The sequence below is a fragment of the Diceros bicornis genome, chromosome 9 (genome assembly GCF_020826845.1).
Source record: "Diceros bicornis minor isolate mBicDic1 chromosome 9, mDicBic1.mat.cur, whole genome shotgun sequence".
NCBI classification, from domain to species: Eukaryota; Metazoa; Chordata; class Mammalia; order Perissodactyla; family Rhinocerotidae; genus Diceros; species Diceros bicornis.
The window spans coordinates 47,508,064-47,580,152 of record NC_080748.1 but is presented as its reverse complement, the minus strand read 5'-3'; positions in this window follow the sequence as shown (position 1 = coordinate 47,580,152).

Genomic DNA, 72,089 nt, shown 5'->3' with positions numbered 1-72,089 from the left:
CTTGATTGTCTATTATACTAAAACTGGAGTGAAACGATGAGAGACTGATCCAAGGGGAATTTGTGATGAATTGTGAGCCAGAGGGAAATAGAGGATTAAAGATATCTAGCAGGGTTTTAATTTGGGTGTCACATGACTGGGAAGGATGTGACACAATCTTATTTCACTCATCAAAGGAATACAAGATGAGCAACAGGTTTGAGGATAAGATGTTGAGTCTACTTTTAGGGATGTTGGATGTTAGAGATTTCTAGGACATCCAAGTGGATATTATATAGAAACCCAAGTCTGTGAAACAGTTTAATTTATAGCCTGAGAGCTCAGAAAAGATATCTAGACTGATGATACAAACATATGTCATCAGCAAGTAAATGGTAATTGACGATGATGTCATCTGTGAACAAAGATCCTTTTATTTCTTCCTTCCCAATTTGTATGCCTTCAATTCCTTTTCTTGCCTTGTTGCATTAGCAGGGACTTCCAGTACAATGTTGAAAAGGAGTGGTGGGAGGGGACATCCTTGCCTTGTACCTGATCTTAGTGGGAAAGCTTTGAGTTTCTTACCATTAGGTATGATATTAGCTGTAGGTTTTTTGTATACAGTCTTTGTCAAGTTAAGAAAGTTCCTCTCCTATGATACCTACTTAGTCTAGAGACTGATCATTTATAGGTTGAACAAAGAATCAAACTTAAAAGAAAACTTAGCAGGATAAATGTAGAGTACCAAATTTAAATCAAAGAATCAATTGTACAAATTAAGAATGGGCAAGATCTTGCTTGAAAAGTATTAAAACCGGGAAAATTGAATTAACTATTATTTCCTAAGGAATAACAGTATAACGTGATGACAGAAAGAAAGAGAGAGAAAGCGAGATACAGAGAAAGAGAAAAAAAAATCTGAATTAAAAACAAACAAAAAATCCCTAATGAAGCTTCTAGGTTTCATTCTTTGACATGTGTACATATTTCACAAACCCCACAGAGGTGAGAATATAGTGTAGTGTAGGAACAGAGAGTTATTTGGAAACTCCAGTGTACCAGGGAGTTGAGTAGTATAGAATTGTTGCCCTAAATTAAAAATATTGCTGAAAAATTGGGGTATCAAACAGAAAATTTAAAATAGTGAATTGCATGTATGTCATATAACATGAAGGACAGTTAACTAAACTGAGATATTTTAGGAAGGATGTAACAATTTTCTTTAAGTATAAGGGTTTATCATGCAAAAATGAAATTATGTTTATTTTTATTATTCTGGGTGACCATGTAGGAATTATGGGGAGACATATTTTAAATTAATATACAATATAAATTTACAAGACTTATAGTTGTCAGTAAATAAAATGCTTGCCTGCTAAAATACTGAGTTCTTTGCCGCTATGACTATTCTAGAAGTGTTTAAAAGACCAACTACTAGTGGTTTTATAGTCTCCAAGATTATACAGGGCTTAAAATTCTTTAAATTCAATGATAAGGTAATGTTCCCTAATACTGGTACCCTACTGGAAAAATGAACCATACGAATGCTTTTTCTTTTGTACTCAGTTTCCATTAATTTCCACATCAAGCATCATTTTTGGAAGGAAAAGGAAAATGATAAGATGAAAGAGGAGAGAGAGGAGAGAGAGGAGGAGAATAATTCAGCTTTACCTGTCATACCTATATCTATTTCTATTTCTATATCCTTATAGCACACATTCACACAGCAAAATATCACCTACAAAAGTATAATCTATTTTTATTTGACTTTCCTTTTTCCATGGTTAAAACTCAATATTTTGTAGTACATTCTAGTGGGAATTTTTTCCTCGACTAGTGTGTTAGTTTCTGCAAATCTCTTCACAGTTTTACTTTTTGAGAAATAGAGAACAGAGGGAAAGATAGACAACGAACAATAGAGGCTTAGATTTCATTCTTAGGCAGATGACAAATTGAAAACACTGAACCATCCTCTTTTACCATATTTAAAAGAGGTTGTATGTTTAATGTGTAAATAATTATCAAGCATTTTAGATTTTTAAAACGATCAAAATACTTAAAGATAGGCAAGACATGAGCTGAGCAAGAAGGCTGATATGTGAATAGAAGCTTCTTGTTATTCATGAATATATTTGAGACACTCAGCTGTCCCTAAAAGCCAGATTGACTAATTTTGAGAAATTTGGCTAAATTTGTTCAAGTCAGCTCAGTTCTCCAAACATTTATTTAACACCTACTACACTCCAGGAATTGAATGCTAACATGAATAGTGCTATATTTGGGGTCTTTGGTATGCAGGCAGGGAAAAAAAGACTAATTCAAGCTATCTCAAGAGTTGCAAGATTATTTGGAAGCAATTTTGGGAATAAGTAGAGCAAGAATCCCACCGAAACCTTGGAACAGCTGGGCCTCACAGTGATAGGACTGTATTTCCATAACCATGAGAGACTCAGTGACTCAACTGTACTCTAGGGACTAGAGTAGCAAGTATTTTTGGATCCTCATCCTAATGTTATGCTTTAAAAAGATTCATTCACGCCTCCATTTTTCTTACTCTCTGTATTTGTATGCTTCTTCTACCATCTAATTGCTGTATCTTTTACCTTCCATCATGAAACTTTTCACTACCTTAAAGTTTTTGTCGAGCCTCCTTTAACTCAACTTCTGTTTCCTCCTATTGCAGCTCTGAATCTATTTACTGGATTCTCACAATACATCTTTTCACTCTAGGTCTGTTTTCAACTTGTGTGATCTTTCTATGCTGCCTATTTTGAATTTTAAAGAAAAAAAATTCAACTCCCACTCCTATCATGCACACATACACATTCCTTCTCCTCTTTCTTTCTCTATCTTTCCTTCTCTCTGTCTTTCTCTCTCTTTCTTCCTTTTCCCAGGAAAAGTTTTCAAACATTTTTTTTGTGTGTGTGTGAGGAAGATGAGCCCTGAGCTAACATCCGATGCCCATCCTCCTCTTTTTGCTGAGGAAGACTGGCCCTGGGCTAACATCCGTGCGCATCTTCCTCCACTTTATATGGGACACCGCCACAGTATGGCTTGACATGCGTTGGTGCGTGCCCGGGATCCGAACCCAGGCCTCCACAGAGGAGCACACACACTTAACTGCTACACCACCAGGCTGGCCCCATGAAACATATTTAAATTAAAAAAAAAGAAAGAAAAGATTAGAAGCTGTCCTATTTTGCTCACTCAGCTGGATTATTTCTGTGTTTCATTGTGTTGGGCTATTTTAAAACTCTGGAAGTTGTGAAATAAATGTGATAAATAAGATTGTGATAAAAAATAAAAAGTGATAATAATGGAAATTATCCTTATACATAGAAAATTAATTGTTCCTGTGGATAGTTCTGGTCTACGTCTATTTGTAAATTTATTTCAGAATCTCTTATTCTCTATATATGTTTCTATCCTTTTGATTCTCCTTTGAACCAAAGTTGTATCTTACCAGTTTCCTCATTAATTAAGGAGGCTAATAAATTGTTTGACACAAGTTTATTTTATATGAGAGTTATGAGTATATTCTCTTTTGATGTATATTCTTTAACACTTTTTTTTTAACCGGACTCTATCAAAGGTCACTGCCCAGCCTCTGGAGAGGTCCCTATCACAGTCCAAACAGCTGTGGCTGGGGGGTAACTGGGGAAAAAAGGATGTTGGTGACCAGGTCATGCAGGGCCTTGTAGAAAATTTTAAAACTTTGACATTCGTTCTGAGAGAAAAGGGAAGTGGAGAAGTGCCAAATTGATTGACACTTTAAAAGGCTCACTCTCGATGTGGTTTTGATGGGAAACAGAAGATCAAGGATAGAAGCAGAGAAATCAATTAAAGGGCTCTTACAGTTATCTGGATGAGAAGTGATGATAGCTTGGACAATTAACCAAGTAGGTAATGATAAAATAGTGTAATTTAAACAGATTCTGGATATCTTTTGAAAGTTGAGCCAACAGGATTTGCTATTGAATTAGGTGGAAGGCATGTGAGAATGAGAGAAATCAAGTTATGTCAAGATATTGGACTTAAGAGATCGGAATGGTGGAGCATTTAGGGAATGTGTGGGGGACGGATATTTTTGCACATGTTAAGTTTAACAAACTCATTAAATTTTCAAGTATAGATGTTGTGGAGGAGACCAGGCATTCAGGAGAGAAGTCTGGGTTAGAGATATAATATTGGGAGTCATTAGCATCTATATGGTATTTTAATCCCAAGCATTTGTTTGTGGAGCTATACAAAGACCACACAAATGAGAGCAAAGAGAGCCTATAAATTCAGAGCTTATTATATCCAGGGAGTCAGCCACTGTCACTTGTGTTTGGCAGACTTCAAGTCAGGCAGGGGAGTGGGAAAGCTTTACAGTAGGGGGAAAAAAGGAAGAATTCAGATATGCACTGGTTGGAGATTATTGGCATGGGGAAGCTGGAAGTGGGCTAACTAAAAGTGGGGCCTCTTATGTGATTGGTTCAAGAAGGTTATTTGGCTTTCTCTTTGGTCTCAAGTTGGAAGGAAGGGGGGCAGTGGCAGAATACCAAGCATTTGTTGACAAAGTACTGACCCTTCTGGAACAATTGCTGCCAAGATTGTGGTTTGGCTTTCTAGATATCTTATGTGGGTCAGAGTTCTATTGTCATGTATGGCCTGGCCATTGTCTGTTTGGATATTTAGTCTCTCATACTAGATAAGATGACCATGGGAATAAATGTAGTTGGAAAAGATAAAGGTGGAAATACAAAGATTTGTATCCATGTCCATGTGTATAGAATTTTGTTGCTACACTGGATGAGGCAGGGGAATGATTTTCATGACTCCTAGTGGCAATTTCAAGGCCTATGCTTTGGTGTGTTTTCCATGATGCTTCTGATTCAAGTTTAACTTGTCTCTGCAAGGACATAGCTAACTCAAATATTGCTGTTGGCTTGTTTAAATAACACCTGTAGTGAAAAATAATCAAATGAATTGTGTGTAAATCCTAAGTGTTAGATTGTTATGTGAAGATAACTTAGCTATGAGCCAAGGTCATTTGGAAAGAATAAGGAGTTTTTCTAAGGGGAAAAAAAAATTTCTGGGCGCTGTCAACATCATAATTGATTAGGCTGCTGCTATTGTAATTTTGCCCACTTTTGTCTTTCACCTCTTTTCTTCTTTCATTGCATCCTGTTGTCAGATTTTTCTTCCCTAAACCTGTGGCCTTCTTTTAGGGAATAGCTTCCAATTAAGCAAAGCCACATACTTTAAATTTTAAAGGACTCTCTGTGGGGTGAGGCTAGCTAGAAGCCCCCCGGCACAATGCTACATTTAAAAACTGTCCAACTGTTGTGTGGCCTTTTACTGTGTCTCCTTAGCTCTATGCTCTCTAGTGCTGCAGCTTTTCATTAGAATTCTGGGCATGTTGCATCATGTTGGCACCCTTAGCCTTCCCTTTATTGCTCTGCCCTTCCTTTTACCCCTTTCTCTTTGGCTTCTGCTTGGATCTTTTGTTATCCAGCTTCTTTTACCCTCCTTGCCTTGCTTCCTTGTCCTTTGTCTTCTTCTGTTATGATTTATGATGGTGCCCTGCTCCTTCCTTCTTCAGGCCATTGGTTTCCAAGTGAACTCCCTACCTTAAACCAGTCAATACTTTGCACAACTACTTCCCTTTATTTGCAGCTGAATTTTTAAATGGAGCACTGAGATAACTCTCATTTATGGTTATAGTAAATGCACACAAATCCTTTAGTATAAGTTTTTTACACCATTTCCCTGAATTTGTGTAACCTAATGTTCTTCCCTTTTTGAACACTTTATTCTAAAAATTTCAATTAGAAATGATTTTGTGTCTCGTCGACGGTGATTCCTTTTCTATAAGATGTTACATGTGGATCCTTTTCCTTTTCAGAGGTCCAGAAAGTGCCTTTTAACTTTTTTTTTTTTTTTCTTTAGGATGAAAGGCAGGGGAAGGAGATTTAAAGGGAAAGCCGTGCAATATAGGGCAAGGAATCAGGCAGACTTAGAATATTGGAAAATATTTGAATATTAGAAAATATTTGGATGTGTATAATAGAAAGCAATGTCAAATTACTTATACCAAAAATAAAATTGTGAGGGAATTCATTATGAAAATGTATGGGTATGTCTTGCAACACAAGAGCAGAAATTATACATTTGCCAGAGTCAGAAATAGCAGTCTTTCATTGTTTCTCATCACATTGGTTTTATTCTTCTCTCTTCCACTTGTCTTTCTCTACAAGGAAGAAAATGGTTGTCCCACAAATCACACATTCAAAAGTTCAGCAGACACTGAGGCAGAAATCTCTCCCACAGGAAAATTTCAGAGGGAAGGAACTCTGCTTGGCCTACCTAAACCAACTGAGTCTAATTAATAATTGTTGGAGTGGAGGAAAGGGTGACTTTGTACAATTAATCGTGGCTTCCAGGAAGTCTGTCTCCGACACTTGCTAATTGTTTAACTTGGAACGATGTGCTCAATCTCTTTGAGATTTAGTTTTCTCATTTGTAAAATGGAGACAATAGTACCTACCACATTAAATAAGATGACCAATAAATGCCAGCTATTCGCCAAAAACAAAACATTAAACGCATCATAGTCTAACTATATAATTATTGTGGAGCACATTCTAATTTGGTATATTCATATGCCTAACGTATAGTCTCAGTTTTAAGAAAATGCAAGCAGAACTTACCCCATAATATTATGAGGCCATTCACACATGGATGACGGTTCTGGCAAATGTCCATGATTATCTAGGTCACCCCAAGTACTGCAGGAAGTAAGGAGGGTATTAAGTCTTTCTTAGGCCAAGTATATTTGGATAATGGCTTAAGATAAATGACATCCAATAGGAGGAAACAGACTAGGATGTCCCTTTGGGATCTGTGTTCATAAATTTATTCCCCAAGAAAATGATTAGAAACCACAGTAAGGTTATAAATTGCAGGCTCATGTCTTTGGAGGTTTGGGGAGATATGAGGTATTTCTAGTACTTCAGGTAGAATGAGAACAGCACTGTAAGAGAAGATGGTGCAAGAGCATAAGGAAAGATACAGACTTCATTGTTTTTAGAAAAATATTGGAGACTTTACTTGCTGACTAGGTGTGAATGCTATTGGCTATCAAAGATCTAGCTATGGCATAAGGGTTACTGAGTTCAGATTTGAGTAGCTGCTGTTACTTCAGGAGAATATTTCCAGATGAAATGCATTGTGAATGTTTTAAAAATATAAATTGTTCTATAAATTCCAGGTGTTTTTATCTGAATCACAAGATGGTTGTTAGGGAAACATGAGTTCTGTCATGTAATAATAAGAAAAAACACTAAAATATCCAAGATCTAATATAAACATACTCAGAGAGCTTTAATAATTTAAATCATCATTTTGCAAAGCATATTGTACATTTCTTAAATGTTAATTTAAAAACACACTAGAATAAAGAGAGATAAATAGATATCTCTACTGCAGGACTTCACACAGACTTTAATAGGCCAATGTGCATTATGAAGTCCGACATGGGAATATGTGATATGCTTAATTTCCAAAATATCCTTGATTTCAGTGTATTTTTCCATAGTACACTTTGTGAGACTTGGTATTCTGAGGACCCCACTTCAGGAAACATAAATTCTTTACATTGTTTCTCCATATTGTGTTATATCTATTTACAAATTAGTAAAGTATAATCAGCACAGCCCATATAACAGCAGGACGGTTTCATACAAACTTCCTGTGTACAAAGAATTTTTGTATTATGTTAATACTAATGGTGGCAAACCCATAACATTTGGAACCTTTTGCATAAATAGATTTTTTTCCTGTGTAAAACAGTCACATTAACACTGTGATATAGTAGCATTCAGTGTAGGTGCACAGATATTATAGACTCACTTATTGCTATTTATCTCATTCTACCATATGTATACCCACAATTCCATTTGGATTTTTGTGCCCATAATATACCATCATCAAGTTACTATTATATTGTTTAATTATTCTCATTATTATAATTTTCTCTCTTGTACTTTATTGCGTACCAGAATTTACTGCTATCCTAATCCTACTTATGCTTTGGGTTTGTTGTTGTTAATGATTCACATCTGAAAATTAAAAATCGTTCCACAGAATGTATTTAACATTTTGGTCTCCTGCCATATATGCCCCCTAAAATCCTTTAACTTTACATTTAGTAGCAGAAATTTGTGCAGTATATATGGCATTTAATTAGGATTCTAGTGGTTCTCGGAAAAAAAAAAAAGTTTATGTTCTCAATTTTTAAAAAAACTGCTTCTGCTGTACCTCTAAATTGATGTTTGCTTTATTTTTATATTGTCTAATGTAAATGCTTTTTAATAAAATCTAGTAAATTGTCCTAAATTAAAGGTATTAAATAACATTATTGATTATTAATCAGTATTGATTATTCCCTTTCCTGCCTTTGGTCTCCTAAGAATTCAGACATGGTGGCTGGGCAATTAGGAATTAACTTGAAAGTTGGGACAACTGAGAAGGGGGAGGATGCAATTATAACTTTAGGTCTGCAGATGCCTCCTTATTCTGTTGAACTGCCATGCTTGTTTTTACTTAAACCATTGCTGCTTTCATCAATCTTGTCCCCTTATTTGTTGTTAATTATGTTCTGGCTGAACAACTTCACTATAACTGCTTAGACAAAGATCTAGAATCATTTTCAAGTTATTATGTTGTTTGCCATCTGATGCCAAACAACTTCACTATAGTTCTTTAGAGAAAGGTCTAGAATCTTCTTCAAATTATTTATTTAAACAAAAGTGATACAAATGCTCAACTGTCTTCATAACTATTATCACCTTGTATTGAGCACTAATCATGTTTCATGTTCATATTTAACCCATAATATCAGCATTTTTTTGGAAATGAGGGATATTATTTTTAAGGAAGTGAGAGATGTTAAAGACTTCTCTAAGGGGCTGGCTCAGTGGCCTAGTGGTTAAGTTCAGCGTGAGCCAATTTGGTGGCCTGGGTTTGTGGGTTTGGATCCTGGGCGCGTACCTACACCACTCATCAAGCCGTGCTGTGGTGGCGTCCCACATACAAAATAGGGAAAGATGGGAACAGATGTTAGCTCAAGGCTAATCTTCATCACCAAAAAACAAGAAAGCCTTCTCTAAAACCATTTAGCCACAGAGCGATAGAGCTGGGAATGAAGCTCAGGTGTAGCCACATCCAGCACCAAATTGAAGTCTACTAAACCAGCCTTCCTTTTTTTACATCTGAAGAATTTATTATAGAAATCTGCATTATATAACAGTTCCTGTTTCAAGATAAGAAATAAAAAGTTAAGCTATATTAACTAAGTTTTGTAAATTTAGATAAAAACAAAATCTACAGACAGGAAATAATTCAACAAGCTTCTTTATCACCCACCATAGGCTTGGAGTTTGTCTTAACCAGTGTTTAGGCTGGCACCTGGAACAGTCTCACATTCATGGTTTTAGGGCAGCTGCCCCCTGCTTCCAGCCAGGTACTATTAAGGCTTTGGGAAGATAAAAATTAATTTGCTCAGGGGCCAGCCCCATGGCTTAGCAGTTAAGTGCGCACACTCCACTACTGGCAGTCCAGGTTCGGATCCCGGGTGCGCACTGATGCACCGCTTGTCCAGCCATGCTGAGGCAGCATCCCACATACAGCAACTAGAAGCATGTGCAACTATGACATACAACTATCTACTGGGGCTTTGGGGAGAAAAAGGGAAAAAAAGGAGGAGAATTGGCAATAGATGTTAGCTCAGGGCCAGTCTTCCTTAGCAAAAAAGAGGAGGATTGGCATGAATGTTAGCTGAGGTCTGCTCTTCCTCACAATAGATAAATAAATAAATAAATTTGCTCAAGGAAATATTAAAACTCATCTCTTATAGGCCATGCTTAAGCTCAGACCTTCTATCATCATAGAACGTGCTTAAATCTGGTGTTTATTTTGGAGGCCAACACTTTTTTTGGGTGCTTTTGTCTCATTGTAAAGTTTGAATCATCAAAATTATTTGTGGTTGTTTCCTCTATAATTGCTTGTAATTCTCATGACAACTTAATCATAAGCTTTCTAGAAATTATCCTCTGATGATGGCTTTTATGCCTTCTTTTGCCTTCTAGCACTTAGCAATTTTAAAACAAGTGATAATGGAAAAATATTTTATTATCTTTTAATTTTGTTATTCATAGTTTGAAGATATACACATAAACATGAGTTATTTTTCTAGCAGCATGGTACACCGGATTATGCAATCAGATTCAACTACATCTCGAGCCCTAGGTTAAAGTCTCACCTTGGCAGGTTATAGAAGGAGTAATATTAAATGTGACTGACTTAATCCCTCTGAACCTGAATTTGGCACACCTACAAAAATTTGACACAACAGGATTGTTGTGAAGTATAAATAACACAACATATATGAAAGCACTTTACAGAGTGTTATATATAGTACCTTCCTTTGCAGTTTGAATAGATCTAAAGGTAAATAAGCTAAATATCAATTCTACCCCTTATACTTACCTCTTAGTTTTGCTAAATATATGAGACCCAATTTACTCATCTACAAAATGCAATTAATATATTTATTTCCAGGGTGTTTTGACCCTGAGCGTATTTTAAATAAGCACAATGGTGAGAAGACAATTATTTTTCTTTCTTCCCATCACTTTATCATCATTCGAATCTAATTGATGTGTCCTTCTTAAACTGGTGTTTTTTTTTCCAATGTGAAGGACAACATATAGTTATTAAAGTGGTTTAACTATGAAAAGACAATTATTTGTGTTACAATGATCCTGACTATTTTGATCACTTTTGGGAATACCAAAATGATCTCCACTTTGCTCTATTTGACAAGCATGGGACTGTATAAAATTTACTTGTAAATTATGTTGGACATCTCAATATGCACATACAACACATTTAGGGATTTTTTTCCTGAGAATCAGATATAGGAAAAATAGACATTAACATTGATATAGACACCTACTTAGAAAATATCACAACAAAGCATATTCAAGTGGTTTTAGATGGAAAAATGACATAAAGACCAACTGAAGCTGACTGTAAAACTTTCTAGGGCATGTTCAAAATGGCCTGCATATATTAGGGCCATTTAAACAGCAGACGGTAAATAAATTGAGGTTGATAATACTCTTAAGCGAAGGTGCACTCATATGCCAGATATATCCTGCACTGCTTAAATTTTAGCTTCATTTTATTTTTAGAGTTACCATAAGGTGTAAGTAAGTGGAAAACACCTGAAGAGTCCCCTAAGAAGTTAAAATAAAAAAGTAAGATAATTTTATGAAACTTAAGCTTTAAGATCAGAATATACATAAGAAAAATCACCATGATATGACAAAATGGTTCCCAGCCTAGGGCTACCATATTTAACCATAACCAGGCACGGATTCAGATTTTGTGGAACCTGAAGTTTATATTGGGAGACCTTCTTTCAGAAATAAATATCTTACTTTTTCAAATTTTGATAAAAATATATTACCACGTGGACACTTTGTTCTGGTTTTTCCTCAGGCCTTGGAAGAGACCTGTGTGAGTGTGGAGTTTCTTTAGCTTCAGGGTTATTCTACCACTGAGTATAGCTGAGCCAATGGATGAGCATATATGAAAGAAGGACTTGTCAATAGGAAAAAAGTGGTCAGGCAAGGAATTGTATAACCAAGAGAATCCCTGAGATAAATACTGACATTGCCCATCCAAGCAATGCCAAGGAGAAGAATCATAGCTAATAGATTTGAGAATTTGAGCTTTGTCAGCAAAACTGCCTGTATTGTGAGATGGATCCACTTGGCCATTTTAGAATCTTACCAGGATCCAATTCCCCATTTATAAAGCCAAGATTGGATTAATTCCCAACAACACCTTTCTACTCCCCTCGTCCCTCCACTCCCATAACCCCATCCTCTGCTTATTGGAAGAGGATGAAAAGGCAAAGTGAATCAACCCCTCTGGCCTCTTCTGCACTTCTTATTAAGAATCAATAAACAGGCCTACTGATTATACATACTAATTTATCCAAGCTTGAATATTACTTAATTATCTCTCTGAAGGTATTCAGTAGACAGCCCACATGTTGACTAAGTAACCCAAATTTTTGCTTTCGCCAAGCCAACACAGCTACTTTCTCTAGCACTCTTTATATTAGCAGATATTTTACTAATCTTCCAGACAAAAGCAAATGCTTTCTCAAGATAAATGAAGAGCTCATCATCTGAAATTTGGAAAATAGCAATTAGAAATCAGAGATATAAATATATTCTCAATGCTTTTGCAGCCACCTTTTTGATTCCCTCTGATAGGATCCAGTATGTTATTCATTAATCCTATTTTACACAATACACAGTGACTCTAATTTTTGGAGCAGTTTATATAACTATTGCAGATAGGAATAATCCACTATCTCTATTTAGCTTTATGAAATATTTTAAAGATTCCAAGTGCTCCTTCATGCTAGTATACCAATAAAAGCAGATGTTGAAAGAACAAAGAAGGCGAGGCATGAATGTGAAATGAAGCTTTTCTTTAAGTGAAACCACCTCTGAAATGCAGACACTAATGCACATTCATATTGATCTATTGGTTCTTAGTATCTGTTTATTGTTGTATTTATTTGTCTGTGCATTATTTATTGACACCTTTATCCTCAGAGGAATTGGATAAAGACTAGACTTCTTATTATGAGGAAGTAGAATGCTCTGGAAACAGATAGCATATTACAGGCAAAGATGTGCAGAATGATGAATTAGGTATCATCTGTACTATAACATCTTGCAGTGCCATGTAAATTATTGAGTTAATGTATTGAGTTGAAAGCCAATTATAAACTATATATGGCTCAAGCATCCTATAAATATAACATATTGACTACTAAATTATGTATCCTCTTATTTTCAGGTAAACAATTGTCTCATTATTACATGTTCTTCTTATTAATCACCTCATTTTAAGTCATATATCTCTGAAATCCGAGTAAACCCATAATTAGCATTAGTGAAACACCAAAAAACCTGTAACTTTGAAGTGGGAAATATTGATGACTTTGGTGAGATAGTTTAATACTTCAGATTTGAAAGAAAAATATATTCAGGATAGCAGAAAATACAAATAGCAGATGCTGTTTCACAGGAAGTGATTTAGAATTTTAGCCATATACATATTATAAAAGTTGGAGTTCAAAGGATCTCCATCAGTCTAGAGAAACAGAAAGATGCCAAGGGACTGATGATTTGGGGCTGAAGTTAGAAGTGTGCTTGCTATGACAGGAACAATCTAAATATGTGTTCATTGTTCTTTGCTCCAAAGGTACTGATTGTTTTGTCCTTACATCCAGGTGTAAAGACTATAAATACCTTATTATTCTTCATGTCTCCAGTAGAAGCAGAATGATTACTGCTTCTGCATAAACTCAGAATCAATTGCTGATATGTAACTTAGTTACACTCAACGATACCCCCTAAATTATTGTGCTGGGGCTGAGGAGTGGTAGTAACAAAGGGTTAATAGAATTTAAATAATTTAAAATATGTGATGTTTCCTTGGTTCTCAAGAAAAGGTAATGCTATTTAAATTTCAAGGAAATCTTGATTAGAAGAAAAGTGGGAGTCTTTTATTTAACTGACTCAAGCAACATAAAATGGCAAAATCATATTTTTATTATAACATTCAGTGAATATCCATTGATATAATTTCAATTTAAGTGGTGATGTGATAAAAACAGAAGCAGGTTGCATTAACACCTAGGTAAGCCAAATTAGATGGATAGATAGATAGACAGATAGATAGATAGATAGATAGATAGATAGATAGATAGATAGAAAGAAAGAAATATAGTCACATACCATTCATTTATTGATTATATTAGTATTTTCATTTCCATTACTTATTACATTGTTGGACTGTGAAATTGCTCTTCATTCCAATAAAATAATGTGTAATGTGTTTTTAAAACAATATTAATAAGCAATATCCTTTTCTTTATGTACAACATGTATATCCTAATATAAAGTTATAACTTCATTTGTATTTTATAGCATTAGCATACTTAGCTATCCGTTACCTAGGAGTCCTCAATAACCTTCAAAAATATATTAATTTTATCGCCCATAGAGTCAATTGTAGGATGGAGAAATGATAAACTAATTGATCAATCATTCATAAGCAGTAAGTAGAGTTCAAAGAATTAGGTACATAAAGAGTATTTAGGGGTTGGCCCAGTGTCATAGTGGTTAAGTTCACGCACTCTGCTTCGGTGGCCTGGGGTTCATGAGTTCGGATCCCAGGTGTGGACCTACACACTGCTCATCAAGCCATGCTGTGGTGGCATCCCACATACAAAATAGAGGCAGATTGGCAACAGATGTTAGCTCAGGGCCAGTCTTCCTCACCAAAAAAAAAAAGGGTATTTAGCTGGGTTCACTCTCTATGTCCTTGCATTACACAGAAATGTGATGGGCTATGAGAGTTTCAACAAGTTCCATGGACCTCTTACTTCACAGAGATTTAACATACCTCACTGCAAATTGATTGACACTATTAATTGGTCAAAGGCGTCAAAACACAATTATTCACACCAATGAAAAGAAAACAGTTGAGGATAAAAAAGTAAAATCTAATTTTATTTTGAATTCACATAGAATCATTCAGGTAACCTTAAATCTACCCATTCTTAGAAGCTCACAAATGTACCATCCATCTGTTCATCAAATCTCAAAAACTGTAGTAAGCAATGGAGATACCAAGAGAGCATGCACTGTTTCTATTCTTTTCTTTTATAACAGTTCATATTTATGCACTTATTTGACGATATGTTTAATTTCTGTCCTCTTTCCTAAACAATAACTTATAGTAGAATAGGATTTTTTCTGAGAACAATGGAATTTGAGAACCAGAACAAAACTTCGAGAGAGGAAGTCTCTGTTGGGCAAAGAGCTTTGAACACAGATTTGGAGGATAAATAGAGGTCAACTGGATAAAACAGAGAGGTGCGTACCCTTTTCCTTGCCTCCCTTGTTATTGAGGAGGAGCAGGTTTACGGTCTTAGAAAATAGGGGTGGAGGGATCTACTCACAGTTAAGATTTAGTTATATTATGAAAATATATATATATATATATCAGAAATATTTAAAAGTAATGAACCATTGCAGAGAAAATCTGAAAGAATAACTAATCCAAATATTCCAATATTAGAATTTACATGTGGCTTATAGGAATGTTATCTCTTCATTACATTTTTTAAACTAATTTGGACAATGATTTATATTTCTTGCAAAGGTATTGAACAATGATGACATCAGAAAAGGAAATAGAAAATGATTGAAGGAAAGAAGGAAATATGTTAAAAAATAGTAAACATAATAAAGAATAAAACTAAATTTGATATGAACCTTTTCCTGGTAGTAACAGAAAAATAATATTATCTATTCCCAAGTCGTTAAGCATCAATTCTATAAAATTTGGATAAATTATTTCAATTAAAGGTTAGCATTAGTTAATTTTATGTAACTAGTATATTTCTGTGAAATAATCAAAGACAGTTAATGAATTATAACTGGAGAAGATGAAATTTTGTCCTCGTATCTTCGGTTGGACATCCAATAAGAGAATAGAAGATGACATCATTGTCAACCCTCATTTTTGTAGAAAACATCAGTTTTATTCCTTTTGAAATAGTTCATTTTTGGTCTTCATATATTGCTTTAGATTTACCATAGTCACAAAAGATAAATAAAATAATTAATAGAAAACGCATTGGTGTATGTTACCATCAAAAATTTTAAATATTTTCAGGCGTCATTACACTCTTGCTATGGCTGCCATAGGGTGATTATATTGAATTGTATTTGGCAATTTCAAATTGATCTTGTTTGGCTACTCTGTTTTTGACTATTTTAAGGCCAACTGGAACTTAGAATAGCCAGCAAATGATGTTAATGAAATTTACAGTTTAGTTAGAAAGTATATTTTGACTCTAACATATTTAATTTTGCATTCATTTTTAAGTTGATAGTTTAGAACTCAAAACAAATTTTCTTATACGGTAAGTATAATGAATGGTTGATAGGTTCCCAGACTGGATCATGAAACTCACTCATTCAGTCATTCATTTCTCTGAGTCTTTATTAACTGTTATCTCAGTGAGACTTTCCTGTGGCACCCAATTTAAAATTTCAAACCCAGCATCAAATATTTCATATTTCTATTTTTTGCTTTACTTTTTCCCTAACACTTATCACTGTGAAATAGTCACCTATTTTTATTTATTTATTATGTCTATTGTCTTTTTTTCCCACTATGAAACAAGATTCATAGGGCAAGATTTGTGCCAGTTGTTTTTTTTTAACTACTGTTTTTCTATGGCTAGAATAAGACACATAATTGATGCTCAATGAATAAATGATAATGGTGATTCTTTGTGTTCTCAAAGAACTGAAATGAAGTATAACCAAACAACAAAAACCCAGACTTACCACAATTCTGAGCATTTTATCTTTCATACCGAGATAGAACCCATTAGTTAGAGCATGAAGGCATAACTACCATCATTAAAATGGGCATGTGATAGGCAATTAATACGTGCTATGTCTTATCCTTCACAACAGTCCTGCCAAATGTTTTAGTTAAAGAACCCACATTCACACAACCACAAGGCAAGGATTTTTTTTTCTAGTGTGTTTTTGTTTTTGTTTTTGAGAACATCTTCGTAAGGTCACCATATTTCAAGTCTGTAGTCTCCTTTCTGAACCCACAGAAACTCATTCTATGGTCAGGTTTTTCAGGAGGGACTAGTTTTTTTCCTAAAAAATAAAACTAGCTCATAGTGTAAAAAATTAATGTGCCATTAGGAAACATACTGATGTTGGACTGCTAACACATTCACTGAAAGGAACAACAGACAACAAAGAGATCAGGAGATTTATTGGCAAACAAAATCTAAGCTCAAGTTGTTGGATAATCTAAAATGACATTTTAATCATCCTCTTACTTTTGCAAGTACTTTCTCAACTAAACCGAATTTAATTATTTAGAATTTGTCATTGAGGGCTAAATTTGACCATTTGCTCTATGCATGCATTTAATATAATATACAGCTTTCTAGTTATGTCATTTATGTACAAAAAGCCAATCCAAAAGATTCAATTTTGTTATAATGTACTAGGAAATATAAGATGTGTATGCACCATCAATAGCCCCACAATTCTACATTCAGAATTAACAGCAATAGGGAAGAATTCAGATAATCATCTGAAGGTAAGATTGCCAGTACAGAACAATTGAAAAGGTCGCCCAAATGATTGCTGTCTTCAAAGCTTGGCAGTATCCATTTTCCTTTCAAAAGGAAATCATATTTTAAAATTGTAATAGGGAATTCTTCTATGTTCAAATGTACTAGTTTTTCATTTTGTTGTGTCCATTATAATATTTATTCTTGTGTTTATTTTTTTATTTTTATTTTATTTTTTTAAAATTTTTTGTTTATTGCAGTAACATTGGTTTATAATGTTGTATAAATTTCAGGTGTACATCATTATACTTCTATTTCTGCATAGATTACATCATGTTCACTACCCAAATACTAATTACAACCCATCACCACACACATGTACCAAATTATCCCTTTCGCCTTCCTCCCTCCCCGCTTACCCTCTGGTAACCACCAATCCAATCTCTGTCTCTATGTGTTTGTTTATTGTTGTTATTATCTACTACTTAATGAAGGAAATCATACGGTATTTGACCTTCTCCCTCTGACTTATTGCACTTTGCATAATACCGTCAATGTCCATCCATGTTGTCACAAATGGCTGGATTTCATCGTTTCTTATGGCTGAGTAGTATTCCATTGTGTATATATACCACATCTTTTTTATCCATTCGTCCCTTGGTGGGCACTTAGGTCGCTTCCAAGTCTTGGCTATTGTGAATAACGCTGCAACGAACACAGGGGTGCATGTATCTTTACACGTTGGTGTTTTCAAGTTCTTTGGATAAATACCCAGCAGTGGAATAGCTGGATCATATGGTAATTCTATCCTTGATTTTTTGAGGAATCTCCATACTGTTTTCCACAGTGGCTGCACCAGTTTGCACTCCCACCAGCAGTGTATGAGAGATCCCTTCTCTCCACATCCTCTCCAACACATGTTGTTTCCTGTCTTGTTAATTCTAGCCATTCTGACGGGCGTGAGGTGATATCTCATTGTAGTTTTGATTTGCATTTCCCTGATAGTTAATGATTTTGAACATCTTTTCATGTGTCTGTTGGCCATCAGTCTATCTTTGGAGAAATGTCTGTTCAGGTCTTTTGCCCATTTTTTAATTGGGTTGTTAGTTTTTTTGTTGTTGAGATGCATGAGTTCTTTATATATTTTGGAGATTAAGCCCTTATCAGATGCATGGTTTGCAAATATCTTCTCCCAATTGTTAGGTTGTCTTTTCATTTTGTTGATGGTTGCCTTTGCTGTGCAGAAGCTTTTTAGTTTGATGTAGTCCCATTTGTTTATTTTTTCTATTGTTTCTCTTGCCCGGTCAGACATGTTTCTTGAAAATATGTTGCTAGGACCGATGTTGAAGAGCGTACTGCCTATGTTTTCTTCTAGAAGTTTCATAGTTTCAGGTCTTAACATTCAAGTCTTTAATCCATTTGGAGTTAATTTTAGTGTATGGTGTAAGGTAAGGGTCTACTTTCATTTTTTTGCATGTGGCTATCCAGTTTTCCCAACACCATTTGTTGAAGAGACTTTCTTTTCCCCATTGTATGTTCTTGGCTCCTTTGTCAAAGATTAGCTGTCCATAGATGTGTGGGTTTATTTCTGGGCTTTCGATTCTATTGCATTGATCTGTGTGTCTGTTTTTGTGCCAGTACCATGCTATTTTGGTTACTATAGCTTTGTAGCATATTTTGAAATCAGGGAGTGTGATAGCTCCAGCTTTGTTCTTTTTTCTCAGGATTCCTTTACCTATTCGGGGTCTTTTGTTGTGCCATATAAATTTTAGGATTCTTTGTTCTATTTCTGTGAAAAGTGTTGTTGGAACTTTGATAGGGATTGGATTGAATCTATAGATGGCTTTAGGAAGTATGGGCATTTAACTATGTTAATTCTTCCCATCCAAGAGCATGGATTATCTTTCCATTTCTTTGTGTCGTCTTCAATTTCTTTCAGCAATGTTTTATAGTTTTTTGTGTACAGCTCTTTCACCTCTTTGGTTAAGTTTATTCCTAAGTATTTTATTCTTTTTGTAGCAGTTGTAAATGGGATGGTATTCTTAATTTCTCTTTCTGCTACTTCGTTGTTAGTGTATAGAAATGCAACTGATTTTTGTATGTTGATTTTGTATCCTGCAACTTTACCATATTCGTTTATTACTTCTAAAAGTTTTCTGGTGGATTCTTTAGGTTTTCTCTATATAAAATCATGTCATCTGCAAATAGTGACAGTTTCACTTCTTCCTTTCCAATTTGGATCCCTTTTATTTCTTTCTCTTGCCTGATTGCTCTGGCTAGGACTTCCAGTACTATGTTAAATAGGAGTGGTGAGAGTGGGCATCCTTGTCTGGTTCCTGTTCTTAGAGGGATAGCTTTCAGTTTTTCACCATTGAGGATGATATTAGCTGTGGGTTTCTCATATAGGTCTTTATTATGTTGAGGTACTTTCCTTATATCCCCATTTTATTCAGAGTTTTTATCATAAATGGATGCTGTATCTTGTCAAATGCTTTCTCTGCATCTATTGAGATGATCATGTGATTTTTATTCTTCATTTTATTAATGTGGTGTATCACGTTGATTGATTTGTAATGTTAAACCATCCCTGCATACCTGGAATAAATCCCACTTGATCATGGTGTATAATCTTTTTAATGTATTGTTGTATGCAATTTGCTAGTATTTTGTTGAGGATATTTGCCTCGATGTTCATCAGTGATATTGGCCTGTAATTTTCTTTTTTTCTGTCGTCCTTGTCTGGTTTTGGTATCAGGGTAATGTCGGCTTCATAGAATGAGTTAGGGAGCTTCCCCCACTCCTCAATTTTTGGAAGAGTTTGAGAAGGATAGGTATTAAGTCTTCTTTGAATGTTTGGTAGAATTCACCAGGGAAGCTGTGTGGTCCTGGACTTTTATTTTGGGGGAAGTTTCTGATTACTGTTTCGATCTCCTTACTGGTGATTGGTCTATTCACATTCTCTACTTCTTCTTGTTCCACTTTTGGAAGGGTGTATGATTCTAAGAATTTATCCATTTCTTCCAAATTGTCGAATTGGTTGGCATATAGCTTTTCATAGTATTCTCTTATAATCTGTTGTATTTCTGAGGTGTCTGTTGTAATTACTCCTTTTTCATTTCTGATTTTACTTAATTGTGTCTTCTCTCTTTTGTTCTTGGTAAGTCTAGCTAAAGGTTTGTCAATTTTGTTTATCTTTTCAAAGAACCAGCTCTTGATTTTATTAATTTTTTCTATTGTTTCTTTGGTCTCTATTTCATTCATTTCTGCTCTGATTTTTATTATTTCCCTTCTTTTACTGATTTTGGGCTTTGTTTGCTCTTCTTTTTCCAGTTCCTTTAGGTGCATTGTTAGATTGTTTATTTGAGATTTTTCTTGTTTGTTGAGATAGGCCTGTATTGCTATAAACTCCCCTCTTAGAACTGCTTTTGCTGTATCCCATAAATTCTGGCATGTCGTATTTTCATTTTAATTTGTCTCCTGGTATTTTTTGATTTCTTCTTTGATTTCTTCATTGACCCAGTCGTTGTTCAGTAGCATTTTGCTTAATCTCCACGTATTTGTGGCTTTTCTGATTTTCTTCCTATAGTTGATTTCTAGTTTCATACCGCTGTGGTCAGAAAAGATGCTTGGTATTATTTCAATCTTCTTAAATTTATGGAGACTTGTTTTGTGGCCTAATATGTGATCAATCCTGGAGAATGTTCCATGTGCATTTGAAAAGAACGTGTATTCTTCGGTATTTGGATGGAATGCTCTGTATATATGTACTAGGTCTATCTGTTCTAGTGTATCATTTAAGGCCAATGTTTCCTTATTGATCTTCTGTTTGGATGATCTATCCGTTGGTGTAAGTGGAGTGTTAAAGTCCCCTACTATTGTTGTGTTACTATCTATTTCTGTTATTATGTCTGTTAATAATTGCTTTATATATTTAGGCGCACCTACATTGGGTGCGTAGATATTTATAAGTGTTATATCCTCTTGTTGGATTGTTCACTTGGTCATTATGTAATGCCCTTCTTTGTCTCTTTTTACAGTTTTTGTTTTAAAGTGTATTTTGTCTGATATGAGTACTGCTACCTCAGCTTTCTTTTCATTGCCATTTGCGTGGAGTATCTTTTTCCATCCCTTCACTTTCAGTTTGTGAGTGTCTTTAGGTCTGAAGTGTGTCTCTTGTATGCAGCATATATATGGGTCTTGTTTTTTTTATCCAATCAGCTACCCTATGCCTTTTAATTGGAGCATTTAGTCCATTGACGTTTAAAGTAGCTATTGATAAGTATGTACTTACTGCCATTTTTTAACTTTTTTTTTCTCAGTGTTTTAGTAGTCCTTCTCTGTTCCTTTCTTCTTCTATACAGAATTGATGGTCTCTTTAGTTTGACCTCTGTCTGAAAGCTCTACTCTTTAACTCCCCTCCTCCCTCCATTTACGTTTTTGATATCATATCTAACCTTTTTTTTTGTGCATTTGTATCCATTACTCTCTTATCATGGAAATAGATAATTTTTCCTATTTGTGGTCTTCTCTTTTCCCCTTAAATCAGTCCCTTTAACATTTCTTGTAGCACTGGTTTCTTGGTGAAAAACTCCTTTAATTTTTTCTTGTCTGCGAAATTTTTGATCTCTCCTTCCATTTTGAATGATAACTTTGCTGGGTAGAGTATTCTTGGCTGTAAGTTTTTTCCTTTTAGCACTTTAAGTATATCATGCCACTCTCTTCTAGCCTGTAAGGTTTCTGCTGAGAAGTCAGCTGATAGCCTTATGGGTTTCCTTTGTATGTAACTTGATTTTCTCTTGCAGCTTTTAGGATTCTCTCTTTATCTTTAATTCTGGACATTTTGATTATGATGTGTCTTGGTGTGGGCCTCTTTGGGTTTATCTTGTTTGGGGCTCTCTGTGCTTCCTGTACCTGGATGTCTGTTTCCTTCCTTAGGTTAGGGAAGTTTTCATCTATTATTTCTTGAAATAGATTCTCTGCCCCTTTGTCTCGCTCTTCTCCTTCCAGGATACCTATAACATGGAGGTTAGTGCGTTTGATGTTGTCCCAGAGGTCCCTTAGACTGTCCTCACTCTTTTTAATTCTTTTCTCTTTTACCTGTTCAGATTGAGTATTTTCTTCTAGTCTTTCGTCCAGCTCGCAGGTCCATTCTTCTGTATCCTCTATTCTGCTTTTGAGTCCCTCTAGTGAATTTTTCATTTCCAGTATTGTATTCTTCATTTCTGATTGGTTCTTTTTTATATCTTCCATTTCTTTGTTGACATTCTCACTGAGTTCATCTATTCTTCTCCCCAGATCAGTGAGCATCCTTAACACTCTTTGTTTGAACTTTCTGTCGGGTAGGTTGCTCATTTCTGTTTCACTTAGTTCCTTTTCTGGGGTTTTGTCCTGTTCCCTTACTTGGATTGTATTCCTTTGCCTCCTCATTTTGTCTCTTTCCCTGTGCTTGTGTCTACGTATTAGGTAGGTCAGCTATGTCTCCTGCTCTTGGATAGGTGACCTTACGTAAGTGGTGGCTTAGGAGGCCTGCAGTGTGCTTCCCTCAGTTCTCAATGTTACAGGGGTGACCCCTATGTGGGCTACGTGTGTCCTTCTGTTGTGGCCTGTTTGCTCTCCCTGTAGGTGCCCAGGGAGGCCGAGTTATGCTCCTGGCCAGCTGTTGTAATGCTCAGCTGCTTGTAGTTGTTGTGAGCCCTTCAGTCTCTTTATCAGGTGTGGGGAGCCCCAGTACAGTTGACTGCAAGTTCTAATACCACATTTGTGTTGCAGTATTTCTTTTAAGTGAGTTGGCCCCCAGCGTGGCAGGTTGTTAGGCTCAGGGCCTTATAATTGCTATAAGCCTCCAGCCTTTAGGTCTCTTGTCAGCTCTCTGAGGATTGCAGCTGGGTGGGGCTGGCCTCAGGCACAGGAGCACCCAATTGTTTCAGGCTTTGGAAGGTGGGGCAAACGCCCTATGTGGGTCTTTGAGAAGCACAAGTCTTCTGCAGCTGACAAGCCCTGCCGCCCACAGGTCCACACACACAGTCAACATAGTCCTGCCCCTTGTGCGCGCCCCGACCTCCCAAAGCGGAGCCAGTCTCTCCACAGTGGAAGTGCCACACACTCCGCCACTGTCCCACACTCTCCACCCACTCCTTGTGCACACCCTGCCCCGCTAAAATCAGCTCAGTTGCCAGGCTGCAGAGAATCCAGTCACCAATCTATGCAGGCCCACAAGTTGCCTGAGGGCTTGTTGTTGGGTGGGACCAGTCTCTAGGGTGGGCTGCCTGCCCTGGCTGAGCTGGATTAAATTGGTGCTCTAGCGGGTGGGGCAGACCCTGGGCTAGCAGGCCCCAGGGAGAACTCCAATGGCGTCTGTGTCAGCACGCCCACACCAGGCCACAACAATGGCCACCGCCAATGTCCCAGTCCCTGGAGAGGTCTCACCTCTCACCGAGATGCACACAGGGCCTATCAGGTGAGTCTCTTTTCACCAAAGCACTGTGCACCTTTCTTTCTGGTGATTTTAGGATGCTTTCTGAACTGTGTGAGTTTGCTCATGGGCCCTTTAAGAGCCGGTTTTAGTTTCTTTGTGAACCGGGTTTTCTGAGGGTACTCCCCAATGTTTTAGTAGCAGGCACAGTCAGATATTCTGCCACTCGTCTCGAGTGTGCTGGGTCCACAAAATGCCCACAGTGGGGGCGCTCCCCGGCTCAGGGCCCCGCGCCTCCAGGGAGGGCTGCATACCTTTGCGCTGCTCCAGGCGGCCGTGAAGCTGGCAGCTTGTGAAGGTGGAGTTTTTCCTCTCCAGAAGGGAGTTTCTGCCTCTTCCACCTCAGTTAGGATTGTCCGTTGTTGCAGGAGTTCCTCTTATCCAGTTTTCAGTTCTGTCTCAGGGGTAATTTTTCCACGAGTAGTTGTAAATTGGCTGTGTCCACGGGAGGAGGTGAGTTCAGAGTCTGCCTATGCCACCACCTTGACTTCCTCTCCCTATTCTTGTGTTTAAATGAATTAGAATCATCATATTTGTGTGTAAGCTATTTTGTGGAAAATCAAAACTCAAAATTCAGACTTAAGTTTTAATAAGCATTGTTAAAATGACCCTATCATATTTAAGCTGAGTAGCAAGTGATTAAGTGCTGGGCCTTTTCGTTTGATTCCATTTCTCTTGACTATCAATTTTGTAGAATAATAACCTTTTTTTCATTCAATGTAAATTAGCAAATGCACTCTATCATATAATTTTAACTTCATGTACCATGCCTATGTTAAAGCAAAGCCAAAAGAAAAATATTCCTAGAAATACTAAAATTGGAAAAATAATACCTTGACTTACTTTAAAATTAGTTCAGAATCTCAAAAAACACAAACGAAATATTGTCCTTTAATTTTCCCAATATCTATCTATATAACTATTAAAAATTCAGATTCACAAGTAAGGATTTTAGTAGTACTCTTGCTCTATAATCCGTGAAGGAGGAATATAATGAAAGAGAGAGGCAAAAAAAAACTCCATGAGCTGGAAAGGGACCATACAATGTCATAAACCCGGGAATTGGGAAACAGAGACATAAAATAAAAGTACTGTTTGTGAGTTTGAATCAAATCTCAGCAGTATGTTGCTGTCCAGAGCAGAAGTCAACAAGGACTGAAAAACCAACTAAGATTACAGCAGGTGTTCCTTGAAACACTGAGTGTACAGCAAACTACAAAGAGCTCAAAGTTAAGAGTATAAATGATTCAGAAAATGTGACCATGGGTTATAAGAAGGATAAGTAATTTGTGGTAAAGAATGAACATATTTCAAAAATAATTTTAACTCCAATTTTCATTATTTCCAAAATTACTAATGTAACCCAGTGTCTACCAGTCTTGAATTTTAGAATCTTTCATGTGTAAAGCATGAACATCAAATAACATTTCTTCTTTTTAAGTATAATACTACTGAATTTCTTCCTTATTTTTGGCACTTGATGATGCTCAAGAATAAGGCTGAAAAAATATTCTCTCAACATCACAGACGCCATGTGACCTTTTATAAAAATACGCTATAATACATTGGTTGCTGTACTTCAGGTTAATTTGTTTTGCAATTTTCTTCTTCCTCAACATATGTAAATCCCTTTCTATAAAAAGTCAATATACAGACTTGGATCTGAACATGGATCTGAATCCACAGAGCCAAAAGTCTTAACAAGTATACGTGAGAACATCTTGCTTTTTGTATTTAATACATATTATTATCCAATTTCTATGCCATTATATAAGTGGCTGCCTTGTTCTTTGTAACTGATGTGTAATGTTGCATTGCATTATGTATCACAATTTTCTTAGTCTATTCTCTGTTGATGTGTAGTTTCCAATTTACTGTGATTTAAAATAATTTTGTATATTTTTGTGCAGTAGACAAATAATGCTCCCTCCAGCAGTAACTCCATGTCCTAATTCCCAGAACCTGTGAATATGTCACCTTATATGGCAAAATGGATTTTGAGATGTTAATAAATTAAGGAATTTGAGATAGGGAGATTATCTTGGATTAACAGGGTAGGCCCAATGTAATCATCAGGTCCTTAAAAGTGAAAGACAGGTTCAGAATAAGAGAGTTGAGAGATGTGACTATGAAAGAGTGGTCAGAGTGATGCAACATTGCTGGATTGGATTTAAAGATGGGGGGAGAGAGTCGTGAGCCAAGGAATGCAGGCAGCCTTGAGAAATGGAAAAGGCAAGGAAATCTATTCTCTGCTAGAGCCTTGATATGAACCATCATCCTGACATCAGCCCAGTGAGAACAGTGTCAAACTTCTAGCCTTCAGAAATATAAGATAATAAACCTGGATTGTTTTAAGCCACGAGATTTGCAGTAATTTGTTACAGCAGCAGTAAAAAACTACTACATTACGTTTATATAAATATTTCTGTAGTTACCCACTTCTGAAGTAGAGTTACTGAAATACAGAAAACAAGATGTTTTAAGTGTTTCAGGAGGGGTATAATGGCTACCCAGTTGGAAAACATATATCTTTTACAGTAAAAGCAAATTTCATACATAGCAAAGAGCATTCCTGTCTTGTCATCTTGTATGCTTTTCTCCTTTAAAAGTTTAAAGGTTAGGTATTATTGTTTTTGGTACCAGGATAATACGATGCACTCTTCTGGTGCTCAAAATGAAATCAAATCAAGTCAATTGCTGCACCATAGCAATAAATAATAGAAGACATAAAACATTCTAGCAAAAAGTGCAAAGAAAGCTATATATTAATTTTCAGTAAGAAAAGAAAAGTATGCTAGTTCCAGTTATACGTTAAGTGGAACAGATTTCATTCCACAAGTCTCATCCAAGACTGTGTAGTGAATGTGTACAATGCCAAATCAAGTGACAATCGCTTTTATTAAACTTGTCTTAATAGCTGAACACTGGGCAATTTTTAACCCCCGGTTGTTTAAAAACACAGAAAATCCATTGATATTTTTAAATGACTGTGATCAATTTTATTTATTTTAAATGAGAAGATATTTCCTTTTCTGATAGTAATCAAATGATTTTACTTATCTATGTATGCAGGTATGCATGCGTGTATTGAATGATTGTTTTAATCCATATCTTTGGTCAGAATTAGCCTTACAAAATATAATGAAGACACTAATACTTTTCTTTGACATTCTGTTAACTTATCTGCTTCATCCTTCTCCTAAAATGCATATGTTTCCCTAGATGAAGGGAAATCTCAAATTTGCATCCACCCCGACTCTGCCAAGAATATTGTCCCTCTTCCACATCTTCCATCCTCCCATCCAAACATCCTTGTTCTGTATCATAGCCCTCGAGCTCCTTGCTAGAAGACAAATTGAATCAGTCATTGGCAATTTTTTTTTTTTTGTGAGGAAGATAAGCTCTGAGCTAATGTCTATTGCCAATCTTCCTCTTCTTGCTGAGGAAGATTGGCCCTGGGCTAACATCTGTGCCCATCTTCCTCTACTTTATATGGGACACCACCACAGCATGGCCTGGTAAGTGGTGCGTCGGTCTGCGCCCGGGATCCAAACCCGTGAACCCCTGACCACTGAAATGGAGCATGGGAAACTTAACTGCTACGCCACCAGGCCGGCCCCTAGCAATGATTTTTAATGTGTTATTCCCATGTTGCAAACATATTCATTTTAACATCAATATCCAAAGGCCATTGTCTTGACTCAAAACAAAATATTTGACAGTGAAATTTTCAGGCACCGGAAGAAGAAATTGATGTTTGTTTGTTTGTTAGCAAAGTAGCCTGCTAGTATCTCGCTAATTAAGCTCTGTTCTTTAATATCTGTTAACTCATATGCTTACTTAGAGAATGGGGCTTGAAATAAAGTTTAGCTTTAGAAAAAATGGCATGATAATTGCTAAGAGCCACAGAGTGTACCATGTAACCTGTCCTGGGTAATTGAAACTGGGAACAGAAGCAAATAACTGTTCCTGAATTCTAAATAATTATGTTCTTTGATACAATTGTGTTTAGTTATTGTTGGGACTAGGAAACATATTTTAAAATAACAATGTAAAATATATACATGAATGTAGTTTATTTTTAGAGTAAAATAATCGGTTTAAGTGTGTAGTCTCTTGCTGTCCTTCACAGTACCATGATTCCCTCAGTCTGTAAATGTTAATAATAGCAGTATAGAAAATATTATGTTATTTTTCCAGTGAATTGGAAAAACCTCCTTCCAGGAAGTTGTGCAGTAAATCAATTGTCAAGTCATGTTTTCTACCAGCACATCTTGCTACATCCTACAAATGAAAAAGCCTGAAGACTGTCTTATGGCTAAAGCTTTCAATCTCAATTCTGATCTTGTCCCTGAACCAAGGGCTTACTTAGAAGTGGTATGTTTCCCAAGGATATATCAGAGCACACCATAACTACTATGACACTTTCGGGTGGTATAATCATCTCCCTAAAACCAAACCTCTGAAAATTTGGTTGGGGGCAGAATGAGTGATCTCTGTCAAAATAGCAGCTAAATGTCATGGATTTTGCTCTTGGGTGTTATTTTTGAAGCCACGCATTGTTTTACCAACACCTGTTTTTGAGATACAGGGTCTGTGGTTTAATTGCAAATTTGATTCTCCTCTCACCAGAAGCAGTGGCCGTTATTTGGGTCACATACTTATACTGAGGAAACCGTGCATTTTCAACATCTCTGTTTCTGATGTGGAAAATGACTTTATGATAGTGTACATTCACAGTCCTTTCTTACATTCCAAAGCCGGAATATTCACCTGACATTGTCATTAAGAGACATCTACATATCAGTCTATAGTTTTTCATAGCTTTTTAATTAATTTTCCTGAATACAATACTATGCTTGTGGAAATAGCATTTAAAGGAACATCTCCTGGAACATGGTTGTTGCCTAGCTGTTTCAAACTAAACCAGACAAAAAGAAAATTATCTTGGAACTAAATCGTCGAGTACACTTCTAAGTTTAAAAGGAGAATTAAAATAAAGGGGTTTCCCTGTATTTAATTTGAATAGTTTCCTTGAAAGTAAACAAGAAAACACAGAATCAAAAAGATAAGAAAATTCTAGTGTGAATTGGTATGAAGATTGGTGTCAAGAAATTGGTATAAACAAGCAGAATAATTTTCTAGGATGAACAAAAAGTGCTGCCAGTAGCATATCAAGGAGAATACATTAAATCTTATAAATATTTTAACTAGTAAATTGTTATTACATTGCTTGGCAATTCAATACAGAGTGATATATTCATGAAGCATTCAATAAATGTTAACTGATAACTGTTAGATAAAATCCTGCCAAACGTCCTCCTTACACACAGAAGATAAGTGAGTGACCTGAGCAAAGAGAGGAACATGTTTCTTTTCCATTGCTACTAATTTGTCATCCTTAAAATCTTGATAAGCTCTATGGGTTATTTTCATTGGTGAGTTAATTAATGTTTATTATCTGAGTTTAGTAGAAGAACCTATGTAATCTCATTTATACCTATGTCGATCAGCACTAATGAATAAAGGTGATGAGTATTTCTCTGTAAGTGCAGAGTGAATTAAGTGCTGTGCATTTAGACAAGTTCATTTAAATTGCCAGCACTGGAGGCTTAATAGCTGACGTTACATGACGCTTTTTGAATCTGTCGCTTGTTCCTTTTAAGTGCCTCATCATCACTGTATCTCCTCATTCAACACTGTGATAAGTCAACAGTAAGAATATTTAGATTAAGAAACTCAGTCAAAGATGTTCTGTAGTGTTTGAAATGGCAAAAGAAGTTGAAATTGTCAACCTGATCCTGTCTTAAAGGGCAATTGCTTAGCTTCCTAGACCATGTTATTGCTACATGTTTTGGTTGAGAACCAAGTATTATTATGCTAAGTTCACCTCTTTCACATCAATGGTATATTCCATATCTGGAGTGGGGGGGGTGCTAAAATTAAAATGATTGTTGAGGGAAAATATTTTAAAGGAATCTCAGCACGTATTATATTAATTTGAAAGATTCCTTGTTTGGATTTGTCCTTACCTTTCGCTCAAAGCATTGACCTCAGCCCTATGATCCTACATCTGTCTTCCTAATGGCTTAGGACACTGCGCTCAACATCTGGGGACTGATGCCCCATAGCACTAAAATATAAGAGGCTCCATGACTGAGCTAGATGTCTCCCAACGACCCAATTTCTTGGCTTGACAGGCAGCACTGTGAGCATTTGATAACTGACTCTTTTTAGTCCTAGCCCTGACAACTAAATCTCCTGCCTCTTAACTCTTTCTATCTCAATTCTGTTTCCAAAGTTTTCACCAAGTAAGGAATAAAAGCAATGACTGGCCTCTTATCTTTCGTAGCCTTCCAGCCTTAACTCATCAGTCACAACTTCTCATCTGTTTCTCCTGTCTAAAACATCATTTGTCACTTGGCATTTGCTTTATTTCTTGGGTATATAGATACGTTTTTTCTATAGCTAATAAATATTACTGCCACTACCACTATGATAGCTACCAGCATTTTAATGTTTGTCAAGCATGTAACCAGATATTTTGCTAACCACTTTACATGCCTCAGTTGATGCAATCCTAAAAATACTCCTGGGATCTAAGGATCTCTTTACTCTGTATTGTTGAAGGAATGCAGTTTCAGAGAGGTTAATGAACTTGTCAAATTTGCACACCTACTAAGTGGTAGACTTGCATTTGAACCAAGGTTAAACTGAGTCATAAGAACTTTGAAAAAAGTCTCTGAATCTAACCTAATATCTTTGTATCCCTCTCACCCCAAATAACCCATTATGGATGGGGGTGTTCTTGAAGCTGACAATGGTGGTGCCCCTGAGTTTCATGGTCTTGCTTTAACCCCCAGGTTTTTAAGCATTTCTAAGTTAAATTATTTTTCCTAAAGAGTATTTCTCCTGTCCAAACATATATTCTAATCTTCATATTTTGGCTCAGCTATTTTTAATGACTCCTCATTTATGTAATCTTAGCTGTCTTTTGGCCAAAGTGTGCTTTTTATTCTTCCCTGATCAAAGTATTTCACTACAGCCACTTGAGTTGTGATCAACAGCTGATGCATAACTTCAAAGCAAATTGTCTGAAGTCAAATGCCTACAACGCCAAGGAAAAGTAGCCACGAGATGAAGGACTTTTCTTTTCAATAATGAACAATCAAATATATTTATTATTTGGAACGTCAAATTTGCTATAGTCTTCATATGTTTCTGATTATATGTGGTTTATTGAATTAAATCCTCAGTTAAGTTTTAACCTTTCATGTAGTCTTATGATATTTTATTTTCTCCATCATTAGCATATGTACTTCTTTTGTAATTCTATGTTTCTGTATGTGGAGAGAGAGAGGAGTGAAAACTACATTTTGGTTTTTATTTCTTTGTATAATGTATTTTCACATACAAAAAGAGGTTTGCTTGTCTGCAAAGCTTTAATATATATGGAATATAAATTTATTTAAGAAAAATGCCGTATATTACACCAATTTGCAGGCACTTGCAAGCTGCTTCTTCTAAAATAGATGAGGTGAACTTTATTTAAGGGTGATGACAGACTGGGCAATTTGTTGTTTACCTCTAGCTAACTGTATAATTTAGAAGGAAGTCAACATAAGCAACAAACATGTTGAATCAACATATAGTTAAGCTTGGAGAAATGTGCTAGCATCCTAGTTTGATTAATGCCAGTATGGAGAACAGTCTTTCCCATGTCTCCTGCAAACATTATTACAATAGCAGCAGTTTATATGCTACATATTTTGCCTTTGTTCTTCATTTTAGAAAATGGTGTCCTGGTTTGCACATGTGTTATGTATAATAGTCCTATGATGCAAAATTATCCCAAGAAACCTTATATATTTTCAAAAATAAAAGGAACTTAGTTATCTCTTCTATAAAAGTTTTATTGTATAAATCATCACGATGAATTTAACCCTTTGTAACCATTTCTAGCATAACTGTTTCTTTGATTGGAGAAAAGGTATACATTCTATAGCCCCAGGTGTAATGAGATATTAAAAGTCATAAAATAAAAGTTTCAAATTTAACTCAACTTTTATATTTAAGCATTCATGAACACAAATTGCTATAAACTATAAAATAATAGTAAACTATTGAGCATTAGAAATATGTTTCAGTGTACTAATATGTCAATACCAACATAATATTTACCCAAATGAAGAAAAATATATTTTGAGACTCTAAATAGAACAAAAGTGGGCAAATTAGGTGTCTTATGTCACTTACATTTTCTTTTTTTTAAACCACTTTATTGAGGCACAATTGACATGCAAAAAACCGCACATATTTGATGTGTACAACTTGATGAGTTTGGCAATGAGTATACACCCGTGAAGCTGTCATCACAATCTATGCCGTAAACATATCTGTCACCAACAAATACTGCATGATACTACTTATATGAGGAATCTAAACAGTCAAACTCATAGAAGCAAAGAGTAGAATGAAGATTGCCAGGGACTGGGAGGAGGGGCATATTAGTTAAAGGGTACAAAGTTTCAGTTCTAAAAGGTTAGTAAGTCCTAGAGGTCTACTGTCCAGCATAGAGTCACTTGCATTTTCTAAATCAGTATCTAGAGAATGACTTCTCTAGAACATGTTTCTGTACAACCTATCTGCCATAATGGATGTGAGTTTATTTTCCTTTGCTAAAAGTTACACTTACCAGTCTCTTTTTCCTTCATGATATCATTTCCATTGTCATCATTCTGTCTTAGTGTATTACAATAATTTTCTCTAATTTATAAATGAATTGCAAATCCTCTCCCCTCTTCCCAACTGCCTTTTTCATTTACTTTAGTTTTGTCAAGTGCCAGAGTCTTACCTTCTTGTCATTTTTACCTTTTACATTTAGGAAAGAATAAATCCAACTAAATTTGCTTTTATTTAGACTCTAAATAAAACATGAATTATCTATGCAAGGCAGAAATGTTACAGAAAGAAAACAGCCATAAGAAATGTCTAGTCTTATGGCTTATATCAGCTTAGCCTCAGGCAACTAAACTGCCTGTCACGTATAAGACATCGGTATATGCTTTAACTATAGTGAAGGCATGTTACAGAATTGAAGCTATAATTTTTTTCCTAAATATATAGTAATTTGATTTCATTCACAATTAAACATATCAAATTTCATTTCAAGAACATGCTTGTTGTTTTAATCAAGGTTAAGCATTTATTCAAAGTTTTGTTTCCCTGTGAGTGTTACACGCCTGAGTATACAAAAATAAATCTTCTGAAAAATTGATTTTTAAACCGTGCACCATGATACCCTAAGGGTAATGAAGCATTTTTAGTGTTGTTAAAAGAAAAAATAATCAGGGCAGATATGTTTAGTCTCATCAATTTTTATTCTTTGTGGGCTGAATCAACATCAATGAATGAGAATGTATGGTCATAAAGATTTTACCAAATGGAAAATTCTTTCTTAATTTCAATTAATGTATCTGTCCATCAAATCTATATAGACTATCTGGGGAAAATAAGTGATCTCTTAAACCCATCTATTCTTCTGGATCCGAAGGTGAGCAATGCCAAGAGAGAGTTGGATATGATTGCTTGAGGGCTTTAATAAAAAGCTTGATCTATCCCAGACTATAACTGTCGTTCATTTGGTCAATTATTAAAATCCTGGCACTCTGCACAATTACTTATATAAACAAAGTGATATAGCCCATTATGTTCATGCAGAGTCAGAGCCAGAGAGTTATTTGTGGTATCGCTTGTATGAGCAAGAAAGAGGGAAGGGCAATTCCTAGAAGGAAGGAAGTGGGTCAAGTGTAAGTGTTGAATAGAATTATAGACATTCAAGAAAAAATTCAGTGATAATATAATGCATTGCATGATAGTCGTAAACTGAAATTTTAAAATTCTGGTCAATTTATATTGGTATTTATTTTAGGACATTTTTAGTAGCAGTAATAAATCCGTTGGTTTAATTTGTATTCAGTGTGTAATTTCACTGTTTATGGCAAATTTCTCCTGAAAAAAATACACACACACACTCACATGTATACATATATTTTATACATACATGCATATGTATCTATACATGTGTAGATGTATATAAAAATGTTTATTTATATACATATATACACATCTAAATATACATCTATATATTATATCTTGGCATTTATATATATACATATATACACATTTATATATATATTTACATATAGTATATTTTGGCATTTTATTTTTCAAAATTGACTTAGTTTTTCTATCACTAGAAGTCTCATTTCATTATGATAGCGGTGATACTGGAGGTAGAAACATGCAATGAAATTCACATGACATACAATGTATTCTAAATTTATATTTTTTCTTGGACAACTGGAGGCCTTATCGATATCAGTTTGAATGTTTTTATTCATATTTCCTTTATTCACAGTATATTAGTGTACCTCTTTTCTAAAACTAAAAATCTGTATTCTGGAAGTCTTGCATATTTTTAAGTTTCCTTTTAAATATCTTTAGTGATAGAAATTTTAGTGCTAAAATTTAATTTTATGTGTTTTTTGCTTCATAATTTTCACATTTTCTCTTTTGCAAAGTGTTTGTTTTTTTATGTGAATTCATTTCTTAAGTGAAGTACTTATTCAAGCAATTGTAAAAATTTAATTTGATATCATCAAACTTTGTATGAGTCGATGCTGACTATGTTGCTATTTGAAAATAAAGCATAAATAAATGAAAAGAGAGTAGAATGCAAATGCTCCCTAGTCAGCACGTCATTCCAGTCAAGGGCATGGGCTTCACATTCAGACCTGGGTGAATTAGACTTCAGTGTCCTCACCAGTAAAAAGAGAATAACAACATCTGCATCACAGGAATGGTCATTATCAGGATCAAATCAGAAAACGTGCATGGTGTTGAACACATAGCTAACCAGCATTAAATGAAAACTTGTACTATTTTCTTTAATCTATTTTTATATTGATTATTATGCCTCAACACAGACTAACAGAGAAATAAAATTCAGCTTACAAAAGCCTAAGAAATTATCTGTTACTAGCAAAAAATAAATAAAACCAATCAAACGTTAATAAGAACAACAAGCGATAGCAATCTCAGTTGTTGGTGAAGCCTTTTGAACCTGCCCTTAAAAGAACCCAGTTTTATTCTGTACATAAATAAATAGCGCGGTCAAACAAAAAGAAAATCATGGTAACTAGGAATTTTATGGTTCCTTAACTTCTGCTGAATTAATCTCAAGTATTGGGTGGCTTGAGCATTAAGAAAATGTGAAAATACACACACACACACATATATGCATATACATACACACAGGTATCAATAGAGATAAATATACCGTATTGCTGTTTACAGTAGCCATGATGCACAAGTCTGAGCAAAGAGAAACATGCAGCATAATTCTATTAGTGAGAAAAGTCTCACTGCCTGAGTCTGATGTTAGTCTTCATTTCAAGGTATCTGAAGTTTTCAAATAAATGTATCATTTTGATGCAAGTCATAGAATGCAAATATCTCTAATTTTTACTCTAATTAGGGTGTATAGTTGTTTATTCCAGGCAAAAACTAACTTAAAAAAACAGAATTCCATGAAATACTTAAAATATGTAAGTAGAGAAAAAGAGGAGTCTAATTTAAGTCTCTATGCCTGTAAAATAGAAAAAAATATGTATATAGTAGTTTTATAGAAAGAGGATTTCAAAGCATGGAAAAGGATAGAAAGTAATTTGTCGATGTGTGAGAATTATTTCCATTGACATGTAGCTTTAAACAACTGTATGAGAATCTTGCTGTATACAAGAAAACAGCTTCATTGTTGGGGTAGGGCAGCACATTTTGCCAGTTCAGCACTTTTGACAGAACAAATAAGTTTGCTTTTGAAAGTCTCGTCCTGATTTATAAAGAACACTTAATTTGTTTCCTTTGTTGAATTTCAGATTAATCAACCCAGTATTTTCAAGATGGCCTTTGAAAGTTCTTCCCGTTCTTCCCTCAACTGTAATTACTTACTAGGAATTCTTGTGTTCTTTTGAGAGCTTGCAATGAGACAGCTCAGAAGTTGTGAATAATGGGTTCAGACTGTTCCTGCATTCCAGCTCATCCTTTTCATAACATTTTGGAAAGCTTAGCATCCCTTGTTTTATCAGTGGCTTATATTAGTTTTAATCACAATTATGTCCTAAGAAGTCTTGTAACATTAAAGAAAGAAGAGAAAAGAATGACACTGATCTTTTCCGCAGGACCTCTCATAGGCTTCTGTCTCATTATGTTAACAATCTGCCAAGACAATGGAGTCAGATCTGGAGAGCAGACTAGATTGATTTACTTTACAGGCCTTTCCACCCAGCCTAATTATTGCATTACAAATAGCAGTTCTCTCACCCCGTGAAGGAGCACTTTGATTAGCGCCTACAATACAGGTGCCAGGGTCTGCTACGGTGAGTGCATGTTAACTAGCTCCCTGAGTTACAGTCAAATGGCCCTAACAGCACAGAACAGGAACAGACACCTTGTTTTACATATTTCTGAGGTCTCTAAATGAACGTGTTAGAAACAGTTATAGACAATGCTGTGTGATACTTTTATTATTAGGTAAAAATAGCCACACTATATAGCAGCACTCCTTAAAAAAAGTATCATCCTAACAGTCTCTCACTATCAACATTATGTTTGAGATACGGTTCAACATCTTAAATCTTATTTTAGAGAAGAATGAGTGTAGTATTTCTAATTGGAAATTGTAGTTGCCTTTTGTATTAGTTGTCTGTGGCTGCTGTAACAAATTACCAAAAGCTAGATGGTTTAAATAACAGAAATTTATTCTCTCACAATTCTGAGGTCAGAAGTCCAAAATCAAGGTGTCTGCAGGACCACACTGTCTCAGAAGGCTTTATGTGGGAATCCCTTCCATGCCTCTCCCCTAGCTTCTGGTGGCTGTGCCAATCCTGGGCGTTCCTTGGATTGTGGTGGCATCCATGACAATCTCAGCCTCTACTTTCATGTCACCTTCTCCTCTATGAGTCTCTCCTATGTCTCTCATAAAGGCGCTTGTCATTGTATTTAGGGCCCACCTCGATAATCCAGGATGATCTCATCTAAGGATCGTTAACTTTGCTACATCTGAAAAAGACCCTTTTTTCTAAGTAAGTTCACATTCACAAGTTCCAGGGATTTGGACATGAACATATTTTGGCCGGAACCACCATTCAACCCACTACATCCCAGATATGCCAGCAGGCCAGTGTGTTTAGTGATTTTTCATATATTTTCTAGTCATTAAGCAATTATTTTCTGTTGTACTAATTAAAGACTAATTTTAAAATGAAAATTGTTTCTCATCAAAAATGGGCCTGAGAGAAAAGTAGTACTAATCAATTAAAAAAGGAGAAACTTTTTCCTTTATAAGAGAGGAGTTTGAAATATGAAAGAATAACATTGGCACTATGTGAAATAAAGTGATTGATTAAAAATTAAATAGAATGTAAATATGTACAAACTATGTTTTAAAGCAGTGGTTGTCAATCATGGGTGATTTTGTCCCCTCAGCCTACCCCCTAGGGGACATTTGGTAATGTCTATAGACTTTTTTAATTGTGGAAAAATGTACATAATATAAAATTTGCCATTTTAATCATTTTTAAGTGTACAGGTCAGGGACATTAAATATTTTCATATTATTGTACAAAGATCACTCCATACAGCTCTGGAACTTTTCCATCTTCCTGAGCTGAAACTTTGTCCCCATTTAACAGTAACTTTCCATTCCTTCTTCCCCACAGACCCTGGCAACCACAATTCTATTTTCTGTCTCTATGCTGTTGACTAACTTAGGTACCTTATTTTAGTACAATCGTACAATATTGGTGCTTTTGTGTCTGGCCTATTTCACTTAGCATAATGTTTTAAAGGTTCATCCATATTGTAGCATGAACCAGAATTTCATTCCTTTTTGAGGCTAAATAATGTTCCATTGTATATATAGACCACATTTGGACATTTGGGTTGCTTCCAGCTTTTGGCTATTGTGAATAATGCTGCTATTAACATTGGTATACAAAAATCTGTTTGAGTCCCTACTTCCAGTTCTTTGGAGTATATGCCCAGAAGTGGAATTGTCGGATCATATGGTAATTCTATGTTTAGTTTTTCGAGGAATCAGTATACAGTAGAGACAGTTTTTATCATCACGACTGTGGGTGATGGTGCTACTGGGATCTAGCGGATAGAAGCCAGGGATGCTGCTAAACAGGCTACAATAAACAGGACACCTCCCTTCCCCGTAAGCAAACTGTTATCTGGTTCAGCATGTCAGTAATGCCCCTGTTGAAAACTTTGTTTTAAAAAAATCTTAAATTAAGAGTGCTCTTAATCCTATTATTTTAATTCTTCCAAGCATTGTCAGAGAGATATGGAATATTGCATTACATAATTCTGTAAATTATGCTTCAACTACAAGACAGTGTGTAATACAGTTTCTCTTCACCTGTGTGAGAGCCCCTCACCTTTCTTTCCTGTTGCAGTTGTGCTCTATCATATTGGTTCGTGAGGTGGTCAGTGAGGATTATGCTCAACTGCATGACTTTCCCTCAGGCTTTTTTTTGTAAATTTCAGAAAGTAATTTATGAAATCATGCATGAGGACTACTAATATTAGTGTCTTAATATTATTACTAAATTATTTGTCATTTCCAAGAATATAGCTTAAAAACTTCTAATTTTTCCTTGTTTAATGAGCATATTCTTCAAAGATAAACACATTAGGCCCTTCAAAACCTTGCAGGAAAAATTTACCAGCCAATGATTAGAAGAGAAACTACTTTATAGAAAATAAATAATTTAAAACCTCTATTGGTCATAGAATTTTAGAGCTAGAAGAAATTTCAGGTTGTGTACATGGAACTGTATAACTATTACTGCACTGAATCCACAATACCTATTTCATTGATGAAGAAACTGATGCTCAAGGAGATTAAATCAGTTCCTCAAAGCCATGCAAGTAATGAGTAGTGGATCCAAGAGTAATTCTCTGCTCAGTTGGCTTTAAAGGTCCATCATAGTGTGCTACCACTTCAAGTCCCCTGATTCAACCTTCATTTTACAAATGAAAAATTTGAGACTCAGAGTCTTGATGTGGCTAAAGTTGCCAAACAAAGAACAAACCTAGTTTCCAATCTTGTGCGTTTTCTTATTACAGTTTCTATTCAGTCTGAATCAGTTTGAGTCTCTGCCATCCTCTGCCAAATCCAAACAAACTGGAAACTCTTAGCCAGACAGGTCCTATCTGCCTGGACAACTAGTAAAGTTTCTTCTTCCAAGTCAGAAATGGAAGCTTCCAGGAGATCATTTGGGCTACAAATTAGAGGTAAAAAATGTGACTACAAACATTTGATTGCACAAAAGTAGGGTTACATAGTATATTATTAATCAAAACATTTTCCCAGAGCAATCCAATTTTGCTGTTAGTAAGTCAATTACATTGTCCAACAAGAGTGATGGTTTGTGTAGACATAAACTAAGATATATGTTGTACAAGACCCAGTGAACCAAGGAGGAATATTTCTTTACAGAAAGGTTACAGAATGTTTATTTTGCTTGGCATTGCTATGAATATGGAAATTACTGTGAGATGGTTAGCTTATGTCTTTTCTAAAATAGATGGTTGCACAAAGAAAAAGCACAGATTAATATTTCAGTTATCATTTTTATAACAAACATTACATAATTATCAGAAAAGCACATCAATGATTCCTGAAATATTGAGTTGTTGTAGCATAAATGAAGTTTCAGTGATCATTAATTTAGTACAATTGAAAATCATTTCTCCTGTTTTTCAGCATTATACAGTCTGAGAAAAATGATTTTTTAAAAAATCTACCAGATTCACATATCACCTGTAGCATAATTCTAATTGCCAGTGAACTTTAATCAGTGCATAATGTTCTGCTTTTTAATCACCACAAACATAATTTATGAGTTTATAATATTTTCAATATAATAAAGATTTTTAAAATCCAAGATGGATAATTGGCTAAATCTATTGTTTATTCATCATGTCCATATTTTCTGAGTCATGATAAATGCAATGATAATGCATGGTAATGCAAAGAAATTTGTCTAATTGCTTTTTAATATTTATTCTCAGAATGTAAATTATAATATTGATTATTTAACAACTTATTGAAAATATTGAAACAGCCATAACAATATAACAAATATAATCACCTCATAATTAAACTAATATATGAACTGCATTTAATCTCACATTCAAACTCAGTGAGGGCCATTAAAGCTGACATGTATATTTTTGTATTTACAATGCAATCAACTCATTAATAAAAGATTTTTGTGGAGCTAAAACTTAAAAAAAAAGTACTTGTGTCAATCAGGATCCATTAGGAAAACAGAAACTCTATTGGTTATTTCAACAGAGAGTTTTTAATATAAGTGGGAACACTGAGGGAACATTGAACTAGAAACTGCTGGAAACGGAGCAAAGGGAAGAAGCTCAAAACATAGAAGCTTGGGGGAGGCACCCTGTTTTGCTGGGATCAGATCTTTGAGGAGAGTGGTCCACCCAGCTAGTGCTGATCTCTCGAGAGCTTATAGGTCAGCTTCCATGGAGATAGAATCCAAACCCCAGTAGCTCAGATGAGGGGCCTCATGGAGTTTGAATTCTAAAGAGGGGGCACTAATGGTACATCTTCTGAGGCATGATGAGTCTGGAAGTGTGGAAAGAAGCTAGAATCTGAAATAAGCTGCAACTGGAACCAAATGCCACAATATGGATAACAATGTACCATTGCTTGTGTGATGCTCTCAGGAACTGATAGGAGCCCTCTGTCCTCAAAGGCGTGGGCTACATCTTCACTGGGGCGCTCTAGCACGCAACAATCCAGCAGCAGAGAAACAGAACAACACCTCCTCCTCCCTTCCAGTCTGCTAAGTCCCCCATACTGGCAGCATCTAGCAGAAAGGCAGCTGGCAAAAAAGAAATGCAGTTTGCAGAGTTCAGCCTCTGTATCATAGAGCAGAGACTAGAGGAGTAAGTTTGGATTGAAAAACAATTGCTTAATAACCAGTACAGTATCCCAAGCTGGTTTCAAATCCTCTCTTACAGTGTGATTATAGAATAATATATGTTATGTTTGCTTCTAGCATAGCAAAGTACCTTTAACTTACTAGTGAGCACACCTAAAATATTACTAAAGGAGAAAGCATAATTGTGTTATATGTGTTCAAGGTACAGTCACATCATGTAAATCATTGTTATTGAGATTTATTTTTAAATATCCTAGTCTTGGGAATATGGTGGTTTGTACATTAGACCCAGATTTCACTGAATCTACTGCTGAAAGAACCTAGATTAAAAATGGGTTCTATTATAGGACTTAAGTCTCAACTTTAGTAACAGAAACTAGAACCCACATATTTTTATTTCCAGTTTTAAACTGGTGTCAATATAACACAATTAGTGATTAAAATATTTATAGGTGATGAATATGTATTCTTTAAGAAATACTCACGTATTTAATTCAGCAAACATTTATTGACCAGCTGCAATGTGCCTGACATTGTCTAATTGCTGGATATGCAAAGATGAATGAGAAGAGGCCTTTAAAATAGAGAAGTTTCGGGGCCGGCCCGGTGGCGCAAGCGGTTAAGTGCACGCGCTCCGCTGCGGCGGCCCGGGGTTCGCTGGTTCGGATCCCGGGCGCGCACCGACGCACTGCTTGGCAAGCCATGCTGTGGCGGCGTCCCATATAAAGTGGAGGAAGATGGGCACAGATGTTAGCCCAGGGCCGTCTTCCTCAGCAAAAAAAAGAGGAGGATTGGCGGATGTTAGCACAGGGCTGATCTCCTCACAAAAAAAAAAAAAAAAAAAAAATAGAGAAGTTTCTAAAATCTGTGATATATGTAACATTTGGCTGTTTACTTTCACTCAAATGTCTTTTATAATATTTGTTTAAAATAATTAACGTATAACAATCAAAGATTTTTACAATGAAATTTTTCTCTATATGGGTCATATTTTTTAACCTACTGGTGCATTTGTGTGAGAATAGCCACAAATTAATGCCTAATATCACTTAAGGGTGTCCCTGAAGCAATCAATATAAACCGAAATACTCTCCTGAGGAGTAAATGCAACCTCAGTTGTGTGATAATGTCTTTCCCTTAACTGACCTTAAAATTAACTTGCCTGCAGCCCACACAGTTGTTTTCTGATATTTTGGTTTATGTTGATCATCTGACAGCCCCTTAGGCCACTGCTGTGCACAGCCACTATTAGCAAGGTGTTGATGCTTTGGTAATGCATTTCTTGAAATCACATTATGTACAAGATTTTATTACAGACATCCGTTATAGAAATTCAGACAAGATCCTTTCAGCTTTGAGTTGCAATGTCACCCATAGACGACTTTTTGCATGTATAGAATGTTTTCAGTGGATGGTCAAAAACATTTTGAAAAGAACAGGACACTGACCAGATTTCTCAGCTGGGATGTCCCTATGCGTGTGGCTTATGCTCCAACCAGCAAAGCTGCTAAATGCCACCTGCAAATTTCACCTTCATTTCTTTTTAATTTTTTGTGTATTTCACAATATTTGTGAGGTAACGTGTGACTGGAGACATGCCAATGTGTTCTACTCTCTCTTCTTAAACTGTTAACTGGAACACTGCTGTTTGCCGTGCAAAGTGTCTTACTAGGACACTAGGACTAGGAAGCGGAATTCCTAGTCATCACTTTCACTTCATGTTACTGATATTAGGACTAATTAATTAGACCCACCTAATAACGTATTTGACATTTTTCATGTAGATATAGTACATATTTCTGTTTAGGAGGGCACAATTTGACTTATTCTATATACAATTTGGAAAAATATAAATCCTGCCAAAGCCAAAACAATTTTGTTATTGGGAAAACAGCTGACCAATCCTAGGGCATTTAGATATATAAACAATTGGCAAATTGTCCATAAAAAGTAACTTCAGGAAACATTGTGACATTTTTAATTTAAAAAATAATGGATTTAATAAAATCTTGAATTATGAATATTTACTAAATAATTATATCACTAAGTGTTTATTGGTAGTTTCTACGCTCAAGTCACAATGATATACAGCTCCTTACAAATCCCTTTTACTTCCTAGTCTTGGCTGTGTGTTCTGTAAGAATCTTAGATGAAAACTTTGTTTTTTTTAGTATAATAATATAAAAAGCTTACGGAAAAAGAAAAACCTAAGAAATGATTTATAATCATTATGTATTTGAATGAAACGACAAACTTAAAACAATTCAAAGTTTATGAAAACAAGTATAATATCACAACTCTGTGATATAAACAGGAAAATGTTTCTTTTCCAATTACGGATGAGGAAATAAACTTTCATAAAGAGTAAACATTTTGACAAGAGGACATGGTTAATGGTAGAACCCGGATTGGAACTTATGCCTCCTGCTATCTAGATAAATGCACTTGTTAACACACGACCCTGAATCTTCTCGAATCTTAGATAAGTCCACCACGAAGAGCTTGATTTCTTTTGAACTCTCATAATAGGTTTTGTTGGTACCCACTCATATTGTATTCATTGTTTCATATTTAGTTCCTTATATTAAGCATGTTTGTACAGTTCTCCTCAAATAATTCCTGGTTTATATCACCTAGTGTGCCCAGTACAGTACCATCCTGGTAACTGGCTAGTGATAGATTAGCACACAATGCTGCTCTTCTTTTTTTTTTTTTTTTGTGAGGAGATCAGCCCTGTGCTAACATCCGCCAATCCTCCTCTTTTTTTGCTGAGGAAGACGGCCCTGGGCTAACATCTGTGCCCATCTTCCTCCACTTTATATGGGACGCTGCCACAGCATGGCTTGCCAAGCAGTGCGTCGGTGCGCGCCCGGGATCCAAACCAGCGAACCCCGGGCCGCCGCAGCGGAGCGCGCGCACTTAACTGCTTGCGCCACCGGGCTGGCCTCCTGCTCTTCTTGATTAGAAATTGTATATAATTGTTTTGTCAGTACATCGCTGAATAATTCAATGATTGGAATATTTTACAACAAATTTAAAGGTAGAGGCCGGCCCGGTGGCGTAGTGGTTAAGTTTGCGAGCTCTGCTTCGGCAGCCTGGGGTTTGTGGGTTCGGATCCTGGGTGTGGACCTACACACTGTTCATCAAGCCATGCTGTGGCATCAACCCACATACAAAATAGAGGAAGGTTGGCACAGGTGTTAGCTCACAACAATCTTCCTCAAGAAAGAAGAGGAGGATTGGCAACAGATGTTAGCTCAGGGCCAATCTTATTCACACACGCACACACAAAAATTGAAGGTAATTCTAAATGTGATTTAAATGTCTGTAGTATCTAAGTTACATTGTTATACCATAACTAAGGGTGTTTGTCTAAAATACTATATGATATCTTATGTTGAATGGAAACATAATGTGTAAATGGATGCTTATAGATTATTTTGGGTTTGTGTGGATGTTCTCAAATACATTGGTTGCATTGGGATTGTAACCAAATATCTTAGAAAATAGCAGTTAAATCTCAGAATATCATTTTCCTTAATCAATACCCAGTATATCAACTTTAATAAATACTTATAAACAAAATTATATTATTTCATCTCAGACCTTCTTTTAGAGTGTGTTATTGGAGAAGAAGAACATTGAATTATGTAAAGGTCTTCAAAATCAAATATGATGCTTCCAATCCATCAGAATTAAGAAGTGTTCTTTTATTTTTCAATAATTTATATATTATAATCAAGGAAACATTTTCTCTCTGAAATTCTAACATGTTATACATTGATGATAAAGTTATAGTTTTAAATTTCCTTCAAGGCCAACTGATGTCTCATTTAAATTTATAACTTAGAAGGTGAGTTGAAGATGAACACGATTACTCCATGTCGTATGGAGGCCTGTATCAAAGAAACTTTTCCACAGCTTGGGCATCATCTAGTCTATTTGTTAGAGACTTGTAGAATGATGTGTAAAGTTTTAAATAGAAATTCAGAAACCCAATGCTAATGCTCCATGGCTCAAGATAGCTTAGCCAGAGCTTTGGATGAATGATGGCAGATATTTTAAAATTTATTTTTCACGTGTATCAAACATTGCCCAGTTTAAGGAGGTGGCACAGCATCCTTTCCCCCCACCCCCCACCCCTACCAGTGGAAACCCTTACTTATATTTTGAAATATGTCATATTTTCACTTAAATAAAATATAACAAACATCTAACTGGTGATAGGAAATAAGAATATTGACTATTATTTCAAATATTATAACTTGAACATGAAATTCGAAAACACATCATATTTTTAGTATTTGACAGCACTCAACACATTTTTACAAATGTAATGCATGTTTTCTTTCTCTTATTCTGTTCTCTTCTAAAGAGCTTTAATTTCAATAAGTATAGAATATGTGGGTTTTATTTTCCCAATGGTGATTATAGTGATTAAGTTTATTTTTCCTCTGAGATATCAAGACAGATATGATAGTAATTTTCAGATGCAAAATCGTCTATGTTTAAGTAGTTTCTATTGCTTATCACATAAAAAGTTAAAATAATCAGAAAACATCAGATATAGTTTTTCTTTTTTTAATCCTACATCAACAAAACACAAAAGGACAGATGTTTTGACAATCCACTGGACCAGGTGTTATTTCTTCCGCATACTCAAAGCTCTCCATGATGACAGGAATTCAGTATTCTGTTATCGTAGCTATGTCAATAGAAGTACACAGCAGTTGAAAGTATTTAAATTTGGGTAAAAGAAATTGTTTAAAACAAAAAAATTGTTAATAATTTTTAAAACCTTGGTCCAATATAGCTCAGGACCAGATCCACGTGATTCTTGTTATAGTTCATGAAGTTTATCATTGAGTATAGATGCCTTGCTTGCATTCCAGCATCTGGTTAGACTATTCACTAGGACTCTTTAATTCCATTCTGAGCAGATACTAATATATGCTTCACCTAGAAATATGTTTTGTCGTAGAAAGAATTCAGGAAAGAAAACAAGAAAGGTCATTTCTGACCCTGATTTTGACACCTATCAGCCGTGGAATTTTGCCAACTCAGTTTCCACTTCTGTAAAATGATGACATTTTTCTAGGTGACCTTAAAACTTCAGCTTAAGTGACTTTTTGAATTGCCTTTTCTGCTACACCACAGTGTTTATGGTTAGAGCTTTTCCCTCTGTTTCCATAGCCCTTTATATTGTCCGAAAGCCTTTGATGTGTCTGTTTTATACCTTAACTGTAAACTTCTTGAGAGCAGGAGATGGCTTAGATGATTCTTTCCTCCTAATACCAATGAAATGTAACCATTCATGAGTTACGTTTGTATTCGTTGATAGGGTAAATGAATGATCACTGAAGTCTCTTCTAGCTCTGAAAATATGTCAGATCTTGTCTGGATTATTACCAGAGTTTCTTCCAACTTTAAAAGTAAACAATTCCATATTTATCTATTCCATACTTAGATTTTCATAGGTAACTATGTCACCTACCCGCTATATTGTGATGATGGACTATTTGATACCAAAAAAAAATTGTATTGCATCATAGAAAGTAGTATTTGAATGCTAAATGTTAAATAACTTAGTGTTTCATGTTCTAAGTTCCCATTTAGAAAGGAATGATACATAGAGTTTATTTCTACACTATTGTTTCTTATATAGTAGTCTCCCTTTATCCACAGTTTTGCTTTCCATGGTTTCAATTTCTCCTAATCAACCACTGTCCGAAAATATTAAATGGAAAATTCCAGAAATAAACACTTCATAAGTTTTAAATTGCACACCATTTTGAGTAGCATGATGAAATCTCATGCTCTCCTACTCCATCCTGCCCTGGATGTGAATCTTCCTTTTGTTGGATCCCCAACCATCAACATCATCTGCTCCTGACATCCAACCAGCGACTCACCATGGCTTCATGCTCCTCCTTCTGACAATATATCAGAAGCACAATGGTAGCCTAACACTACGTCACAATGCCTACATCATTCACCTCACTTCATCTCATCACGTAGGAATTTTATCATCTCACATCATCACAAAGAAGAAGGGTGAGTACAGTACAATATGATGATATTTTGAGAGAGAGAGAGACCATATTCACATAACTTTTAATACAGTATATTGTTATAATTGTTCTATTTTATTATTAGTTATTGTTGTTAATCTCTTACTGTGCTTAATTTATTAATTAAACTTTATCATAGCTATTTATGTATAGGAAAAAACATAGTATATATAGGGTGAGTACTATCCGTGGTTTCCAGCATCCACTGGGGGTCTTGGAACGTGATCCCCATGGATAAGGGAGGACTGCTGTATTCATAGTCTATCCATATACTTGCATCACTTTTCACTGGAGTGTATCTCTATTTTTATATATGTAGGTTTCATGTGGTCCAATTTTGTAACTAAGATAGATAATGCTCATCAAGTTTTGAAGCTGTCTTTAATTTTCAGAGAATAGATTTAATTGAAAAGATAATACTTAGGGTATGTCTTGAGGCATAGTCCTTAAAAAAAAAAAGGAAAGAAGCATTCAATAAAACTCAAGTCTGTGCCCTGCCTTTCCTCAAGTGGATAGTACTGTTTTGTCAATAGCTCCATCTGCAGACCGGGGACAGCTTGTGAATCTTGCTTAGTGATCAGGTTGTAAAGAATGAGCTCTCAGCTCACAGTTGTCTGTTAAAATTTGATTTGAAAGGCAACACTCGAAGACACCTTTTTGAGGTTAATTTTTTAGCAATGTCAGATTTTATACGATTTCTGAGAGGATAGCTCTAGGGTCTGTCAATGGGAATTTATTGGGAGAGAGGGAGAGAAGGAAAAGGAAGCAATAACTATTGCTGAAGGCCTGCAATCAAGCATAATAAACTCTTCAGTCAGCTGTTTAAATAAGTACACAGCAAATTAATTTTTTTCCTTTTTTCCTGCAGAAAATTGATTTATCTGATCATTTTCCCCCATGAAGGCAGTTTCTAAGCTGTCATGTGCTGAGCACTCTTTCCCTAGTGATGTGAGTGAGAACAGTTCAGTTCCCACTGCTAATGCTATAATTTGAGTAGTTTAAATAATGTGTGCTCCTAGCAGGGGTATTGTCAGCAGTGATTCCACATTAAAGAAGTTGGGTGAGGGGAAGAGTTTAGCCATGCTTGAATGTGTTTTCTGTAGGCGGTCTCTAACTTTGAAACACTAGAGGGCTGTATAAGTCTTTTTAGTAACCTGTAATGGTGCTGGATTCCCTGAGAAGACGGGGTTCCCATTATAAATTAAAATCAAACCTCAGTCTTTGAAAAAGCAAAAATACCAGCAGAATTTATAAAGATAACATATCCTAGTGGCTAGATACACACGTGTGTTTCCCTTAATATAGTGTCTTTCAAAGCATAATTACTGTAGTTGAGAACACCTGTTTATTGAATCAATTGGTCTTCCATTCAACCTTCCCTTGATTTTTAAATGTCCATAGATTTTTCCCATACAGCTACCAGAGGCAAGATATTTTCTTACATAATTAATATGTTTATAGTGGAGCACAGTAACAGTAGGAAACAAAAATATATGCATGTAGTTACAATGAATTTGCTACTATGTCTGCCATATACATAACAGCAGGGTTGTTATGAGACCGAAATAAGGAAATAGCTGAGAAAATGCTTTGAAAATGTGTAAATGCTATAAAAATATAAGGTGGCTATATTTATTGTTATTAATCATTAAGTTTCCATGGTATAATGACTTTCAGACAGTGGTTTCTAGAATATAATAGACTGAAATAGACTAGGGAAAGTTGCATTGTTGGTGAAGCAGTTGATTCAAAACCACATCACAAAGAAAGATAACTCTCACATACTTTTTTTTTAGCTTCAATGCTTATATATACCAACTTCTAGTTTCAAGATAATACAAGCCTTTCACTTTTACTTTCATGCTGCGTAGATAGCAACACTTTGTGTACGTCTGTACTTAAATACTCTTCAAAAAGTAGAAAAGCACTTTTACATAAGACATCTGTGCAAAAGGTTTCTATTCATCTGTAAAAACTGAAGAGTGGTGAGACAGATCAGTCTACATAAATAAATAGTAGATGGAGCACATGATGATCTAAATAGTTTATTTAATTCTTACAAAGCTAAGATTACATCAGTGAAGTGGAACAAAGGTTAGGGATGAAGGCAGTGAGCTTCCGACATTTGTGGTAGAAAAAATAAGGCACATCTATGGAGTCGGGAGTATAAAGTCAATACGCAAATAGTTGCAAAAGAAGGCAGGCTGTGATAAATGTCTTAAAAGAGGAAAACATTAAGAGAAGAGAATAGTGTATGCAGATGAAAGAGTAGAAAAGCCTTCATAAACAAGGCGGCGTTTGAAAGAGAGGCTTGGGGTTGTGGTAACATGGAGAAGTACAGCTGAAGAAGAGATCACTGAAGATAAAGAAGAGCATGGGCAAAGTTTCGCAGGCAGGAAAGAGCGAGGCAATTGCACAACATAAACAAACAAACAACAAATAAATAAGATAAAGAATTTTGAACTTTATCCTCTAGGACCTATAGTATAGGCCACGGGAGCAAGAAAAAATCGAGATCCCTTGAAGAGAGTAATCTTACAGCACAAAATGAAAGATGTGAAAGGGGAACAGTCGAAGGCACTTTGCAACCTCATTTCACAGTTAGGTTTTGAAATAGGGGGTGTCAGTAGATATAGGTGGGAATTAAGTGACCAAAATTAGAGAATAAGGGGCAAAAATGTGCGTGACTTTGGGTTTGTATATCTATTAATTCATTCAAAACCTATTGCTTGTACAAGGACTGGACACTAAAGTTCTAGAAGCCAATAGAGTACATAGTTGTGGATGTCCAATAGCAATTAGAAATTCAAGTATAGAACTTGAAAAAGGATTAGGAGAAATCTACATAGAATAATGATTGAACATAGAGTAGATGCAAAGTCTGAAAACACGTGAAGACATAATAAAGAAAGATGGCCCCAGGAAATGTATTTTTGCAGGATCTGGAAGAAAAAATTACTATGAGACAAAGTAAAGCAAAGAGAGGAGTAAGTGAAACAAAATAGAAAAAATAATGAAGAACTAGATGTCAATGAAGGAGAATTTTAAATAATGGTTACTTAACATTTCCAAATTCTGGAGAATGGAAAATCCTGATCTGAGAAAGCTCTGAGGGTAACTCATGGATGTGACTATGTATTCCTTTCTGAGAATTTCTGAGCTTGAATCAAGCATATTCTTCAGTTTGGCCATATAAACAAGTCCAGCTTATTGGAGCTGTGATTGCCTCAAAAGAATAACTCATACTTCTCTCCTAATAACCCTATGTCTCCTGAGTCACCTGTAGTTTCCTTTGTAGTTGCCCACGTTGTATCTGATCCTACCTTAGTGGGAAATCTACAGGTCTTTCTTTGGGCACAGTTAGAGCCCAGGCCTTTTTTTCTGAATAGTCTTTTTAAAAAATTCCAGTTCTCTATGTTCACTGTCTTCAGATTTAAGTATAGAAGTTATAATTAAAATTATGACAATCTGTATTTCTGAGAATTTTTCTAAACTGAGTGATGCCCATTTTGCTAGTCCTATACCATGCCTAGGAACGTTGCCTCTGAAGGAAAGAATGAGGTCTCTGTTTAAATCCTGGGTCTACCACCTGTTAGCAAATTGCTCACTTATTAGTAAATGTGATCAAATGGTAGGAAGTAAACAATGGTTTCTCTACCACTTGCACTCTTATTCACACAGACACAGTGGATAAGATCAATGTATATTTTCTAGAGGATAAATAATATTTATTTTGTCCTATGATTTTTTTGCAGCATGTGGAAAAAGTGAGATTAATTTCTTCTTTTAATTACAAACATTTTATTGAGCCTGTGGGTTGACTATGTTGGATGACCTCTCTGAGTAACTTGAAATGCTACTGAATTGATGGCATGCCCTTAAGGTATTAAATAAGCCAGTCATCTCGTAGTTATTTAATTTTGGATATTGATTTAGAAGATTATAATGAGTTTCCTAGAAATAAATGTGAATTGAATTTTAAAAAGAAATAAAATAAATTTCTATTAATAAACAAAGTATATTTCAAGCTCTCATAATTAGTACTTTCCGAACTAATACTTTTTCCTATTCTTAGATATGAAATGCAAAGCAATTACTTTCTTCATATATACATAACCAGTGATATGATTTTAAAGGGACTATATTCACGTAAGGTGGAAACTATTTGTGACAGAGCATGAGAAGAATCCTTTTCTCTTCCTTTGAGAAACTGTAAACTTCCAACTTTAAGAATTTCCATTGCGATAAATAAATTACAATGGCTTCCTAAAAATGAGATTCAAGACAAAAGTAGGTAATAAAAGAGTGTATATGTATCACCAGGTAACACTTACTAACGATTGTGAACATTTTAGGTGAATAATTGTTGTGTTATGTTTTATTTCTTCATGGTAATTCATCAAAAGCTCCCTTGAAAAAAGTAGCAATGTATAGTGATAATGATGACCATAAGCATGATAATATTGCTTGTAACAATGATTAGGGATATAAACAATTAAGTGATGTATATGTAGCATATATATAACTAAATTTACAAATGAGAACCTAAAAGTTGAGAAAGTTGAATTATTTGTCAAAGATGACAACCGTTTAGATGCAACCACATCTGTAACTTGTTTATTTTGGATTCTATGTTGCCATAAATGTTTTTAAAGTATAGTTTCCCATCATTACTATTAGAGAGTCACTGTTATTCCTTTCTAAAGAGTCATAATTTCACACTACTGCTCTACTTTACTTCTTGATCTGCCTTCATATATGTATATATATATGCCTTCATATATGTATGTATATGTCTCTTTTTTTTCTATTTGGAAAACAAGAGAGAAACCAATAAGCAAAGTGACAAATGCAGTAATAATTTTGTGTGCCTGGGAGCTAAAGACCATTTAATTGACTAGGTCAATAACGATTTGGCTGCTGCTGGAGATTCTTCTGTTGCTTCTCATACTTGTGTGTCTACCCTTCAGATTTGACTTACAATCATTAGGAGCTTTCCACGAGATTCTATAATTTGTATAAAGAATTTCAAGTGTTTGTTCATGTATCGATAAGTAATATTATATAAGTAAGGTTAAATCAGAAAAATGATCAATTATATGGAATAACCAAGGGGCACAATTGCAATTAAAATGCAGGACTCTTAATTGACTATGCTGTAGGAGTCCAGTAAAACACTAGAGTAAGCTGTCATTTATTGTCTTGGAGTATATGGTAACTCCAGACATTTCCCAGCCATGAGTAAATCAAAGGATTTTTGGGTTTTTTTAAATAATTTCATACTAGGTATGAAGCATTGTGCTAGTCATTATAAAAAAGTACTAGAAGTATCAGAAATAGTCCCTCCCCCTAAAACCTTATGATCTATTTAGCGATGATCTGTTTAAGGCCTAGAATCTTGAAAAGTTAAATAGTAATACATAGAGTGACATTGATAAGTCATTAATTTTTAAATTAATCATATGATTTCCTACCCTTAAAATATCACTATTAACTTTATTCCTTTAGAGAGATTTCAGGTAGGAAAATGGCTTGGATTTGGATTTGAAAGATGGCTAAAATTTAAATACATGTGATGAGGGGGAAAGACAATTGGCTGTACTTTACAATGTTGAGCAAGGAGATGCGGTTCAGTGTAAAGACTAAACCTGTGGGCTCTGTATGCTACCCTTAGACTTTAAACCTGTGATCTACTCTTTCCTGGCTGTTGACTGTAACACAAGGTCTTTTTTCTTCTTGGCCTGTTTCCTCATCTATAAAAACAAACCAATAATAACACCTATCTCATATGGTTGGTGTGAGGGTAAATGAAGCGAAGTACTTAAACACAGGGCCTGCCAACATAGTGAGCCAGCTGTTCATATCAAGATATGGGCTAGGAATGCATCCATTGGACTGGAGTAGAGTTCATGCAGTAGCAAAATGAGATATTATGATGCTTGTGGTCTAGTCTTTAGTGTGGGAGAAGGAGGAATTGGGAACATTTGGAAACTTCTCTCAATTTTGCTGTAACTAATGCCTGCTTGTTTTTGAAGCCAATGTGGTAGTGTTGGATGACTCCATTGAGGGCAACAACTAATGACTGGTGACAAGCATGACTTGACAGTTAAACCATGTAAATTGACAGTGTGTCTAGACTAAACTGGCATTAGGCAGATAGTTTGTGTGTGCCTGCTGGGCAAAAGGGGAAAAAAAAAAAACACAAATGGGAAGTGTCTTTTAGACTTGCCATCATCATTGAAGCTTCCTTGATTGTGGGCTTTACAAGCCACCCAACTTCTGTGTCACACGGGTTGTAACATCGTATTTAAATGACAACTGCCGCTACAAGTAGATTTAACAAGGCGGTGGTCCCTAGAGGCATTGTAAAATGTTCCCAGCAAACTCCTGCCATTTGTTTCTAACCACTCTGTGGACTAATAAAAGCCAGAGAAAGCAAGAAATAGGGCTACAATCCCATTCTCTCTGCAGCTGCTCATGTAAGACCACGGTTTTCCCTGCACTTGAGATGTTTGCCCGTAGAGTTATTTTTCAAACTGCCCGTAGAAACTGAACAGATCCTAACGCCACCAATAGCTTTCAAAGCTTCAACTCTGATACAGCTTTGAAAGTAATTAGATAAAGAAAATTAATTCCAGTTGGGAACACATAAAACATTTCATTTGGAAACTGACATGAATAAAATTATAACTATGGTAAATATAAAATATGAAAATCTAAAATTACAATACATTTTGATGTTAATATTTCCATACAAATTAATGTTTTGTTAACTCTCAGTAAAGTATGTAATAGCCAAGAGACCAACACAACAATCAGAAAGGGGGATGCTCTTTTTGTATAAAGCCTCTGGGCAGACCCAAACTCTGAGACTGAGTGGGAAACAGGGAAAGATTCTGCAAAAGCAGCTGAAGCGGTACATCAAAGAGTGCTCAATTGGGCATTTTCTCTCTCTCTCTTTCTCCCTCCTTTTTCTCCCTCGATAAAAAAGATGATAAACAGATGATAGATAAATGATTGATTGATAGATAGATAGATAGATAGATAGATATATACAGACAGATAGTCAAGCATAGAAATAAAGATAGGTGATACATTCTCAACAGGGGCACTATTGCCCTAAGGGGTAAAAATTTATCATTAGGGGCAAAAAATTCTTAGATGTTATAATGGTTATGGACTCTCTAAAGGGCCACAGTACACAAACAGCTATACAGTTTATTTGTGGTTTTTAAATTTCACAAGGGTGAGGCAATCAGGAAAAAAACATTCTAAGAAGACTTACTAGAAGTACGATAATGGAAAAAAGACTGAGAAATACCAATACAGATGTACGGACTTTGAGTCGTAGGTAACACCTATCAGGCCGTCTGATATAAAGAGATAGGGATCACAGGACAGCCTACACCCCAAACAAACAAAAGCCAAACCCCAAAACTGTACTGTGCATGTATTTATACTGATATGTACAGTATCTGATAAACATACCTTTAACTTCAGCTCAGCTCCACAGATATGTATGAACTGCCTACTGTGTGACAGACATTGTATTTCTCTGGAGTGGAGCAGTAAATGTGCTCTTATGGGGAATATGAGCCAGATAAAAACAGATATCAAACTATTACTAGCAGAGAGGATGTGGGAGGGAAGAAGTAGAGTGCTTTGAGAGCATATAGCAGAGGGACCCTTGGAAGGTGACTTTTACTGAGAGACTTGAGTGAAAAATAGAAGGCAGTCAGGCAAAGGTCATGCAAGAGAGAGTTCCAAGCAAAGGTGCCAGCAAGTCCAAAGGCCCAAAAGTCAGAGGCGGTGTGACATGTTCAAATAAACGAAAGGGATTCAGAGACAAGGAAGAGACCAGTGGAAGGTGATAAACTGAAGTAGCTTGGAGGTAGCTGGAGGCCACGTAAGTCTTGTTAAGTGTTCTGGAATATATTCCAAAAGAAAAGGGAAACCACTGTATAATTTTGAGAAGGAGAGTGATTCACCTGATCAGGATTGTGTGACTGAAAAACTGGATTAGGTCAAGTTAAATTTTCAATGTAAATAAATGTCTAGCAACAGATTTCCTTCTAAGTACAAATGAATACTCTTGAAATCATATAAGGCTCTTGTTTAAAATGAGAAATCCCAAAGCTGGAATCTTTGCTTCACAATATGCCATTTGGAAATTGGAGAAAAGGAAAGAAAGTAATAGTTTATTTAGTAAAATATACAAATAGTGCACTTACAGAAGGTAAAACTATTGTGACAAGTTTTTACAGGGCACGTGGGACAGTTTGAATTAAGATGCCTGTGATATTTGCCATACATTTCTGCAGTTAATGCGGCAGTTCACGCTGATGGTATGACTAGACATAGAATTTGAATACAAGTAGAAGTATAACCGAGCTGATTTTCCGGGACTTATAGGATTTCTATTCTCAACAACCTTGAGAGTAGTTGGTGCCAGTCTATCAGTGGTCATGGGGAGCTGAAGCCCCTCTGTGAGCTGTAGTCAACTGTCTTTTTTTGAACAGCTGTCTTTTTTTAAAAGTAAAGTTTAAAAGGCATAAAAGATTTTAAGCCATTTCATTAACAGGGATACATAATCCATTAAATGATTCCTCCACCGGGTCAATGCTTTTTATTTCTTCGCAAATGGAGTGAATGAAAAAAAAAAACTTTACCTCAAAATATTTTCTCTAAAAGCAGCTGACAAATTGTGAGTATTTAATAACCAGAGCTTTTCTAAGATGTAAATAGTTCACATAGGAATACAAAACTGTGCTGCAGCGAAGGTGCAAAAACAAGAAATCTATTATCTATTTTGTGTTATCGCAATGCATAGTTATGCACATATGGATAATATTTATTTTTGGTATATTAATTTTTATGCTATTTTCTCTTTTTTTGAATTATCTTTGGCTTCAGGAGTATTTACAACACAGTACATTTAAATTCATCATATTTCCTTGCATTGGGTGGCTTGTTTTGTTTGCGTTTGGGGGAGTTTATTCTGGTACCATGTTGTGTACTAGTGTTTATTGGTAATAGCACTGGGTTCATTTAGAAAGCTACAGAACTTTTGAAATGCCATTAATCAAAACAGGAAATTATAAATGACAATGCAATTTTATTTTATAGCAGTAACCCATGGATGAAAGTAAGACTTGAGAAAACTGTAAGCTTGTCCAAAAACACTTTGTGAAGTAGCAAACTCTTAGAAAACAAAGAACCTTGTGGAGTAAATGAATATAAGAATTGCCTTTAAATTTAAAATATTAAAAAAAATATGAAATATATTAACCCAAATAAAGCTATCCAGGTTATCTAGAGAATAAACTGTGCTTTAAGTATAATGGGGTGCAAAATTAGTTGATTGATGATTGGCCGTATTCTCAACTGGCAAGATCGCATTAATCTCTGTCTCTTATCAATGAAAAGAAACTTTTTAAATTACCTATAAATAGGATGGTCATTAATTACAAAGTGAGGAAACACTGAATCAGCATTTAAATATATGTGTATTGTTTCTGTTGCTCTCTGACTCGGATCAGTTTCACAGAAGTCCAAGATGATGTATAAAACTGAAAAGATCCTTGATGACAGCACACATCCATGCTGATATCAGCTTCCAAAGTGCCTCGGACTTAGTTGATGCTCCATAAATATTTGCCAAAGAAATCCGGAAGTTGAAATTGTAAATCTAAACTCTTAAACACGTGTGCAGATTCTTACCAGAAGAAATGACGATAAAGAAAAAAATCTGAAAACCCTAGGTAGATTATCAGAATTCTTTGGTAGTATTAAAGAAGATGTTAAAAAAGCAACTTAATTTGATGGTTTATCCCATGAATCATCTGCCTTTATTTAAACAGAACTTTCAAAAGATCATCTAATTAAAGATGCATTCAAGACCTTGCCATGTATCAGGTGAGGTAATTTTCAAAAGCATTTTCATATAAAAATTATAGAAATTGTTCTTTTCAGCGTTGGAAATCTACACATATTATATCTCTGAAAGCAATTATGTCTCTATATTCTTGGATAACATATTTAAATAATCTATTGGGAATTTTCTTTTTAAATTAAATTACTGTAACATTAACATTGCTATATTCATAGAGAAATGAAGGTTTCAGATACATTAATCCCAATTTAAACCTTTTATTCTCTTTGCCTTTCATAGCAATGCAATAATAATTTGGAACAAAAAAATTAAACACACATGAGAAGGTTATGTTGAGTTGGGAGGATTGTAATCTTGAGCCTAAAAGCCTCAAAAAGTTCATTATTGGATGGAGTGCTTTTGCTTGCATGCATTTATGCCTGTGAATGCATGTGTTATTACAATGTGTAAAATGCAATGGAGTTCAACCTTTGCAAGGTTTTATTCCATGGAGCTGATATTATAATAATGTTGGTGTTTGTATTATGGTATAATGAGCGCTATTTTATGAATTTCTATAATTAATAAGGAATTACTAAAAGACCATACTAAATTTTTTTAAAGATGAAATTGTTTTTCAGAACCTGAAATATGTGCGCAAACTGTTCAAGAATTTGACAATCAATATATTTAAATAATTTGAGGAAATACTGGGAGAGGACAATTAGCTTAATTTAAAGCTTTGTTTGAACATATATATTATGTATTTATACAATGCAATCATTCATCCAAAGTGATCATGGTGGATAGATTAAATATGATGAATACATACCTTAAAATATTTATTTTATCTTGGAACATATAATATATAGGCCACAGCCCTTTTTTGAGTGTTTACTGAAGCTCTGCCCCTTCTTTCTTGCAAAAACAACCAAAAAAGTACATTAACTATGAATTCTAGGTGTTGTTTTCAGAGTCTGAGTAGAGAATCCTTAGAGATTTTTTGAACATTTTCTACCTTTTCTACAATTGCTCATATCAATCTCAACAGAATTTTTTTAGCAACTTCATCAAGTTTTTCCTAAGTACTCAACTTAATCTCCATGGAAACAATATTATTTCTTTATCTTGCACTCATAGTTCACTGCAAGTTCATATTATTTCATAATAGGTAATTAATTTATATAATATTAGCAAAATTATTAGTGAAATAAACAGATTGGGAACAAATACAACTTAATGTTGGTAAGCACTTTATCCCACCAGTAGAAGTTCATGTGCACAGGCAAGTGGATTACAGAATGTCCTGTTAGCTCTGAGTCTTCTGACTGCCCTGGGCATCAGTCAGTATGGTTTACAAAAAGTATTATCAAGTATTCAAAGAACGTTAATCAGTTATTGGGATCCAGTTTGGAGAGATTATTCGCCTGTACTCAAATTGTGGCCTGGAAATGTTTTAATTGGTATTCTGATGTCTGTACAAAACCCACAAAGATTCATGTAACGTGCAATTCCTAGAGAAATGTCTCCCCCTACACACACCATATGTATATATTTATAGTTTAATTATGTTTATGTTTATATATCAGATTAATGAGTATCACAAAGCCCTCAGCACCTGAATGGTAAATATGGTTAAAAGGCCCACATTTTCTGATTCCTAGTTCAATTATTCACCCTATTTTCTTCATAAGAAAATTCTCTTTCTCCTATTAAATGTTCCTCTCATATAAAAGAGTAATCAGCACCGTTGATAATGCGCAGAGCATACTCTTTCTATGGACAAATACAGTTTCCAGTCTTGGCTTTGCTGCTTAATAACTTTTTGGCTTTGCACATAAATAAATTATTGAGTATACAGGATATGCTTAGACCTGGATCACAATAAGTACTACGTATATTAACTATTACTAAGTTACTCAATCACTGTGAAAGTCGGTTTGTAGATCTTTAAAATGGGTATTTCATGAGATAATGTATATTAGAGACCTCAGTGATTCTCTTCTGTAATACATAAGAAGTTTTGTGTTCAGTTTTGACTCACGTATTTTAAATTAGTACTAAATTTTGAGTTTTCCATGCTTAGAGTAATGGAGATGAGATCTAAATGCTATACTTCTGTGTGTTTCTGAAATTCATTTCTTTAATTGCATGAATTTATATACACACTTAAAAGCACAGGATTTACCATGACAACAATTGACTGTAATATTTATTACAGTTTTTAATGGACTTTTAAAAAAATAAACCACTAGTGAAAAATAAAGTAAGGATAAAGGAAACCAAGAAAGCACGCTAAGGCAAATGTTTGTACAGTAACACCAGAAATAGGTGGGAAAAAAAACGGGAACCGTAACGTATCAACTCTATAAAATAATCAATCATAAACTTTCAAAATTTAAGGAATAGTTTACAATAATACTGTTTATGATTGTCTAGTTACAGTTAAAAAGAGAAATTAGTGTTGTTAATTTTTAAGTAAACCGAAGTTCTTTTTTAAACAAATATTCAAATACAAAGCAAGTATTTTAAAAGGAAACCAAACTATCACTGAAGCAGAATATTAACTAATACATATTTTTAAAAATTTCTCCAATATTGTATGTGCTGACTATTTACTTTAAAAAACTTTTAAACATGTTTATTTACATTTAAGACAGCTTACTTACTAACCTAGAGTTTAAAATTATAGAATTTATAATGTAACTAAAAAAATAATAAAAACATTGTTGACAAGTGACTTTTTATAAATTAACCTACACATGCATTTCTTCTCATTTCAAGGTACTTTAAATGAAATTTCACATTGATTATATAGCATTTTTAAAAATTCTATTAGCTTAAAATTGCTGTCTGGGCATTGTGTTTACGGTTTTCTAAATTGCTTTATAAAGAAGTTAAGATGACAGGTACCCTGATGGCTGTACACCCTTTAATGATTTTCTAACCATGGTCAATCCATTAACCTTCAAGACATTCCTATATCACTATCTATATCTTCTTGAGTTTGATCTAAAAGAAGTTTTCATCCACATATCTACTTTGAGTAGTTGGAAAATGAATCAATATTGACATGTAAATAGATGTTCGTACCTTAATAGTATAAAGGCAAACAAATATATAAATTATGTTATGTTTGCTAACCTCAGTGCCCATTTTACAGTAAATGATGCTTCTCTACCCCGAGGGTCTACAGTTTTATGATTTTCTAACAGGGTATAAATGATCTGCACTCCAAATCAGGCATGCCGATCAGTTACAGAATGAGACAGACCTGTGCACATTTAAATACAGAGTTGTTTTCTTTTCCTTAGCTAGATTTTAGATTCATCACAAGATAGATGATAGCTACACATCATGAATCCTTAATTTCAATAACAATAAGTTATTTTTGAAAAATGACATAATAAATGAAAAGAACCTTGATGTGTGAAGTAACAGACCTAGGTGAAGATCTTAGCTTCACCAAGAACTTATCATATGATCTTTAACAAATTTACAACTCCCCCACAACTTTCCAAGTTTTAAGCATGTATTTTAAGCCACCTGAGAACTAGGAGCACTATTTTTGGGCAGATGTATTTAATTTTTCTTTTAATATTTTTGCAATGTTTCAAACAATTCTTCGGGACTGATTAAAAATAACTAATGTATAAGCTTGGTCCAATGGAATAGGATTTGATTACTAAAATCACATGATATGTTTCTATTGGGCTGCAACGGTTATTTCTTTTGTAGAAGATGAGTTATTTGGTGAATCATATTGAAATATTAGGCAAATAGTTTCTCATTATTTATTGTTTTTGTGAGGGAGCTTGGCCATGAGCTAACATCCGTTGCCAATCTTCCTCTTTTTCCTGAGGAAGCTGGGCCCTGAGCTAACATCCCATCCTCCTCTATTTTGTATGTGGGATGCCTGCCACAGCATGGCTTGATATGCAGTGTGTAGGTCCGCACCCACGATCCGAACCTGCGAACCCCGGCTACGGAAGCAGAGCATGTGTACTTAACCACTATACCACCAGGCCAGCCCCTCTCACTATTCTTTAGAAGCAACAGTGCTAAGGTGAGAGTTCACTTGGGATGCCAAGCTAACCAGCATGAACTGAAGTTCCTGAAATTGTTATTCTTCATGCTGTGAAGATTGAGATAAAATATATGAAAAAAATAGCACAGAGACTGACAAAGGATAGATATTTCTTAACAAAATCTGGAGCTACAAAAAAAGCATCTCTTTGTCACTATTAAAATTGTCTAGATGCAGTACTAAGTTGTTATACAAGGTTGGGGGCTGGAGGGGAATTGAGCAATCTGCCTGTTTCAAATTGCTATGTGTAATGCTTGAATGTAGACCAGAATAGTAAACGTAGAGATGAAAATTACAGAATTTGTGGGAAAGAGAGCTAAGAAGTTAAACCACTCCTTCTGCAAACAGGAAAGCTGACATAGAGTGCTTAACTGACTCATACAAGAGCAAGACCTTCTTGGTGACAGAGTTACTATCGAAAGCCAACTAACCTGGTGCCCGTTCTTACCATTCTGAAGAAAAATAAAGAAAGAGTCAGGAAAGGAAGTAATATTTGCTGGGTACCAGCTAGAGACTCTGAACTATGTAGTTTAACAATACTAAATCATTCCACAATGTAGATGTTATTATGACACCTGAGGTTCAATTAGGTTCAGTTATTTGGTCCGTTGTCCTATGAGTAACTCCAGATACATGGATGAAAGATTTAATTATCTAAATCTAGGTCCTGATGTGGATCCTGATCTAAAGTGAACATTTTTGACTACTGTACTTTGCAGGAGATATAGCAGTGTTTATAACCAGAAACATGCAATAATTCACAAAGGAATTTTCAGCACAATTCTCTGCAAAATCTATCAAATTTGCAACTTTGAAAGCCAGATATATTTGCATTTCTTTTCCCTCCTTAAAAACATTATTCAACATTGCATGAAAGTGATGTTTATGTTTTCAAAAAAGAACCATAGGCAAAGACACAAGCAATAGGCTTCTGAAAAGAACACACAGCTTTCTGTCATTTTTGTTTATTGAATTTTATTCTTAGCTTAGAAAATTGAAACTCATAAAAAATCTACAAAATACAAATGTGAAAATTTATCTTAAAATCTTCAGTTTATTTTTACAGAAAAGGCATGTGAGGCATCAGGAGTTTAAATATTTTATTCCCACAAATTCTTATCTAGTTTTCCAGGAACATTAAATAACTCCTACAAAAATTAAGATTGGAATAGTAAGTGGAAACACAAATCATGACAAGAGTTAAATTCAAAGATTATCAGAACTGATTTAAAATTAAATATGCTGGGGCCAGCCCTGTGGCTTAGCTGTTAAGTGTACGCATTCCACTACAGTGGCCCGGGTTCAGATCCTGGGCACGCACCGATGCACCTCTTGTCTGGCCATGCTGAGGTGGCGTCCCACATACAGTAACTAGAAGGATGTGCAACTATGACATACAACTATCTACTGGGGCTTTGGCGAGAAAAAGGGGGAAAAAAAAAAAAGGAGGAGGATTGGCAATAGATAGCTCAGGGCCGGTCTTCCTCATCAAAAAGAGGAGGATTGGCATGGATGTTAGCTCAGGGCTGATCTTCCTCAAAAAAAAAAAAGAAGCTTTAAAATTAAATATACTGAGAGATATAATTTAATGGTAGTTCCCCTTATTCCATTGGAAGCATCAGTTAACTACACTTTTACATCTAAACTCACCGTAGGTTTTCATATCTTTGTAATAGAAAATTTTTTTGTTGAGTTTTTTCTAAATAATGTTTAGGGCATCTTAGAGAAGTGAAATAAATATTAATTAAATTAAGGTGAATTACATTATAGGCAAACATTTTTTGTAGCAGATAATCAATTTGAACTCACATATCCACAATTGTGGTACAGTTTTTCTGAATAAATATAAAAGGAAAATAATTATCACTTTGTTCTAATCCTTATTGTTAATTATATTTCTTTGTAAACCCTGAAATTTAGTGAAAAATTCCTGTATTCAATTTTACAGTATGTAGAAATAAAACTACAAATGGCAGTATTTTTATAGGTTATACAATTTCAGAGTATTGCACAAGCTAACATAATGGTTTGCCCACAGGGCCCATTTATATTAGTATTAAACTCTGCTACTAGTTTTCCATCTGCAGTCAATCATTTTTTTAATCAATAAGATGTAAAATGGAAATTCTTTCTACATACATAAGTGTGGTCGATATAAATTGTTGATAGGTAGTTCTTTTTAGTTTATGTTATAGAGTCAAGCAGAATGTGCATTTTTAAGGTTCAAGCAAAATAACTGTGAAAATTCCTTTGAAAATTGTATCAGACAACATTTATTTTAGGATATTCATTTACCATGAATATAAGTAAAGATTTGTAATTCACTCTCATAAAATTAGTTCCATAGACTTTGAAAATATTATCTGTTTTCCTTATACTAAACATTTTGTTTGATGGTAGGAAATCTGTTGTCTCATATTTGAAGAGGATCCAAAAATTATAAATTAACTCTCCATATTTTTATGTGAAAAATGTATTAATATTTAACTTTATATACTCTATAAATAAATCTCAAAATAATATCTCCTGATTTTAGGCCTTATTATAATTTCCCTAAATGTGTTGATGGCAACAGAATGATACCATAAACTAATTTTATAGCAAGAGAATGCTGCAAGGAAGACAAATTCATTGCAACTATGTAATTATTTAAGTAAATAAATTATTAAATTGTGTTATTAAATAATGTAAACTATTTAAATGAATGGTGTGTAACATAATAGGTCAATTGAGCCAATAACTAGATATATAGATATTGGGCCTATGTAGTGATGTCAATCATTGAAGTTGAGAATGGATGGTGTGTTCATTTGCTAAGGCTGCTGTAACAAAGTACCAAAATTGAGTGCCTTGAACAACAGAAATTTGTTGTCTCACGGTTCTGGAGGCTAGAAATCTGAAACCAAGGTGTCCGCAGGATTGCTTTCTTCTGAGAGTTGTGAGGGAGAATCTGTTACAAGCCTCTCTCGTAGCCGCTGGTAGCCTCAGGTGCTCTTGGCTTGTAGATGGTGTGCTCCGTGTGCCTTCACATAGTCTTCCCTTTGTGTGTATCCTCATGTGTGTGTCTGACTCTGTGTCCAAATTTCCCCTTTTTAGAAGAACACGGTCATATTAGATTAGGGCCCACTCTTAAGATCTTGTCTTGATCATCTGCAAAAAAAAAAAAAAACAACTTGATCATCATCATTTCCAAATAAGGTCATATTCACAGGTACTACAGATTAGGATTTCGACTTTTAGGGGACACAATGTAACCTGTAACATATGGATATCGTATGAATTCATTATATGACCAAGCTTTTCCAGAAATCGTGGTAAATAGTGATTGATATACGTGAATGTATGAAAACAGCCAAAATTAAGTAGAATATGTTTTCTGTTTCAGTTAGTGTCGTATAATTTCCATCTTTCCTTATACATCCCTCATTCTTCCCACTTAACTGAGTACCTATCATATGCTACGAGATATATATAAAAAAAATCATGCCACCAAGTTGGTAAAGGTTAAATATTTTAAAAGATGCTGCTCTAAATGTTTGGATCACAACCCATAATTAAGATAATGATGTTCATGTAGCTTTTTATGTCAAATCTCCATTTTTTTCTTCTTTCAACATACATTTATTGAATATCTACTATGTGCCATATATTTTGTTAGGGACATGTCATTATGAATTATTTAAATCAAACATACAAATTATTTAAGTTGGTTATTTTATTTCTAAGCTTCACTTCTTTTATCTTTTAGCAAATATTTATTGATACCTCCCAACATCCAGCATTCTATTAGATACTGGTGAAAAAAGACCAACGAAGCTACTCCCCTCATGGAACTTATATTCTAATAATGAGACAGATTATAAAAAAGCACTAAATAAATCATTTCAGATAGGGACAAGTTATAGAAGGAAAATAACACAGGATAGTAGGAGAGTTATGTTAGGCAGAAGTTCGAGGATGGGGCCGCTTTAAATAGGGCCAAGGAAGTCCTCTCAGAGGAGGTGCACTTTGGCTGTTTATAAGAGAAACCCAGTAAAAACCTTTGAACAAATATGATTACCCATGTTTAGTGTTCTCATTTACACATTACATGTATAAAGTAAAAATTATGTGAGAGGGATTTTTTTTTTTTAATGTGTAGTTAGGAAGAGTCACACTTTTAAAATATGCTGATGGTTAAAAAATCTTCACTATCTTTGGTCATTTCATGTAGCTATTGCAGCTTAAGCAACTACTAGTTAGCTCCAAATAATTATCTTCTTATATCTTTGTTGTCTTCTTGCTTTTCTCCTTACTTCCACTTTCTTACCCTCCATCTCTGGTTCTGAGATGTTGCAGAGTGACTCAGGCCGCTGGTTAGGAAATACGGCTGTAACACCTCTGAGAACATGGGCTCCATTTCTGTCAACCTGGCACAATTCACACATCTTCAATTCGCTTCAATATTTATTGTTTTGTGGAACAGTGACAGGATACTTGGCTCTGTTAAAAAAAAAAAAAAAAAAAAAAGGAAGATAGAAGGCCACTCTCTGCCCCAAGGACATGCAATTTAAGTTAGACAACTCAGACATAAAACACAATGGCTGAGAAACTGGTTCGTTTTCAGAGTGAAAACAACCTGAGTTTCCATTCTCGTTTGCGGTGGTGGCAAATTTACTGTGGGATACTTTTTTCAAGAACAAAGAGATACTGAGAAATGGAACTAGATAAGCAACGCTATCTTTAAATTTTATTCTTTATTTTTCAAACTTATTACCAGCTGAATTTCACCCCTATAGTGGAATGCTAGAAACAAAGTCCATGATGTAGGCTTAGATGGAAAAGCGTGCATGTAGCTATTCCATTCGCTTACTGTAGGACACAAAACAACTGAAATTGATTCAGTGACATAAGATCAAATCCAAAACCAAATGCAAAATGAGATTAAATAAATCAATTATTACCAAAATTATAGGTGAAATATTTCCCTAAGGAGTATGAAAATGCTTCAATGAGACAGAAATTATTGAAAACAGATGTGAGACCATACTGCTACAGAAAGAGTAAAATCTGTTAAATATACTAGATTAAAAAAAACTGAGCAAACAATATAAATTGATTCTTCGTTAACAATGAGCTAACTTATACATATTAGATGCTCAACAAATGTTTTTGAAAAAAAGGGAGGGAAGGAGAAAGATTCTTCAGATAAAGAGTGATTTTCAATAATGAGTTGCTTCTAAAATTTTGGTTTATGAAAGCCAGCTGCTCTGAAAATTCTTAGAGAGCTTTCCCCATCACCACTCCATATTACCATATACATTTCACCAAGAAATTCATATCTCACTATGAATTGCTTAAATTAAACAAATGGGTTACTTACAGTGCATGTTTTTAAGAGAATGAATGACATTTGGATGAGAGTAGTCAAAGAAATACCAAGATTTCAGGGTTCAGGGCCCTACTGTATAGAGCAGTTGTGGGTAGGCTGCTACCATGTATGTGAGATGGATAAGCAAAAGGAAAACATGTAGGATTTGGGATCTTGGAGGGTAAGAGAGATGAGTGGAAAGGGAAGTTAGACAAACTCACAGGAAAAAAAATTACTATGCACCAATTTTGTTGAAGGCCAACAAAAACCATGTATGCCACCAAAAAAGCTGTGCCTTTTAGTTATAAAATAAGGTTGCCAATGTTTTGGTTACATAATTATCACTCACCTTTTTAAACTGTTTTAAAAGAAGAGGCAGAGAAATATAATCACCCTAATCTGCGTTACTGAATATCGGCCTCTAGGAATTATAACTCTAGAATATACAGAGACAGGGAAAACAAATAGGAAATTTAATTCCCAACCTCTTGAAACTCATATCTTTTCATATCATTCAGTGGATTTTATTTGTTGTGCTCATTCCACTGTAAAATTAGATGTACAAAGAAATACATAATTCTTTGTATTTGCTATTGGTTATAAATCTTTAGCACAAGCTTAGGCTACAGTTATTTAAAACTATGTATCATGACCACATTTTCAGGTTTTTTCCTAATATTTAGTTAATACTACCTAGACAGATACTTAAGACTCATCAAATTGTGAAGCTACATACAGCTTGCCTTCAAATTATATTGGCGAGGTATAATAATATATAATACAACGTTGTACATAGTACTAGATACGTGTTCTATTTGTCAGGAATAAAGTAGTTAGGGGATTATAATGGTGGCCTTCTATAGCAAAAGAACAAATTCAAACATGTCCATTTAGGAGTAGACAGACCCTAGACTTTCATAATTCAAAAGGAAATATAAAAGTTATTAGGTAATAACATATCATAAATTTGGAGTTCTTAACCCATGATCTGTAACTCCACCAGATCCATGGGCCTAGGTTCAATACTTCAGGGTTCCTGTAAACCCCAATATGTACATGGTTTGAGTTTTGCTGGAAAGATTTCATTAGATTTTCTAAAGGCACTGAGGAAAAAGAAAGAAACAAGCAAAATTTAAGATCAGCATAAACAACCATTTTGTAAAATTTTATTCCAGTATATTTATATTTCCATTAGTGTGGATGCTTTGTAAAACATCTAAATGTTTGGGAATAATAAGGCTCTTATAAGTAATAAACCATCACAATCTGTCCTTGACGGATTGCCAAAACCTTTCACATGGATAACACACTCCCAACTTCCTCCATCTCTTGCCACCCTCTCTCATCCCCTTCCCCTTCTTCCTTACACAACTATCCAGCCAGGCACTATCTTAGGCACGGGCACATCGTGTCCCTGTTAGATTCATTTTGCCAGATCTTTTCTCTCCCTTTTTTTTCTCAGCTTACTCTGCTCACTTTTTTAGATAAAATGTGCTGACAGTCACCCTTACTAGTTCTAAAGCTTGATGTCCCTAAATAGATGATTTATATTTTGAGTCTAAGGCTGGCATTATAACTTTCTTCTTTTTATCCTGGTTCCTCTTCTTATTTGGTTCACAAGTATATCGAAGTTGCAGTTTCCCTAACTATAAAAGAGAAGGAAGGTAATAATAATAAACCACCTCATAGGTTTCTGTGAAAAATAAAACCGATATTTCACATATTCAAATATTTTTGCTAATACCTGGAATATTGCAAGTCAAAGCAAGCATCCATAATTTCCAGCCATTACTAGGAAGTAGTTCATGCAACATGAAAATCTCTGCCTCTCACAATACAGTCTATTTTGAATAGGAAACTCTGATCACCATTATTAATAACAATAAAGAAATAGGTGTTTTCCTGTGGAGAATCTGACACATTGTAGAACAATTCTCCTGGAAGCTCATTCTGAAATCTGCCTGGCTAGCGTGATGAAAATTCTTGAACTCTTTTATTATAGTACAGAAAGATATACTGTATCGTTCTTGGTAGTTTAAAGAGAAAAACCTATCCTTTAACTTACTTCTGGCATTTTCTAAAAATGGGGTCACCTTACAGAGCTTCTGGCAAAATAGCTTTATGAGGCTGCTTCGAGAGCATCCAAACATAGAAAACCATAGAACGTCAGAAGCCAGTTGGAAGAATCTGTGCCTAAGGAGTAAATGGGACCCGGAGCCAGCTGGAGCCGTGACTAGACATCCAGCAGAATTCCATCTGGACTCACGCAGGAACTTCCCTTGCAGCCTGTGCAGCATGGAGCGTTCCCTGGCTTCGATCTGGTCTGGTTCTCTGGCCCTCACCTCTCTGCTCTGACCAACAGCCTGTTCCACGTTTGACCTGCTCTGATTTCAGGCTTTGACTTCTGGATGTGCCCCCGTTGCCATGACTACTAGTCCTTGGTTTTGACTCAGCCTGGCTTCTGGTCACAGCTTCTGCATTCACACACAGCCGGGTGCTCAGTTCTTAGCTTTGGATTCATTTGCAGCGTTATTTGTACACTTGCTTCAGGCCTCTAATTCAGCCATCACCTCCTTGGTTTCACTCATTGGAATCCGAGGTCTAGACCCAAGATCCCAAAAATGAGCCTGAAGGAGAAGACTTCAGCTTGATTATTTGATGTTATTTGGGTCCTGCCCATGCCTCTCTTTAGTTGGTAGCTTTGAAATAACACTTCATTACTCACCCTTAGTGGGGAATACTTCCCTCCCCTAATCTAATATCTCTCGAAGCCATAAGTAAATCAATCCTGCCAGCATGCATTTACTCTTCCGTGAATGGTGCAAGTGGTAGCTTAAATGAATTTATATCAACAATTCAATTTAAAATTATATTGAGCATATACAAGGGGAAAGCACATGTAGAGGACAGTACCAGACATAAAATAATCACATAAATAATAGTCAGACTATGCCAAGTGCCCCAGAGGTACATTAAAAAATGTACAACAGCAAAAACAGAGTAAAGGGAGATTATAGGTGGCCGAAATGATGTATATTGGGGACTTCGAGGAAGTCTTCTTTGTAGAGGTAGAATTTGGTATGAGTCTTAATGAACTAGCAGGATTTGGGCAGAAAGTTGAGTAATATAAGTAGACCTAACAGAATGAGAGAACAATAAGGGGAAAGAATGTGGAATAGGTAAAATACGAAACATCATCAGGAAAGTAGCTATCTTTCTATTTTGTCAAGAGGATAATATTGGTATAAGGAAAATAATAGAACAAAGTGAACTTGTTGGCTGGGGTTTTCCACTGAGGGCTTCAAAGCTTGTGTGAGAAGGCTACATTTTATTATGTAGAGTCTGGTAAGACATTGCATGTTTTACTTACAGCTTAGAAAGATTGTTTTTCATGTTGCAGGGGAGAAAGACTGGTAGTGGAATGGTAGGGATAGAAGGAACCCTTAGAAATATTTCAGGTAAGAGGGTATAAGTGCTTAAATAAAGGTAGAGAAAGAGAATGTAGAAAAAACAGTGGGTAGGAGATGCATTGTATAGAGTAGAGAGAAGAAAGCTAAAATGTTTATAACTACACCTGCCTCTCTAAATATGTTATCCTCCATGAGGAATATAGATCATGGTTTAAAGGAGAAACAAGTCACATTTCTCCTTTTAGAAAGTAAACTTTGAAAATGAGTTCTTTCTTGAACTTCATAGAAGTTTTTAGGAGTCATAATCTCATCAGAGTGGTGATTCCTAAACTTGATGGCATATTAGAATCTTTTGAACAACTTGTTAAAATTATTTTTTTAATTTAGTAAGTATTAGGTGAGATATTTGAATCTTTATTTTGAAAAAACAAAAAACCAAGTAGCTATTTGGGAAGGGATCTGAAAATTGCTGATTGCGGGACGAGAGTGTCCACGCTCAACCTCCAGCTTTCCCAGAAGTCATAACAAACTGCCACTAATGCTCTCTTGAACTGATGGCATCGCTATAAGTTGTTTTAATGGCAACTCAATAAAATGAATTTCGTATGTGTCCTTATCCCAACACAAATAAAATTGTACAGACTGTAAATGGCATAATTATGTATGCATGCAGGCAAATTGTTCAGAAGATAATTTCAATAAAATAAATCTTGAACATGTTTAGAAACACTTTCCTCATTTTTTAACGGAAATTACTGTTGGCCAATTAGACTAGATCATATTTTTTTATGTAGCTAAGGGGCTAGTAAACTTATCCCACAGTGGTGCAGTTAGATGGACTCAGTGTGTCCTGCTAGCAAAATTACAGTTGAAAGTCTGTGGTTCTTTTTTTATCTTGTGCCAAGCTCCATGGTGCTCAGCCAAGCAAGAATCTCCAATTGCCTTCAAAGATGGCTCTTCACTTGAATGAGCACTGTGGGGTGCAGAGCAAGATGAGAGTCTGGCCTTGTGTAGGAAGCTTTAACATATGCTTCATTTTAGATCAGGATCGACCTAAAAAGGGTCCTATGGAACTTCCAAGGCATGTACACATCTCTAATTCACGATAGGAAATTATGAATTACAGAATAAGCCAGAGTGACCCTTATCTTTGAAAGACACAAGATATTAGGATAAAAAAAATTAAAAGATTAAGTAATTTTCATGTCTTTATTCTCTCTATGCATCTAGTTCATATGTCAGAAAATATAGTAATAATTTATAAGTCAGTGGTGCCAAGGTGTTTGCAGATAAATGCATATGCATATCCATTTATTCTGTGAAAAATAATTTACATATTTTGGGATATAGGCCACTTTTCTGTGTTAGCAAAGATACTTGCAGACTTATGAAAACTTTCATCTTTATTTCTCAAATCTCTTTTTGTCACTGACTACCAAAGACGATAATATATGTTCTATTCCCCAAGGCCTTCTCAGACGGTGCTAATTCAGCAGCATTTTTCTCTCATGCTGTCAGGTTCTGCCCAGATTTTTTTTTTTCCTGACATTTAGAAAGATCCTGCTGCCTTCAGAGCTACGGAATAATAGTGATGGTTAAAGGGTTTTCTGGGAATTTTTGTTTTTGTTTTGCTTTGGATAAATATGCATCTTAATTAAGACATCAATCTTCTAGGTAACATAAATGAGAACTCTGCCAAAAAATGAATGAACTATCATAAGCCAATAAGTATCCTTCGGTACTACAACCTAACCAAGAATGGGATAATTTACTTATATTTTTGTTTACCTCCCTTCACATTATTTAGGCTGTGGTTGTTAAGATTCTCCTTCAGAGACTAGTTTGTCATAAAGATGAAGAAAAAAAATGATATTGAATTGTGTCATTTAACATTAAATATACAACATCGTTACTTATTTGCTTTTGAAACTTTAAGTGAACTCTTGACATTCCATGGTTATAGAAAATGACAACTGAAATCTAAGACAGAAATATTTCAATTCAAAATTAATTGTAAGTCTTAGCCACTAATTCTCTCTATGATAGTTTTTCTTACTAATTCTCACACAACACCCCATGTTTCAAAACTGAGTTATTTAGGTCTTACTTTCTTTGTCTTCTCTAATTTACCCTTAACTGGTATTGAGCTGAGGAAGAACAGACCAGAGCCCTATACCAACTCCTTCCTTGCCCCATTGATCCTCCATCTGCCCAAGCATCCTTTCCCACCTACCTCCTCACACATGTCTGAGAGTCTGCTGCCTGCCAGTGCTTTGCTGGATACTGAATATGCAATATCTTGGACAATCGATCTAAATTAGGAGAATTGTTTGGTTCATTGACATTTAAGTCCTGTTTCCCACATTGCCTTTGAATCATTTATTTTACTTGTTCTTTTGGGTCTCATCTTTTATATACTTGATATTTTCTCTCAAAGTTGCTAGCTTCCCTGAAGGAATCCAAGTTTCTCGAAGCCTTCCTGTCCCCACTACCCGCCCCCCCCCAACACACACACACACACACACACACACACACTCACAAAGCACACACATG